Consider the following 72,089-nt stretch of genomic DNA (forward strand, 5'->3'; position numbering starts at 1 on the left):
CCACACAAGGTGGCACGGTGGCTCAGTAGTCAGCACTGCTGCCTCACAGTGCCAGGGACTGTTCAATTACAACCTCGGGTGACTGTCTGTGTGGAGTTTGCACATTCTCCCTGTGTCTGCATGGGTTTCCTCCAGGTGCTCCGGTTTCCTCCCACAGTCCAAAGATCTGCAGGTTAGGTGAATTGGCCATGCTAAATTGCCCATAGTGTTCAGGTATGTATAGGTCAGGTGCATTAGTTAGGGATAAACATAGAATAATTGGGTAGGGGATTGGGTCTGGATGGGTTACTCTTTGTCAGGTTGGTGTAGATTTGTTGGGCCAAGGGTCCTGCTTCCACACTGTAGGGATTCTATGATTCTATGCCTCAGGGCATCCTTGCCTGCAGTGATTGAGATAGACAACGTTGGCTGAGTCACATGTGTACCTGCCACGTACATGGTGGGATGTGTCCGCACATGTAATGGTGGTATCCATGTCAACACTCTGACACGTCTTGCACTGTTTGCCATGACAGGGCTGTACAGTATGGGGGATGCCAGTGTAGAGTATTGAAAGTCCACTGTGATGAGGAATGTTCCCAGTTCGACTAGATTTGTAACCAATGATCTCTTTCTGAATCCCATCATTCTCCAGCTTGAATTCCATTTGGCAGCTTTTTTGCTCAGCTGACCAGCTGATTAAAGTCTTCCCACAATGCATAGATAACTTCCCCACTACCAACAACTCACGTTTATGTCATCTGAAGATTCAATATCAGTGAAATGTGGGGAAAGCACGTTGGCTCAGTGGTTAGTACTGTTGCCTCACAGCCCCTGGGACCCAGGGTTCAATTCCAGCCTCAGGCGACTGTCTGTGTGGAGTTTGCACATTCTCTCCGTGTCTGCGTGGGTTTCCTCTGGTTGCTCCAGTTTCCTCACACAGTCCAAAGTTGTGCAGGTTAGGTGAATTGGCCATGCTAAATTGCCCGTAGTGTTAGGTGCATTAGTCAGAGGGAAATGGGTCTGGTTGGGTTACTCTTCGGAGGGTCGGTGTGGACTTGTTGGGCCGAAGGGCCTGTTTCCACGCTGTTAGGGAATCTAATCTAATCTTAGTGTACCAGCAAAAGCAGGAGACCAATGCTGAAGCCTGAGGCTAAATCAAAGAACTGTGAAACTTCATCAGACGAGGGCCCGAAAACCAGCCAAGGGAAGGAGATGGCTCCATTGTCACTCTGAGTCAGTGTGGAGGTTGGAGTCAGTCTGCAGCCGTAGGGGCTAGTCCCCCACAAAGTGGCAGACAACAAAAATGGCAAAACTCTTCCTTCAGTGAAGACAGGGAACAACCAGAGAAAGAAAGAGAAAGAGAGAGGGGGGTTTCAGATGGCTCCATCCTCTCCAGGACAATTACAGATGAGCACTGTCCCAGGGAGGTAATGTCCTGGTGCTAGATTGTTGTGAGACAGCTAACCCAGAAACTTGCTGATGTTCTGTGGAACTGGGTTCAAACCCTGTTTTAGCAGATGGTGGAATTTTACCACAATAAATGGTTTGCAATTAAATAGGCTTAATGGTAATTGTCTTTTCCCGACGATGGGGGATTTCAAGACTAGGGGACACATTTTTAAAATAAGAGGAGAGAGATTTATAAAAAAGACATAGGCATTTGTTTTTACATACGGGTTTCATGTGTGGAATGAACTTCCTGAGAAAGTGGTGGATGAGGGTACAGTTACAATGTCGAAAAGACATTTGGATAGGAAGATTCAGGATGGCGGCAGTCTGCTGTGTTGGACTCTGTGCCATACCCCAGGCAAGGTGGGATGGGATCCTACCCCCCACCCTCCCATTAGTCACCCCTTGAGGAACATTTATAGTATAAAGTAGGTAGAGTACCTAGAACCCCTTTAAATTAGGATTCAGAGGCTCTGGAGTCAAAGTGAAGGCATCTAAAGGAAAGGGAGCTAGGGGAGTGCAGCAGGCAGGGCAAATCCCTGCTGTGTCGGGCAGACCCACTCCCGTGGTGGTGCCTTTAAGTTCAGTCGAGCAACAGGATCTACTCACGGAGTTTGCAAAACTTGGTGAAATGAATCGAAGCAGCGCTGCAGCCAATTACTGCCATGTTGACAAAGCATAAGCAGAAGATCCAGGCTCTTTATCGACGCGTGGAAGCAGTGAAACAACGCATCGCCTCAGTGACCGCAATGGACAGCTCTGAGGGGCCGGTCCCAAACTTGGAAGGCCAGGTTCGGGGCATTGCCGGAACAAATAGACAACCTCAAAAACTGAGGCCGGAGAATAAACCTGGGTCTTCCAAAGTGTGAGGAGGATGAAAACCTTGTGGAATTTCTCAGGAGGTGGCTTCCAGAGTTGCGGGGAGATCGACCTGGGCCGGGTGGGTGTGGAGTGAGCCCACCAGATCACAACGTGCAGGTCCAGGCTGGCCCAGCACCTCTACCTGGTCCTAGTGCCACTCCAGCACTACAAGGAAAAGCAATTATTAATAGAAACAGCCAGAAGACTGGAAGGAGGTCCACAGGCTTTGGTTTATAAAGGTTCGAGGATAACGTTTTTCATGACTTTTCTGGGGCCATAATTAAGAAAATGAAAACTTTTGATGATGCAAAGAGAAAGAGATTTGAATATTCAATATTATGTGAGGTACCTGGCAGTGCCATGTTTTAATTTTGGGGGGAACTGTCTACAACTTTGATTCAGCAGAAAAAGTAAAAGAAGTTTTGAACTCACTAAAATAATAGACTTTGACTGAGGGACAAAGAGGTAAAGATGTGTGCAGACAACAGCATAATAGTTTTATTTATTTTTTCTTTCTCTGTTCTTTTCCCTTTTGTAGTCTCGGCCTTATAGGCTTGGTATTGCTTTGGTGTAAAAATCCCGTATGTTTTACATTATATCTGTTTGGCAGTTACCTGTTATTCTACTGTTCTGTTTTTCTGGGTGAAGGGTTGGTGTAAAGATGGGTGGGGTTGAGATGTGGAGGGGGAGGGGTGGGCATCCATTGTTAACTTGCAGGAGTGTAAGTAATATGTTTATTTTTCCCATTGCTTGGGTTTGGGGCTCGGCCTTAACTGGAAGGTGCTAGGATGGCTGTGAGATTGGGAGTGAATGCCCCCTGTGGGAAAGGGGAAAATCTCTGGAGCTTTGTGTTTTTTGTGGTTTATTTGTTTAAGTTAGGAGTAGAGGTTAGTTTTTTTAGTTTTAGTAGGGTTTGTAGGAGTAGTCTTTAGATTTGATAAAGTCTGTATTTTTTTCACTCAACGCACATTGAATGGGTTTCTTCCTCTCGGGGGACTGTGGGCTGTAGTGGGTGGTCATGGCAAGTGGCCTGTTCAGGTGGTGCACCTGGAATATAAAGGGGAGCCATTCCCCCATTAAAAGGAAAAAGCTGCGCTCAAATCTTAGGAAGGAAAGGGTTGACATTGCGCTGTTGCAAGAGACACATTTGACTGATGGGGAACACCTAAAGTTACAGCAGGTTTGATATGATAGGGTATCCTTCACCTCATTTAACTGCAAAAGCAGATAAATGACCATACTGGTACGAAAGAACGTCGCATTTCAGGTGACAGATCAAATCAAGGATGTGTATGGATGGTCCATCATTCTCAAGGCTCTGATACACAGAGATGAGTATGGCATCCTGAACGTTTACTGTCCCCCCAGCACATCCTGTCAAACGTTTAGTTGACACAGTCTCTAAATTAACGGCTCTTGGGGTGGAGGAGACTTTAATCGTCTCATGGACCCTGGGGTAGACAGGATGCCAAGAGGACCGTTGGGTACACCTCGGCAATCTAAACAGTTAGTGGTCTTGTGTGAGGAGTTGGGGCGAGTGAATGCGTGGAGGTGTCTCCACCTGAATGGAAGGGACTTTACCTTTTACTCCAACCTGCACAAGTACCACACAAAGAATTGATATGTTCTTTGTCTTGTCGGTTTGTTTGGACTTGGTGTTGGCCTGCAGGATTGGGAGCATAACTATTTTGGACCATGCGGCAGTGTATTTAGATGTTAAGACCAAAGGTAGTGGAGTAGGCACCTTGCACTGGCGTACGGATCCGTTTCTGTTGAAGGATGACAACTTTGTGCCGTATATTACAAGGGAGTTCAGGGCTTTTTGGGGCATCAATCAGGCTTGTAATCCTGCTTGTAATCCACCAGTGCTCTGGGAGACCACCAAAGCATTCTTAAGGGGAATGATTATTTCATGCTCGACAACGGGAAGGAGATGGAAAGGAGAGCAGCAGCGGATGTTTGAGGCCCGGCTGAAGGCAGCCGATTCGGTAAATTATACCAAACTATCCGTGGTCAAATTGCAATGGTTCATGGCTCTCCAGGCTGCTTTAGACTCAGTGCTCACACAAGTAATAAAGAGAGGGGTCTCCTACCTGGCTTACCTGGCTAGGAAGAAAAGTGCTCCACAGTCTACTGTGTCTATCAGGGAGAGAACTGGCAATGTCACTTATTCTGGGAGTTCTATGCTGAGTTATACCGGTCAGAGGGCTGTGGGGATGGAGTAGCGAGAATGGAATCCTTTTTTGAAAGCCTGGACCTCACTGGCAGATAAGGCCTCCCTTTTAAATGCACCTCTGACAGTACAGAAGGTTCAAGAGGTGGTAAGGCAGCTCCAAGGTGGTAAGGCACCCGGTCCAGACAGGTTCCCGAGTGAATTTTACAGGGAGTTCATACACAACTGAACCGCTGCTGGAGATGTATGGTCATTCATACAGCTAGGACTGCCTTCTGTCCTCTCTTAGGGAAGTTAATATCTCCCTTATTTTAAAGAAAGGCAAGGACCCTGAGGACTGCGTGTCGTATAGACCCATCTCATTGTTGAATGTGGATTTTAACATCCTATAAAAGGTGTTGGCTCTGAGACTGGAGAAGGTGCTGCCCGTTATTATAAACGAGGACCAGATGGGTTTTACCAAGGGCCGTAGCTCCTCCAACAGTATCAGGTGGGTATTGAATATAGTGCAAAATATGTCAACAAAGACTGATTCCAGGTTTGGTGGTCTCCCTGGATGCAGAAAAGGCTTTAGATCGGGTGGAATAGTCGTATCCCTTTGCTGTTCTAGATGGTTTTGGTCTGGGAGGGGCCTTCACCAGACAGTTGGCAGCGTTATATAAACACCCCCAGGTGGCGGTTATCACGAATGGGGTTAAATCGAGTAATTTTGGTGTGGGGAGGGGCAGCTGACAGGGATGTCCCCTGTCACCGTCGATGTTTACCTTGGTACTTGAACCACTGGCGGGAGCTCATCTCAAGGGCCCTGAAATAACTGCATCAAAGGTGGGAATTGGGGAACACCAAAACACACTCTATGTGGACCATGTCCTTCTGTTTTTGGCTAACCCCGAAAAAACCATACCCCGGCTAATACAAAAAATTAAATTATTCAGCAGCTTTTCGGGATACAGGGTAAATTTTACAAAATCGGAAGTCATGCCCGTGAGGGAATTGGTAGAAGCACCAAAGCTGGAGGACAGAATGGAGTTTCCTTTTAGATGGACCTATCTGGGAATTTTTATTATCCATCGCTTCAAGCAGCTGTACACAGCTAACTTTGTGCAGCTATTTGAGAGAATAAAGCAGGACTTGCTGTGATGGGAGGGATTACCCGTATCATGGCTTGACCGTATAGCCTTGATTAAAATGAATGTTCTTCCTCAGTTGTTATATCCAATGAGGATGCTCCCATTGTTATTACCCGATTTGGTGCTGCGGAGGTTTGCGGGATGGTTTGGATTTTATTTAGGGCCAGAGGTGCCTCCAAATTAAATTTACCAAGTTGCAATTTCTGCAGGATATGGGGCCGGTGAACCTCCCAGATCTGAAGAGATACCAAACAGGCACCCTGCTGTCAAATGGAGGCAAATGGGTGTGGAAGGACTCGAAGTCAATATGGCTTGATGTTGAAGCCTCGCAGGCGAGATGTCCCCTCATAAACTTATTGTTTATGGATAAGATGAGCTCTGTGGCTGAGCACTGTGAGAGTCCAAATATCATAAAGACGGTGAAAACACGGAGGATAATGTGGCAGGGTGAGGGCAATTTGCTTAAGATTTTGCCATTCATCCCATTAGTGGGACCCCCAGGATTTATAACAAGGTCAATGGACTCCAGCTTCAGAGCATGGGAGGGTAAAAGAATCTTCTGTCTGGGAGATTTATTTGAGGGAGAGGTCTTGATGTCTTTCAGCCAATTAGGTCAGAAACATGGAATCCCTACTAAGGATCTTTTCCAATATTTCCAGGTTAGGGATTACATACAGAAGAAGACCACGCTCTTGACCTAGCCCTACAAGTCGGATATAGAAAGTGGAGTGCTCCAATGTGGGGGCGCTCTCTCAGTTAGTACCATATATCATCTGTAGAGAGGAAATGCCTTGGGGGATATGGAGAGACTCCAGTAGATTTGGAATCAGGAGTTAGGGGAAGAAATCTCATTGGAAACATGGGAGGATATATGGGGGAATGTAAAGAAAATTTCAATATGCAATTAGGCACAAGCGATGCAATTGAAGATCCTTTACAGGGCCCATATTGTGCCAGAGAGGTTAGTGAAGATTAAGAAAGGATCTTCTCCAAAATGTCCCAACTGTAAAATCAGTATTGGCACCCTTACACATTGCTTTTGGTCCTGTCACAAGATCTGCAGATACTGGGGGACCATGGAGAAGATCCTGTGAATTGACATTAAGGAGGATCTAATATCCCTCCTTTTGGGACTACCAAATCTTCCCTCTTTGGGTGAACACGGGAAGAGGTTATTCAATGTTCTTACACACTGTGCAAGGAAGAATATCCTAATGAGTTGGATATCAGAAAAACCTCCAGGTCTTGCAAGGTGGCACAGACCTGTGATGGAGTATGTCCCTCAAGACTACCTGACAAGTACGGTGCGCCATGGAAAGGAGCAATTTTATAAGACATGGCAGCCCTTTCTAAATTACATAGACCATGGACCTATCAGTGGAACTGATTAGGGCCTTTATATAGCCATGAGGACCATATATGGTGATCTGGAGGCCCCAATGGTGAGTGAGGCCTAGTAAATACAGGTATAATAACTGTTGCTCCCATGGTCAGGAACCTTGACGGAGATGCGGCGAGTGGAGTAACATAATGTAACGTAATTCAATTTTAGTGGATTGTAATATAATTTAATGCTATTTTGTTTAATTTGAGTTTAATTTAATTTGGGTTGAATAAATATGTGACGATTGTATTTTGAAGAGTAGCAGGCAGTTTATTGTTAACGTTACTGTAATATAATAATAGCATGATAATATTTCTATTTTTCTGCACTTTTGTACTTTTATGGTTCATTTCATTTTTTATTTGTAAAATATTGAAACATTTTTCAATAAATAAATTTTTTAAAAAGACATTTGGATAGATACATGACTAGGAAAGGTTTGGAGGGATATGGGCCAAGAGTAGGAAGGTGAGATTAGTTTAGTTGGGATTAAGTTGGCATGGGCTGATTGGACAGAAGGGTCTGTTTCCGTGCTGTGTGATTATATGACTCCATAAATATTAACTCTGCTTTTTTCCCACTAAAGGTCCCAGACTGCTAAGATTCTCCAGCAATTTCTAATTAGTGTCTGAACCTTGAGGAAATGAATTATTTCAGCCTAGCAATTTCCCTATAAACAATTTGATCTCCATCACTAACACTCCCTCCATTGACCATTTTTGTTCCTGCAAAGAAAATCAGTCAGATCCATTAGATGCAACCTTCCCTTAACAAATTCCAGCTGATTCTCATGAATAGAACTTTCACTCTCTTTCTGGTCATTTCTATCGTCTCTCAGAGTTTTCTCAGTCATTTTCCCACCACTGGAAATCTGATGACAGAGGGTCTCCATTTATTACTTCTGACTCGCACTATCCAGCACAAGGGGAGCAATTATTGCCTGTTGTCTCCATCTCTGATCTGGGAACCTCTCTACTCCTCAGGTGAGAGCCTACTACTGGCCATACATTGGAACAGCAACCAAATCGCAGGAATTCTCAGAAGCTGTCAGGATTAATAAAGTGGCTCATGTATATCCCACACTCAATTTTTTTTAGATTCCCTACAGTGTGGAAACAGGTCCTTCGGCCAAACCAGTCCACACCGACCCTCCGAAGAGTAACCCAACCAGACCCACTTCCCTTTGACTAATGCACCTACTACTATGGGCAATTTAGCATGGCCAATTCAACTGGCCTGCACATCTTTTGGACTGTGGGAGGAAATCGGAGCACCCAAAGGAAACCCACGCAGACACGGGGAGAATGTGCAAACTCCACACAGACAGTCACCTGAGGCTGGAATCAAACCTGGGACCCTGGCACTGTGAGGCAGCAGTGCTGACCACTGAGCCACCGTGCCACCCCACATTTAGATAGAAAAATAAAAACAACCGAATCTACATAATAACAAATATTATTTGGATATTTGTGAACTGCCCAGTTACATTTTTCTTGAGACCGTGCAGTTTCCCTCCCACCACAAACTGAGTGTAATATTGAAAGGGGTGACATTTAATTTCAAATAAAATGAAAAACTCTGTCTTTCTGGGGGCTTCCTGACTCCTGGGTGTTGTTTATATGGACTTCCAGAAGGCTCTTGATAAAATCCCATCAAACTGAGGCCTGATTCCTGACATAGATAGGAAATTGGTTGAGTGGCAGGAAACAGGGAGTGGGAATAGTTGGTAAGTAGTCAAACTGGAAGGTTGTGGCTGGTGATCCATAGGGATCAGTGGTGGGGCTCTCAACTATTCACCATTTCATTTCCCCTTTTGATAGTGGCATCCAAGGTTGCTGAACACACAAAATTGGGCAAACTGAAGAAAGTGTAATAAAATTACAACATGATATTGATAGATTAGGTGAATGAGCAAAACTGAGGCCGTTGGATGTCAATATAAACAAGAGTCAAGTTATCCATTTGGAACGAACAAGGATAGATTGGGATTACTTTTAGAAGGCAAGTTGTTAAATACAGTGGATGTCCAAGGAGATTTTGAGGTTCAGGTGCAGAATATAATCAAGACAGCTAATGGAATGCTGGCCTTCAAATCCAAAAAGCTGGAGTAAGGGGATGCAGATGGTATGGAAAATCCTTGTTAGATCCCACTTAGAGTACTGTGAGCAGAGCTGGGCATCATACATTGGGAAGACTGTTTTAGCTCTGGTGGGAGTTCAACATAGGTTTACAAGGATGATACCTGGGCTTCAGGGGTCAAGATATGCAATCAATTTAATCAAATTAGGCTTTTATTCACTAGAATTTAATGCTTATGGACTGAGACAATTGAGCTCTTCAGCAAATTAACAGGGAAAGACAGAGTTGATAAAGATAACTCTTTCCACTGGTTAAAGATTCTAGAAACAGGGGCATTGTGTGAGAATTAGGGCCTGGAGGAACGGTGGAAAGCACTTAGACGCACATGACTAGTGGAGGATTGGAATTCTCTTCCTCAAATGGGTGGTTGTTCCTCATTCAATTGTTAAATTGAAATCTGAGATAAACATTCTTAAAAGCAAGAGTTTCAAGGAATATAGGCCCAAGGCATATGGGGTTAGGCCATGGATCTGGCTTTTGAATGGTGGAATATGCTCCAGGGGCAAAACAGCCCGTCCTTGTTCCTCTATATCGAAACCAACTTTCCAATCATGCAAATATGAGTCCATCATTACCTTTCACTTTGGTGTCATTATCAATCTAACCTGTTACTTTACCTTGCTACCACACTGTTACATGGGGTCATGGAACTAGAGACAGTTTATAGCAAAGAAAGAAGCATTGTCATTGTGTCAGTAAAAACCAAATCAACTCTTGTCCAACACCAGGTCAGATCTTCAGGCTAACGTTCTCACAACTGAGCTATTTCAGCCAAGAACATATACCACTATTCCTGTGATCTGTTTGACCTACATCACAAATGCTATCTCAATTAATAATCTTGTTCCTTCAAAGATAATCAGTTAAGTTCATCAGTCACGATCTTCTCTTAATGAGTCCATGCTGACTCTCCTGGATTAAAATTTCACACTCTATTTGATCATTTCTATTGTAGGTCAGAGATTTTCCAATCATTTTCTCACCACAGGAAATATAATAGCAACTGGTCTCCACTCATTATTTCTAACTTGAACCGTCCGATACAAGGGGAACAAACCAGGGTGGGCTGTCCTAGAGGAGGCCGGAAGGTGTGTCAGGGTGGACTGAGAGCTGGAAGGGGCATAGGGGCAGGCTGCCTTAGAATGGCTGGAAGGTGGGAGGTGGTGGGTTGCTTGTGGTCTATATTGTATGCATTTTTAAAAATGTAATTGGACTGTCTTATATGTACAAATATCATTGTTAGTGCTTTGTAATGATTGAAAGTGGGATTTGAGGTTTGTCCTCATTTCCCTGAAAACTGATTGAACTGGTAGGGTTGGGGCCTGGCTTTGCCACTCCTTTCCCTCGTAAAATTGGTGTTCCTCTGAGTACAGCTTTTCATGTTAATTGTTTTGCAAACTGCGTATTGTTTAATAAAAAAAATACAAGGGGAACAATCATTGTCTGATGTCTCCATCTCTCTCTGATCTGGGAACTTCATTGTTTCACAGGTTAGCGCCTACCACCGGTCACAAGGGGCAACTGCAAGCCAAACGCGGAAATTCTAAGGTTAAAGTTGCAGCTAATGTTAGGAAACAGATTTGTAACTTCCACGCTCAAGACTGTGCGCATTTAGACTGAAAAATAAAACAACCTATTCAATGTCATGAGGAATATTGTTTGGACATTTATGAATTTGGAGGAAGTGGGGATTGCAGATCAGAGTGGGGAGTGTGGTGCTGGAAAAGCACAGTATCCCAGGAGCAGGAGGATCCACGTTTCGGGAATAAGGCCTTCATCGTTCCTGATGAGGATCTGCTGTGCTTTTCCAGCGCCACACTCTCCCCCTAAGTTTATGAACTTGCTCACTGACATTTTACTTAAGATCGTGCAGAAAAAAAAATCTGAGTTGAACAATGAATGAGCCAATTCCAAATAAAGATAAAAAAATAAAAATAAAAGTTCTGGTGTTTTGAGACACCGTTTTATTTTAACCACTTGCTGATCTGAGACTTTAGCCCTCCCTTGAATACAGAAGTTGCCGATCCTGTTTAGTATTTTCAACAGCTTGTGTTAATCATTTGAGATTCCCACTGTGTACATTATCTCACAGTTTCAGTAATAAAACAATCTCTGTGCAGGAATGGATGTTTAAATAAGAACTGCGAAACAGCTGACGAACAAGAGTAAGAAAATCAGATTCTACACTGCGATTCACCAAAAAAAACAGTCATCAAGAGAAATAAGGAGCAATTCACCAATAAATACCATCGGGAGAAGTAAGTAGCTGTTTGCCGAATTGTTTTGGAGCAGGCACTAACCCTGGATTGCAAAGTATAAACTTGCGATGGCCGGGAATCGAACCCGGGTCAACTGCTTGGAAGGCAGCTATGCTCACCACTATACCACCATCGCACTGTGATAGAGGGTGGTGCATTATCCCCAAATATAGTTTACAAGACTCTTATCATAACAGATTCAATGGGATTGAAATAAAAATAGAAGTTGCTGATGAAACTCAGCAGATATGGGACACCAGCTTCAGAATTCTTCAGTTTTAACGAAGAGTCACTCTGTGAAATGGAAGGGTCATGCCTAAGGCAAGTTTAAACATTGCAGGGAGTTAATCTAATCCTGCTCATGTCTGATTCTTGTAACAGGACAAGCCTTTATAATATATTATAAAAGGAAGGAGCGGCGGCTCCAAAAGCTTGTGGTTTCAAATAAACCTGTTGCACTATAACCCGGTGTCGTGTGAGGTTTGATAAAGTGCTCCAAGCGTGGAGTAGGACTGGGGAGAGACTGAAAATCTTGCGAGTTTAGCTAAGTGTGGGGGGCATTTAGACAAGTGAGGTAGAGAGGCTGTATCTTATTCCCAGTTGTGGGATATAGGTAAATTAATGTTACTTCTGCAATTCTGCAATTCCATCTTACAAAGTAAAATGAACTCACACCAGTAATTGTTTTAGCCAAGAGCTGAGTCAACAAGAATGGAAACGATGTGGAGGAAATATATAATTGTTTTTGTATTAGCTAAAACTGTATGTCAGAAGGTAGACATTATGGGCAAGTAGATAAGATGTTGTGAGGGGATGAAGTTAAGCTAGATACGCCTGTACAAACAGTAGATATAAACATGTGCTTCCCACTTTTACAAAAACACAGGAACAAACCCCAATCAAAAGGGTCATAGGGATCAGAATGGCCTCGGGAAAGGCACAGATGAAGGGGGTAGATAATGATGAAGAAAGAATATGCCTAACAATGACCTACAGCAGGATGAGGTCAAACAGCCTTGTGAGACCAGAAATAAGCATTTTGTCACAGACAAGGCCGGATAAGGCAAGAGATAAACAGGGGTAATAGGGGCCGGTCTTAGGGAAGTGGACGATGTAAACAGGGGAGGGAGCAGTGTAAAACAATAGACATCAAATCATATAAATGTTGTGTATGAATTGAATTTGGTGTGTATGTCCCTTGCCTTGTAGACAGTGGACATCACACCCACTTGCAAGTGTAAAATAAATGGCACTACTGATTCAGATCTTGTCTCAGACTGAAATTATTGAAGTGAGTGGGCTTTGTTTCTCACACAGTCATTCCTGCAAAGTGGTGTTTTGTGGTCGAAGTGGTGCTGGTTAGATCTAAGATCGGGCCGAAGAGCAGCAACAAGGACCTCTTTTTATCTCAGTAGCCCGATAGCTGTTAAAAGAGAGCAGACATGGCAATGGAGTGGTATGCTCCTCAGATGTGGGAGGTCAGGGAGCAGTCAACTGTCCCTGGTGACTACACCTGCAGGAAACATGTCTGGCTGCAACATCTCTCAGATCTTATGGATTGATTGGAGCAGTGTTGAGGACCATACAGAAGGCAGTCATAGAGTCACAGAGATATACAGCACGGAAACAGCCTCTTCAGTCCAGCTCATCCATGCCGACCAGATATCCTAAATTAATCTAACCCCATTTGTCAGCATTTAGCCCATATCCCTCTAAACCCTTCCTATTCATATACCCATCCAGATTCCTTTTAAATGTTGCAATTGTACTAACCTCCACCACTTCCTCTGGCAGCACATTCCATACACACACTAACCCTTTGTTGCCCTTTTAAATCCTTCCCCTCACACCTTAAACCTCTGCCCTCTAGTTCTGGAATCCTCCTCCCCAGGGGAAAAGACCTTGCTTATTTACCCTATCCATGCCCCACATGATTTCATAAATCTCTGTAAGGTCCACCCTCAGCCTCCGACTCTGCAGGGGAAATAGCCCAAGCCTATTCCGCCTCTCCCTATAGCTCAAACTCTGGTATCGTAGAACATATAACAGTACAGCACAGTACAGGCCATTCGGCCCTCAGTGTTGTGCCAACCTTTTATCCTACTTTAAGATTAAACAAACCTACATGCCCTTCATTTTACTGTCATCCATGTGCCTATCCAATAGTCGCCTAAATATCCCTAATGTATCTGTCTCTAGTACCACTGCTGGCAGTGCATTCCATGCACATAGCACTCTCTGTGTCAAGACCCTACCTCTGACATCTCCCCTAAACCTTTCTCCAATCACCTTAAAATTATGTCCCCTCCTGATAGCCATTTATGCCCTGGGAAAAAAGTCTCTTGCTATCCACACTATCTAAACTTCTCATCATCTTGTACACCTTGATCAAATCACCTCTCATCCTTCTTCACTCCAATGAGAACAGCCCTCAACCTTTCTTCATGAGACATGCCCTCCAGCCCAGGCAGCATCCTAGCAAATCTCCTCTGCACCCTCTCTAAAGCTTCCACATCCTTCCTATAATGAGGTGACCAGAACTGAACACAATATTCCAAGTATGGTCTAACCAAGGCTTTATACAATTGCAGCATAACCTCACGGCTCTTAAACTCAATCCCCCTGCTCATGAAAGCCAACACCCCATACACCTTCTTAACAACCCTATTAACTTGGGTGGCAACTTTGAGGAATCTGTGGATGTGAACCCCAAATCGTTCCGTTCCTCCACACTGCCAAGAATCCTGCCTTTAACCCTGTAATCTGCATTCAAATTCGACCTTCCAAAGTGAATCACTTCACACTTTTCCAGGTTGAACTCCATCTGCCGTTTCCAGCCCAGTTCTGTATCCTGTCAATGTCCCATTGCAACCTACAACAGCCCTCTGCACTATCCACCACTCCACCAACCTCATGTCATCAGCAAACTTACTAACTCACCCTTCCACTTCCTCATTCAAGTCATCTATTAAAATCACAAACAGCAGAAGTCCCAAAACCGATCCCTGTGAAACACTACTGGTCACTGAGCTCCAGGCTGAATACTTTCCATCTACCACCACTCTGTGTTTTCTATGGGCCAGCCAGTTCTGTATCCAGACAGCCAGATTTCCCTGAATCCCTCACCTCTTTACTTTCTGAATGAGCCTCCCATGGGGAACCTTATCAAATGCCTTGTTAAAATCCATACACAGCACATCCACTGCTCTACCGTCATCAATGTGTTTTGTCACATCCTCAAGGAATTTAGTAAGACTTGTGAGGCCGTGATAGGCCACACAAAGCCGTGTTAATGATCTCTAATCAAACTATGGTTTTCCAAATGACCCAAAATCCTGTCTCGCAGAATCCTCTCCAGTAATTTGCCCATCACTGACGTAAGACTGACTGTGATTCCCAGGGTTATTCCTATTCCCTTTATTGACCAAGGGAAGAACATTTGCCACCCTCCACTCATCTGATACTACTCCACTGGACAGTGAGGATGCAAAGATCATCACCAAAGGCACAGCAATCTCTTTCCTTGCTTCCTGTAGCAACCTTGGATATATCTTGTCTGGCCCAAGGGACTTGTCTAGCCTTGTGTTTTTCAAAATTTCTAGCACATCCTCCTTCTTAACATCAACCTGTTCCTGCATGTCAGCCTGTTTCACACTGTCCTCACATATGACAGGTCCCTCTCAGTAGTGAATACTGAAGCAAAGTATTGACTAAGGACCTCCCCTACCTCCTCCGACTCCAGGCACAAGTCCCCTTCACTATCCCCGATCGTAACATCCTCATCAATTTTTTTTTCTGAACCCTTTCAAGTTTGACAACATTCTTCCTATAGCAGGGAGACCAGGATTGCACATAGTATTCTTAAAGTGACCTAACCAGTGACCTTCACAGCTGCAACATGACCTCCCAACTCAATGCACTGACCAATAAAGGCAAGCATACCTGATGCCTTCTTCACTATCCTATCTACCTGTGGCTCCACTTTCAAGGAACTATGAACCTGCACTCCAAAGTCTGTTTGTTCAGCAACACTTTCCCCAGCCAACTTTGCTGCATATAGCAGGTTAGGTGAATTGGCCTTGCTAAATTGCCTGTAGTGTTAGGTGAAGGGGTAAATGTAGGGGAATGGGTCTGGGTGGGTTGCGCTTCGGTGGGTCGGTGTGGACTTGTTGGGCCGAAGGGCCTGTTTCCACACTGTAAGTAATCTAATCTAATATCGCATGATATCCTAATATTAAATCTGACTGATTTCAACCTTGCTTATTGTAGCCAATCAGGTGGAGCCAGTGTATAGACTCTCCCCTCCCAGACATGCTCAAACGTTTAAGCAGATACAGCTCTCTCCTCAAATTGCAAAGACTTCCTCTCCTTCCTTTAAATCATGACGTGGAGGAGCCAGTGTTGGACTGGGATGTACAAGGTTAAAAATCACACAACACCAGGTTATAGTACAACAGGTTTAATTGGAAGCTCTAGATTTCGGAGCGCTGCTCCTTCATCAGGTGGTTGTCCTTTAATCAATAAGACATTGACTTAAATAAAAGCAAATTACTGCGGATGCTGGAATCCGAAACCAAAAGAGAAAGTGCTGGAAAATCTCAGCAGGTCTGGCAGCATCTGTAAGGAGAGAAAAGAGCTGACTATCCCTTTGTCAAAGGTTCAGTTAGACTCGAAACGTCAGCTCTTTTCTCTCCTTACAGATGCTGCCAGACCTGCTGAGATTTTCCAAGACATTGAATAAGATGGTCTATCTATACAAACGGCAATCCCTGCAATGTCATTACTTCAGCTGCTTCAAAGCAGACCGTCTAATGAAAACTGTTTAATTACCAAAGTGGACACAGTCAGTGAGAGTGTGACAGATACTAGTTTTGGGGTGGTGATCGCACTGCAGTTTCAGTCAGAAAGATGGGTGACTACTATGAGAGATAGTGCAGGTGTTTCCTGTGGCTATCCCTCTCAAAGAAGGACTCATGTCCGAAACGTCGATTCTCCTGCTCCTTGGATGCTGCCTGACCTGCTGCACTTTTCCAGCAACACATTTTCAGCTCTGATCTCCAGCATCTGCAGTCCTCACTTTATCCTTCTCAAAGACAATTATACAGTTTTGGATTCTGTTGGGGAATAGCCTCTCAAGAGAAAATAGCAGCATCAGCCAGGTCTTTGGCACCACAATTGGCTTTACTTTAACGCAGGATATGGCAAAGTCCAAGCAAGCAATTGTGATAGGGGCTGTCTAGTCAGGGGCACAGACAGGCATTTCCGCAGCGTGATTCCAGGATGCTTTGTTGCCTCCCTGGTCCAGGGTCAAGGATGTCTGAGAATGACTGCAGCACATTCTTAAAGGGGAATGTTGGCTGCCAGAGGTCGTTTTACACATCAGTACCAAACACAGAGGTAGAAGAAAAGGGATGAAGCCCTGCAAAGTGAATAGAGGGAGTTAGGCAGGAGGTTACAAATCAGGACCTCCAGTGTAATAATTTCTGGATTACTCCCAACGCCACATGCTAGTAAGAGTAGGAATAGATGACAGATGAATATATGGCTGAGGAGGTGCTGTAGGCAGCAGCGAATCAGATTTTTGGATCATTGGGTCTGATCTGGAGTCGAAGTGACCTGCACAAGATGGATGGGTTGTGGTAGGGAGACTTGCTCGGGAGGGGTTCAACTCATCTGGCAGGGAGGGGCCATCCTACGCAGTAGTGAGATGAGATAGAAGGTTGAGGCTGGTATAGAAGTTAAAGAGAACAAGTTAAATAGACAAGGCAGGCAAGAGCACAGCAGAAAACAAGCTAAGACTGATAAATTAAACTGCATTTATTTCAATGCAAGAGGCTAGACAGGTAAGGCAGATGAACTCAGGGCATGGAAGAGAGCATGGGACTGGGATATCATCGCTATTACAGAAATATGGCTGAGGGAAGGACAAGACTAGCAGCTCAATGTTCCGAGGTACATTCCAAGAATAGAAAGAGAGGCAAAAGAGGAGGTGGCCTGGTGTTTTGATTAGGGAAATCATCATGGTAGTCCTTAGAGAGGAACATTCCTGGGACACTATATGGCCAGTGAAGCTATATGGCGGGGTAGGCAGGGGGGAACTGAGAAATATGAAAGGGGTGATCACTGATGGAATTGTACAACAGATTCTGAGGGTCTAGTCAAGAGAAAGAAGGAGAAATATGTCAGGTACAGACAAATGGGATCAACTGATTGCTTGAGGAGTTCAGGGTGTGTAGAGGGAAATCAGGAGGGCAAAAAGGGGACAGGAGATAGCGTGGGCAGATAAGGTTAATGAGAATCCAAAGAGGTTCAACAAATATATTAGGGCAAAAGAGTAACTGGGGAAGGAACAGGTTCCCTTAAAAATCAAAGAAGCCATTTATCCATGGAGCCACTAAAGGATGGGTGGGATCCTAAACCACTATTTTGTGTCAATATTTACTGTAGTGAAGATCACAGAGGCTAGAGACAACTCAGGGAAATAAATAGCGATGTCTTGAAAAACATCTACATGTCTTGAAGAAGAGGTGCTGGAGATCTTAAAATGCATGAAGCTACATAAATCCCTGGGACCTGGTCAACTGGATCCCAGACATTGTGGGAAGCTAGGGAAGAAATTGTAGGGATCTTAGCAGAGATATCGGAATCATCGACAGCCATGGTCGAGGTGCCAGAAGACTGAAGGGTGGCTAATTTATACTACAATTAAGAAAGGCTGCAAGGAAAAGCCAGGGAACTACAAACTGGTGAGCCAGACATCAATAATGGAGAAGCTGTTGGAGTGGATTCTAACAGACAGGATCTACATGCATTTGGAAAGGTAAGGACTGATTAGGATAGTCAGCACGGCTTTGTGTGTGGGAATTGTGTCTCATAAACTTGATTGAGTTTTGTGAAGAGGTGACCAAGACGATAGATGAAGGCAGAGTGGTAGACATTGTCTACATTGAATTTAGCAAGGATTTTCACAAGGTTCTTACACAGTTAATGGTTAGGCCTTTGGAGGTATTATGCTACGGCCGTACAAGACATTGATAAGGCCACATCTGGAGTACTGTGTTCAATCCTAGTCGCCTTGTCTGAAGGATGTTATTAAACCCGAAAGGGTGCAAAAAGGATTCACAAGGATAGTACCAAGACGAGAGGGTTTGAGTTATAAGGAGAGGTTTGATAGGCTAGAACCTCTGTCCCTGGAGATTAGGAAGCTGAGGGTTTACCATATAGAGGTTATAAAGTCATAGATAAGGTGAACAGACAAGGTTTTTTTCCCATGGCACGGGAGTCCAGAACTAGAGGACACGGGATTAAGGAGAGGGGGAAAGATTTAAAAAGGACTTGACAACAAATGAGATGGTCAGTATGTGGAATGAGATGCCAGAGGAAGTGGTAGAGAAAAGTACAATTACAACATTTAAAATACATTTGGACAGTTACATGGTTAGGAAAGGTTTAGAGGGATATAGGCCAAACATGGGCAAGTGGGACTAGCTCAGTTTCGGAAATCTGGGTGGCATGGATAAGTTAGGACAAAGAATCTATTTCCATGCTGCATGACTCTATGTTGCCAGACCTGCAAATCTTCGAGCTCTGCAGTTCTTTAGTTTAAGTAGAGCTGATGTTGCTCCACCAAAGGAGATATCAGTTGATTAAAAAAATCATTCATAGAGGCAAATATATAGGTAGCCTTTCAGAATGGAGGCCTGTGACCAGTGGTGTGCCACAAGGATCAGTGCTGGGTCCACTGCAGTTCACTATTTATACAAATGATTTTGAAGTAAGTTTGCAGATGACACCACAGTTGGAGGTGTAGTGGGCAGTGAAGAAAGTTACCTCAGATTACAACGGGATCTTGATCAGATGGAGCCAATGGGCTGAGGAGTGGCAGATGGATAATTTAGATAGATGTGAGGTGCTGCATTTTGGGAAAGCAAATCTTAGCAAGAATTATGCACTTAATTGTAAGGTTATAGAGAATGTTGTTGAACAAAGAGACCTTGGAGAACAGGTTCATAGCTCCTTGAAAGTAGAGTTGCAGATGGCTAGGATAGTGAAGAAGGCATTTGGTATGCTTTCCTTTACTGGTCAGAGTATTGAGTACAGGTGTTGGGAGGTCATATTGCAGCTGTACAGGTCATTGGTTAGGTCACTTTTGGAATATTGCATGCAATTTCGGTCTCCTTCCTTGGAATGAACGGCACTGTTCACCTCCATCGACAAAACACTAGCCAAAGAAACAATAGCCAACTTGCTGGACAGACATAACAGACAACAGGACATTGACTGGATTAGTGGTGCTGGAAGAGCACAGCAGTTCAGGCAGCATCCAACGAGCAGCGAAATCAACGTTTCGGGCAAAAGCCCTTCATCAGGACATTGAACCTATCAACAAAGGCGGCATACTTAAACTACTGGACTTGTGCCTCACAACACACTTCACATTCAATAACCAAATATATGAACAAATCAACGGAACACCCATGGGCTCACCGATCTCTGGACTCATAGCAGAAGCAGTAATGCAAAGGTTAGAACAAAGAGTCTTACCACAACTTCAACCCAAACTCTGGGTCAGATACGTGGATGACACCTTTGTAATAATTAAAAACACAGAAATAGAGAACACACACCAGATCATCAACGCCACACTCACAGGAATCCGATTCACTAGAGAGGAAGAAAAGGACAACCAACTCCCATTCCTAGACGTGATGGTACAGAAAACACCGAACGGAGAATTCACCACAAAGGTTTACAGGAAAGCCACACACACAGACCAAGTCCTAAACTATGAAAGCAACCACCCCAACACACACAAACGAAGTTGCATCAGGACACTATTCAAAAGGGCCACAACACATTGCAGCACACCAGAACTATAAAAAGAGGAAGAGGAACACCTATACAAAGTATTCGCCAAAAACGGATACCCTCGCAATTTCATCAACAGATGCCTAAGGGAGAGACAACGGAACGAGGACATGCCGCAACCCAAAGGACTAGCCACACTACCATACATCAGGAGCATTTCTGAACTGGCAGCCAGACTACTGCGACCACTAGGACTCATAACAGCACACAAACCAACAGCCACGCTCAGACAACTCACCAGAACAAAGGACCCGATACCCAACATGAGCAAAACTAATGTAGTGTACAAAATCCCATGCAAAGGCTGCACAAAACACTACATCGGACAAACAGGAAGACAGTTAACGATCCGTTATACACGAACACCAACTAGCCACGAAACGACACGACCAGATATCCTTAGTAGCCACACACACAGACGACAAGCAACATGAATTCGACTGGGACAACACTACCATTATAGGGCAAGCCAAACAGAGAACAGCCAGGGAATTCCTAGAGGCATGGCACTCATCCACAGACTCTATCAACAAACACATCGACATGGACCCAATATACCGGCCACGACAGTGGACAGCTCGAACTGACAACCGGAAGCGGCAGAGACAGGCCACTATAAATGCCGGAGGAAACAGCACAGAAGCACTTCACAGGAGGCTCCCAAGCACTGAGGATGTCACCTAGACAGGAGACGAAACGTTTGCGAGACAAATTCCCAGCTCGGCGAACAGAACCACAACAACTTGTGAAGTTCTCAGAAAGGGTCACCCGACGAAATGTTAACTCTGATTTGGGCTTTTGCCTGAAACATCCATTCTCCTGCTCCTCGGATGCTGCCTGACCTGCTGTGCTTTTCCAGCACTACTCTCATCTTGACTCTCATCTCCCACAGGGTAACAACAATGACTGCAGATGCTGGAAACCAGAGTCTAGATGAGAGTGGTGCTGGAAAAGCACAGCAGTTCAGGCAGCATCCAAGGTGGTCTGATGAAGGGCTTTTGCCCGAAACGTCGATTTTCCCGCTCTTCGGATGCTGCCTGAACTGCTGTGCTTTTCCAGCACTACTCTCATCTAGACTCTCATCTCCAGCATCTGCACTTTCGCCTTTCTGTTCATACAGCTTTCCCACCAACTTTGGTTTTTGTTTCTGATTTACAGCATCCGCAGTTCTTAAAATTTGTGAAGAGTTTTCTTCAAACAAAACAGCAAAAAGGAGGAACTGTTAGACTGAGGAGATGCTGTTAGACTGAGGAGATGCTGCAGTAATTATGGAGAAGAGGAAACTCCAGGTAACAGTTCAGGAAGCGAGTATCAAAAATCCATTTTCTGATTTTTCTAATTCTTTCTTGCCAATGGAATTACTTATGTTTTTCATTATGAAAACCTATTTCACTCTGAATTCCTTTATCAATTAGGGGATCATAATTCTGCTTTCTGATGTTTCCATTTTGTTTACCAGTGGAAACACATTGTTCTTTATTATGAAAATTGATTTCACTTTCAGCTCCTTTGTCCAATCACCATTTCATTGTTTGGGTAAACGTGTCAATTTCTGTAGACTCTTCATATCAGTGAAGTATTTTTCATTGTTCTTGGCTTGTGGAGCATAACATATAGGAGCAGCTCACTGAGTCTGCTCTGCCATTCAATCATGGCTGGTATGCTTCTTAACCCCATTCTCCCGCCTTCTCTCCATAATCCTTTAATCCCCTTACCAGTAAAGATCTTACCTATCTGAGTATTATATACCCTTAATGACTTGGCCTCCACAGCTCTCTGCGGCAATGAGTTCCTCAGATTTACCACCCTCTGGTTGAAGAAATTCCTAATTATTTCATTTCTAAAGAGTCGTTCCCTTCACTCTGAGGCTGTGCCTCCCAGATCCTAGTCACTAGTGAAAAAGTCTGCTTCACATCAACTCTACCCAGGCCTCTCAGTATTCTGTACATTTCAATGAAATCTCCTCTCATCCTTCTAACCTCCAACATGTACAGATCCAAAGTTCTCAATCATTTCTTGTCCGACAAGCCCATTATCCTCAGAATCATTTTTGTGAATGTTCTCTGGACTCCCTCCAAGGCCAGCACATGCTTCCTTAGACATGGGATCCTAAACTACTCACAATATTCCAAATGTGGTCAGACCAGAGCCTTATCCAGCCTCAGCCGTACATCCCCTGCTCTTGTACTGAAGTTATCTCAAAATGAATGTCAGCTGAGGACTGCACACTGAGGAAGTCAATCCGGGCGTTCCCCAGCAGGAAACTCTGGATGAATCAGGACACACAGAACCTGCTAAAAACCAGGCAAGGCCTTCAGATCAGGAGACCCATTCAAATATAAAGAATCTAAGTATGACCTTCGCAGAGCCATTAAGACAGCCAAGAACCAATACCGATCCAAATTAAAGACCCAGAACCAACACCCAGCAACTATGGCAAGGACTGAAGAACATCACAGGTTCTAAAAAGAGACAGTGCAAGATAGCAGGTGGTGACATATCCCTCCCAGATCATCTCAACGGCTTCTATACTCGCATTGAGCAGAATTTCGGCAGAGAGGTAACACCTATTCTGACAAGTCCTGACAAACCTATCCCGACAGTCATTGCATCAGAGGTCAGATCAATTTTCCTTCGTGTGAATCCAAGGAAAGTGATGGGACCAGATGGAGTACCAGGCCGTGCACTCAGAGCATGTGCAGATCAACTGGCAGAGGTCTTCTCGGACATCTCCAACCTCTCCCTGCAGCAGGCCACTGTCCCTGCCTGTTTCAAGAGGGTCAACATCATCCCTGTGCCTAAGAAGGTTCATGCAGCATGTCTCAATGACTACCACCCAGTGGCGCTAACTTCGGTGGTCATGAAGTGCTTTGAAAGGCTGGTCATGGCATTAATCAACTCCAGCCTCCCCACTACTCTTGACCCACTCCAATTTGCCTATCAGACCAACAGATCCACGTCAGATGCCCTATTAGTTGCCCTTCACTCCTCCCTAAGCTGTTCTTGGTGTCAAGATGTCCATGTCAGAATCCTTCTCATTGACTAAGTTCAGCCTTCAACACTATTATCCCCTTGAGACTGATTACTAAACTTAGTGACCTCAGACTAAGCCCCACTCTCTGCAACTGGATCCTCAGTTTCCTGACCCACAGGCCATAATGGGACAATATTTCATCCTCACTAACACGCAACACTGGAGCCCCCCAGGGGTGCGTACTCAGTGCCCTATGGTACTCACTGTATACCCATAACTGCATGGCCAAATACCAGATAATGCCATTTACAAGTTCGCTGATGATACTGCCATAGTCAGTCGAATCTTAGAACAGATTACAGATGGGAGGTGGAAGACCTGGAAAAATGGTGCACTGAGAACAACTTAGCTCTCAATGTCGGCAAAACCAAGGAGCTCATTATTGACTTTCAGCGGGATGTTACTCATGTCCCCTACACATTAACAGCACAGAGATGGAACAAGTGGAGAGTGTCAAGCTCCTGGAGTGGTCATCCACAACAAGCTTTCTTGGACTCTCCATGTGGACACACTGGTTACAAAGGCCCAACAACGTCTCTTCTACCTCAGGCAGCTGAAGAAATTTGGCATAACGGCAAATACCCTTGCCAACCTATATAGGTGTGCCATCGAGAGCATTCTGTCTGAATGTATCACTACCTGATATGGCAACTATACCATTCATGATTGGAGACGGTTACAGGGAGCGGTGAACTCGGCCTGAACAATCACAAAGGCCAACCTCCCATCTATAGAATCCATCTACCAGGCCTGCTGTCAAGGAAAAGGCAGCCAGTATTCTCAAAGATCCATCCATCCTGGCAATGTTTTTCTACAACCTTTGCCATTGGGGAGAAGGTACAGAAGGCTGAACACACACACACACACACACACACACCAGCCGGTTTCGTAACAGTTTCTACCCAACTGCTGTTAGAATACTAAAAGGACTCACAAACTCTTTACATTTGCCTGTACCTGTGTTTTTGTTTTTGCCACTCTATACCTATTATTTCTTATCTATTGTTAGAAACGAAAATCGCTTCTTAATAATCGCTCTAGACAAATTCAGGAAAACAAAGTTTTATTAGCAAGTCTGCAGAGTTGGGCACCCTTCTGAGAAAAAGGCGCACCGAGTTTCTCATTATATACAGCACAAGTCCCTCCCCTCTTTGGCTCTAAAGAGTCACGAGGTTCACATTCTAAACCGTCAGTATTTTCCCATTTTGCACCCTTGTCACAAAGTCTGCAGCAGATGTCTCCCGAGTTGTTTTTCTACCCTGTAGTCTTATCAGTCAAGGAATTATTCTTCTCTGTCTGTGTTAGTGGTCCTATCAATCAAGGACTTGTTTTACTACTCGTGGTCTTATCAATCTATAGCAGATGTCTCTCGAGTTGTTTTTCTACCCTGTAGTCTTATCGGTCAAGGACTTATTCTCTGTCTGTGTTAGTGGTCTCATCAATCAAGGACTTGTTTTTTTTACTCTGCTCACAAAATGTCAGCATTTGCACAATTTAGATTATCCCACTTTTGAGTGTACAAAATGTTCTTACAAAAGAAGCATGTCTTGTCCTTTATTATAGAGAAGCATGTTTTACCCCACCCCTATAGCTCTATTCCCCTTAGTCTTTTAGGGTCATGCATATCTTAATTGTTTAAACCGAAATCGCCTCTCACATCTATGCTACTTAACTCTTGTCATCTGCCTGTATTGCTCGCAAGACAAAGCTTTTCACTGTGCCTTGGTACACATGACAATAAATAAATTCAGTTCAATTCACGAAGTTTGCAAGTTATATGAAAATTAGTGTAGTAAGTAACAGGGACAAAAGCCTTAGACTACAGAGCTGTGACAACTGGAATTTCATTCTGAAACATGAGATTCACTGCCTGAAAAGAGTGAGGGGGTGGTGGGGGAGGTGGAGAGAGGCGTGAACTATCTGAACCATTTGAGAAATTTAGAGATTAACCATAGAAAGCTACAGGTCAAGTGCTGGAAAATGGGATTCAAGAATAGACAGATATTAGATAACTGGCACAAATGTGATTGGGCAATGGTCACTTTTCTGTGCTGTAAAAAGAAATTCCATGACTCCATCTCCCACTTTCTAAAAACGCAGTCAATCTCTTTGTCCTTCTCTCCCTCTCTCTAGGTCCCGCCCCGATTCTCTGGACTCCACTGAATTCTCAACGAAAGGAACTGTGGACCTTGGAAATCAGAAGAAAAGTAAGAAATTGCAGGAAAGTATCATCGTGCCCATGCAGTGACCCTTCCACTGAACCTTTTCCATGAACGCACCCCACTTCCCTTATTCCAACCTCAAACTAATCCCCGCCCCATTCCTACAAAGCTGACCAATCGGATCATAAGAACTCCAGCAGCCGTTGCCTTTCTAGCCTCCCATTGGCTAGAGCGGAAGAATTGACAGCCTCGCGATCGAATCGGACAGACCGGGATCGAAGCCCCGCCCCATAATAATGTAGCCATGTCGCCCACCCGGAAGCTGGTGTTTCTTGCAGTCGGAGGGAAGTTGCTGGATGTTTTGTGAAGACGGTGAGAAATGGGATTGATGTTCTTTCTGCTGGTGGAAGATTATAGTGAGGGTATGTAGTCATACTGTAATGTTACTACAAGTACAGATTGTTTCGGGAAGTCCAACTGGGGATGCAGTTGGAGCCAGTGAGATCAGACACGATGTGACCCTGGGGGGAGGGGGGTGTTGGAGCCAGTGAGATCAGACACTGTGTGATCCTGGGGGGAGGGGGGTGTTAGAGCCAGTGAGATCAGACACTGTGTGACCTTGGGGGAGGGGGGGGTATTGGAGCCAGTGAGATCAGACACTGTGTGACCTTGGGGGAGGGGGGTATTGGAGCCAGTGAGATCAGACACTGTGTGACCTTGGGGGAGGGGGGTATTGGAATCAGTGAGATCAGACACTGTGTGACCTTGGGGGAGGGGGGTATTGGAATCAGTGAGATCAGACACTGTGTGACCCTGGGATGGGGATGCAGTTGGAGCCAGTGAGATCAGACACTGTGTGACCCTGGGGGGAGGGGGGTATTGGAATCAGTGAGATCAGACACTGTGTGACCCTGGGATGGGGACGCAATTGGAGCCAGTGAGATCAGACACAGTGTGACCCTAGGGGGGAGGGGGGGTGTTGGAGCCAGTGAGATCAGACACTGTGTGACCCTGGGGGAAGGTGGGGGGGACTGTTGGAGCCAGTGAGATCAGACACTGTGTGACCCTGGGGGGGAGCGGGCTATTGGAGCCAGTGAGATCAGACACTGTGTGACCCTGGGGGGAGGGGGGTATTGGAGCCAGTGAGATCAGACACTGTGTGATCCTGGGGGGAGGGGGGTGTTAGAGCCAGTGAGATCAGACACTGTGTGACCTTGGGGGAGGGGGGGGTATTGGAGCCAGTGAGATCAGACACTGTGTGACCTTGGGGGAGGGGGGTATTGGAGCCAGTGAGATCAGACACTGTGTGACCTTGGGGGAGGGGGGTATTGGAATCAGTGAGATCAGACACTGTGTGACCTTGGGGGAGGGGGGTATTGGAATCAGTGAGATCAGACACTGTGTGACCCTGGGATGGGGATGCAGTTGGAGCCAGTGAGATCAGACACTGTGTGACCCTGGGGGGAGGGGGGTATTGGAGCCAGTGAGATCAGACACTGTGTGACCTTGGGGGAGGGGGGTATTGGAATCAGTGAGATCAGACACTGTGTGACCCTGGGATGGGGACGCAATTGGAGCCAGTGAGATCAGACACAGTGTGACCCTAGGGGGGAGGGGGGGTGTTGGAGCCAGTGAGATCAGACACTGTGTGACCCTGGGGGAAGGTGGGGGGGACTGTTGGAGCCAGTGAGATCAGACACTGTGTGACCCTGGGGGGGAGCGGGCTATTGGAGCCAGTGAGATCAGACACTGTGTGACCCTGTGGGGAGTGGGGAGGGGGGTGTTGGAGCCAGTGAGATCAGACACTGTGTGACCCTGGGGGGAGGGAGGTGCAGATGGAGCCAGTGAGATCAGACAGTGTGTGACCCTGAGGGGAGGGGGGTATTGGAGCCAGTGAGATCAGACACTGTGTGACCCTGGGGGGAGGGAGGTGCAGATGGAGCCAGTGAGATCAGACACTGTGTGACACTGAGGGGGGAAGGAGGGTGTTGGAGCCAGTGAGATCAGACACTGTGTGACCCTGTGGGGAGGGGGGTGTTGGAGCCAGTGAGATCAGACACTGTGTGACCCTGGGGGGAGGGAGGTGCAGATGGAGCCAGTGAGATTAGACACTGTGTGACCCTGAGGGGAGGGGGGGGGGGTGCAGTGGGAGCCAATGAGATCAGACACTGTGTGACCCTGGGGGGAGGGAGGTGCAGATGGAGCCAGTGAGATTAGACACTGTGTGACCCTGGAGGGAGGGGGGGGGGGTGCAGTGGGAGCCAATGAGATCAGACACTGTGTGACCTGGGAAGCCAGTCTCCATCAGATGCCTCATGTGTAGTTTAATGTCTGTCATTTTGTTACAGCTGCTAAAGTTGTGCAACTTTTTCACACTGGATGGTGTGTACTGTATATGGAATGAGCTGCCAGAGGATGCAGGAGAGGTGGGTACAAATTACAACACTTAAAAGACATTTGGACAAGCACATGGATGGGAAAGGTTTACAAGGATATAGACCAAATGCTGGCAAGTGGGAAATGTTCAATTCCAGAGCTAACAGCAGTTGCATTGACATGGAGGAAGGTTTAATGGGCAATGTAATGTTTTCAAATTTTTTTTGTTTCAGAGCATTATTATTTGGGAAGGTGTAACATCACCATGGCTGAAGATTTGAACAGGAGAGAAAATTTGATATCTTCAAGAGTGGAAATGGACACAGGTATTTTCATAGAATCCTTTTGAAATAGCATTTCTGTCCTGTAAAAAGCTTCTGATCTCAAGCAACAACTTTACGTAGGAAGCGGGAACAGGCTAGGGGCTGAGCAGGATGAGGAGAATGTCCATTTGGTGACCCAGTGGCCAGAATGAGGCTTACCAAGGTGTTTTAGTCATGATTTATCAACCTGTTTGAAAATCCTCCAACACACCTCTGCGGCCATCACAGTCTGGGGTGACATTCAAACATGGGCCTTGTGACCCAGAAGCAGAGACACTGCCCCCTGTGCCACTAGAGCCCAGGACTAAATTATTTTTTACTCATCAGTCTGTTCCCACGGTGTCCTAAACAGCCTGTGACAGTCATTCCAAATACAGGTGGAAGGTTCTGGTCAGAGCAGTTTCTCACCAGTGAGCCTAGCAGCAGCAGCAAGTATGGGACAGGAACGGCCTTAGATTGGAAAAACACCAAGCCTCCATAAACCTCCCTAACATCATTCAGCCTGAGGCCTAAATACTAGGAGCAGCAGCAGTTGAAGCTGCAGGGCATGAGAGGTGAGAGAGGGACGATTGCAAGGATGCCAGCTAGGTGGGTGAAGGAAAGAAGCTGGCATTTGGTGGGCAGGGGCAGGTGGAGGCTGCAAGGTAGTGAGTTATTGAGAGCCACTCTCCATGTACAGACATTAGCCCTCTGATGGACAGCAGTGAATATGGTGGAGTAGGCCTCCTGAGTCACCAGACACCTCGATTGTTGTATTGTTGTAGAGACTTGAGCATTGGAATAGGAGTGAGAATGGTGGGAGGCAGGAAAGTTCAGGAGTCACAGAGTAATTGAGAATTTCCAAGTTATTATAAGTTAGCTTTGAATGTTCATGACAAAGTTTCTGTCTAGTTAAGATGTGTACAGCGGAAAAATGTATGATCTGTGCCAGTTGAATGTGGTTTACCATCTCAGACCTGACAGCTAGATGGTGCAGTGTGTATTGATCTGTGTAGTTTGTGGCAATGGTCTGTTCAAATGTTCGGTAGCTCTTCCTCTTGGTGTTTCTCCATCTTCTTAATCTTTTTGCACAATGGCTCAGTGGTAGGCATTGCTGCCTCACAGGGCCAGGGACTCAAGTTCAATTCCAGCCTCGGGTGACTCTCTGTCTGTGTGGAGTTTGCACGTTCTCCCTGTTTCTGCGTGGGTTTCCTCCGGGTGCCCTGGTTTCCTCCCACAGTCCAAAGACGTGCGGGTTAGGTGAATTGGCCGTGCTAAATTGACCATCCAGTTCAGAGGCTTGGTGCATTAGTCAGGGGTAAATGTGGAGGAGTAGAAGTAGGCGAATGCTACTCTTTGGAGGGTCGGTGTGGACTTGTTGGGCCAAATGGCCTGTTTCTACACTGTTGTGGAAGCTATGATTCGATGATTTTTGACCTCTAAAGAAAGCAACTGCTTGATGAGGATTGCTCCTGGTTGCCAAACACTAATTTGACCGAGCACCAGTGAAGGCACAACAACCTAGTTCCGAGTCTTCATGGCGTGTGACTTGGAGAGGATCTTGCAGGTGGTTCCTTGTCTCTGATGTCTTTGTCCCTCACGATGATAGAGGTTGCAGGTCTAGAAGGTGTGGTCTAAGGAGCTTTGATGAATTACTGCAATGATTCTTGTTGTTGGCGCACCAGTGGCTAGTGGTGAAGGGAGTAAATGTTGAAGATTGATGGGATGCAAAATGGGAACCTGATTTGACCTGTCAGGTGTCAAATCTTTTCAGTGTTACTCCTCCAGGCTATTTGGAGATAATTGTGCCTTGGAGGTGGTGGATAGGCTTTGAGCATGGTTTGATCCTTGGGCTTGGTTGTATTGGTCAGGTGGAGGATATGTCAAGGAAAGATATGCAGCAGTCCCGATTCCTCGTCAGCATATGAAGCATAACAGAGAATGACTAAAAGGTTAATCAGAACAAATAAGTTAGAGCATTACAGGAAGCTGGGTGAAAATGTCATACAGGTAGCAAGAGTTTCTGTAAGTATCTATGAATGAAAAGATTAAATAAAGAGTTAGGTCTCTTGCATTGAAATAAATGCAGTTTCATTTATCAGTCCTCCCTGGTTTCCTGCTTTGTCCCTGCCTGTCCTGACTGTTTGACTTGCTCCTTTTCCCAACTGTACCAGTCTCAGACTAATCTTTTTCCTCACTATCTCCCTGGGTTCCACCCCCTCACTTATTCGTTTAAATCCTCCAAAACAGCTCTAACAAATCTGCCTGCCAATATATTCGTCCCCTTCCAATTCCAGTGCAATCCGTCCTTGTTATACAGGTCACTCCGAGCCCAGAAGAGATTCCAATGATTGAAAAATGTGAACCTTTCTCCCCATGTACCAGCTCCTCAGCCATGCATTCATCTGCCCTATCCTCCTATTTCTACGTTCACTAGCTCGTAGCACCGGGAGTAATCCAGATATTACTACCCTCGAGGACCTCCTTTTTAAATCCCTGCCTAACTTTCTTCATTTTCTCTTCAGAATCTCATTCCTTTCCCTCCCTATGTCATTAGTTCCAATGTGTACAATGACCTCCTGCTGGTCCCACTCCCCTTTGAGAACATTCTGTACCCTCTCCAAGATATCCTTCATCCTGGCACCCAGGAAGGCAACAACATTCTGATTCTCGCTGCTGGCCGCAGAAACATCTATCTGTGCCTCTGACTAGAGTCCCCTATCACAATCGATCGCTTGGAACTCTCATTACGTTAGAGTTAGTCTCGATACCAATAATTTGGCTGTTTGTGCTACATTCCATTGAGAGTCCATCACCCTCTATATTTTCCAAAAGAGCACACTTGTTTGAGATGGGGATAGCCCCAGGAGACTCCTGCACCACCTGCCTGCCCCTTTTCCCTTTCTTGGAGTTAATTGTATCTTTAGCTTTTCCCCCTTCCTGTAACTGCCATCCATCACATCCCCAGTTCCTGTAAACTGCGTATTGCCTCTAACTGCCGTTCCAACCGATCCATATGATCCGAAAGGATTCATAACCAGGCACACTTCCTGCTGACATAATCATCAGTAACATGGAAACTCTCCCTAATCTCCCACATCCAACAGGAAGAGCACATCACTCAACTGAAGGCCATCTTTGCTTCACAATCTACAGATCCAGAAAATAGCCCAGTCTTATAGCTCTCAAAACACTGCTCCAGTCTAACCTAATACTTAGTAATTTATGGTTTATATTTTTAAAATTTAACAGAGACAGATCTCAATAATAGATATAATCAAGAAAGAACACTTGTACTCAGTCTTGTAGATTTATAGGAGAAAGTGTCCTCAGATGCTGGAGATCAGAGCTGAAAATGTGTTGCTGGAAAAGCGCAGCAGGTCAGGCAGCATCCAAGGAGCAGGAGAATCGACGTTTCGGGCATAAGCCCTTCTTCAGGAATGAGGAAAGTGTGCCAAGCAGGCTAAGATAAAAGGTAGGGAGGAGGGACTTGGGGGAGGGGCGTTGGAAATGCAATAGGTGGAAGGAGGTTAAGGTGAGGGTGATAGGCCGGAGTGGGGGAGGGGGCGGAGAGGTCAGGAAGAAGATTGCAGGTTAGGAAGGTGGTGCTGAGTCCGAGGGTTGGGACTGAGACAAGGTCGGGGGAGGGGAAATGAGGAAACTCAAGAAATCTGAGTTCATCCCTTGTGGGTGGAGGGTTCCTAGGCGGAAGATGAGGCGCTCTTCCTCCAGCCATCGTGTTGCTATAGTCTGGCAATGGAGGAGTCCAAGGACCTGCATGTCCTTGGTGGAGTGGGAGGCGGAGTTGAAGTGTCGAGCCACGGGGTGGTTGGGTTGGTTGGTCCAGGTGTCCCAGAGGTGTTCTCTGAAATGTTCCGCAAGTAGGTGGCCTGTCTCCCCAATATAGAGGAGGCCACATCGGGTGCAGTGGATGCAGTAAATGATGTGTGTGGAGGTGCAGGTGAATTTGTGGCGGATATGGAAGGATCCCTTGGGGCCTTGGAGGGAAGTAAGGAGGGAGGTGTGGGCGCAAGTTTTGCATTTCTTGTGGTTGCAGGGGAAGGTGTCGGGAGTGGGGGTTGGGTTGGTGGGGGGTGTGGACCTGACAAGGGAGTCATGGAGGGAGTGGTCTTTTTGGAAAGCTAATAGGGGAGGGGAGGGAAATATATCCTTGGTGGTGGGGTCCGTTTGGAGGTGGTAGATTTATAGCAAGGTTACACTTAAAAGACTATGCACTTATCTGTTCCTGTGCTGTGGGGTCTCCCAAACAGGTTCCTCTAAGGCCAGCTGTGAATTCTGCTGTTTGGTATTTTTTCCTAGATGCACTCCGATGTCCAGCGATACTTGAACTTAAACAGCAAAGGCAATAACTATGCAGATTCACTGCTGTGTCAGACAGCACTGTAGGTTTCTTTTTCCGACCATGTGGTTGCTGCCTTTGTCTGTCTACCTCCTTCTAAAGTACCGTTGTTTTGATCTTTTTTCCCCTAAAGTTCCAAAACAGTGCAACAGCTTCTAAAACAGTAATTGCTGCTCCTGGAATTTGAGGAAGTCAGCTCCAACATCTAAAGTATCTCAAAAAAGGAGTAGCTGTTACAGCCACTATTTCTTTTCCTGTCCTCCATTTTGGCTTACCCAGAATCCTCCTTGAGGTGCTACAGCCAGGCGCAACACACTTTTTATTCTGGTTATCCCTTCTAATCTCCAGAGAAAAGAGAAGTCACATGTCACCACATTATAGTCCAACAAGTTTATTTGAAATCGCAGTCTTTCCTGGCAAAGGAGCAGTGCTCTGGAAGGTTGTGATTTTGAATCAACCTGTTGGACTATAACCTGGTGTCATCAGATTCAGTTGTTGCATGCAAGTTGACAGAAGTTGTAAACAATATTTGCAACAATTTATTCAATAGTAAATACTAAATCATGAAATGATGTTGAGAAATTGTTATAGTGACAGTACATCTAACATTGAGAACAGCTTTCTCTCTCTGTTCCAGTTCAGGGTGTTCAGCAGAAACACAAGGAGTTGCTCTGGGTACAAACTGAGAAACTGAAAGTGAATACAATTCTAATAAAGGAGAAGGTGAAGATTTTCCAGCTTGTTGATCAGTACACTGAGTTAACGCTCATCTCTAATGGACGAGGTCGGACAGTTGTAGAACATGAACTGCTGGCGCGAGGCCGACACTATGAGGAGTGCAGAGAGAAACATCTCCAAAGAAAAGTGGAAAAACTACAAACTGAGCAGTTGTTCCAGAGCAGTTTCTCCCAAAGAAATTCCACATCTGGGATTATGGTGGTAATGATTGGAGCCTCAGGGGTTGGGAAAACAACAATGGTGCAAAAGATTGTTTATGACTGGGCCATGGAGAAAATATACCCTCAATTTCAATTTGTTTTCAGTTTTAACTTCCGGGATTTGAACACTATTAACGAGAGAATAAACCTGAGGAAGCTGATACAGAGTCAGTATCCTTACTTTGGGGATGTTCTGGGAGAAGTCTGGAAAAACCCTGAGGGATTGCTGTTTATATTTGATGGTTTGGATGAATTCAAGGGCAAAATTGATTTTTCTGACAGTCGGGGAAATACAGAATCTCCATTCATGTGCACAGATCCTGAATGTTGGTGTGATGTGTCTGACATTGTGTACAGTTTAATCCAGCACAAGTTGCTCCCAGGATGTTCAGTGTTAGTAACCACTCGTCCCACTGAGTTACATTTATTGGAAAAGGCTGAGATCAGTGTCTGGACTGAAATCCTTGGATTTAGTGGTGAGGAACGGAAGGAATATTTCAACAAGTTTTTTGATGATCAGAAAGTGGCAGCAGCTGTTTTTAAGCACGTAGAAGAGAATGAGATCCTGTACACCATGTGTTACAACCCTTCGTTCTGCTGGATCCTCGGTCTGTCACTGGGTCCCTTTTTCACAGAAAAGGGCAGGAAACAGCAACAAGTTCCCAAGACCATCACCCAACTGTATTCCTACTATATTTATAACATTCTCGAACACCATGGCCGAGAGATTGAAGATCCCCGTGATGTGTTACTGAAGCTTGGTGAGATGGCCTTCACTGGAGTGTCTGAGAAGAAGATTGTGTTTCGAAATGGTGATTTAATCCAGTACAATCTACAACCGTCCCAGTTCCTGTCTGGGTTCCTGATGGAACATTTGGAGAGAGATGTTTCAGTCCAGAGTGTGGTTTACACCTTCCCACATCTCACCATCCAAGAGTTTGTAGCTGCACTTGCTCATTTCCTGTCTGCAGATCCTGAGGATATCCAGAGTCTTAGTGAGGAGGATGGTCGATTTGATATATTTCTCCGTTTTCTTGCTGGTCTCTCCTCTCCACGGGCAGCTAAACCCCTGCAGCGTTTTCTGGGTCAGTTTCCCCATCCAACAACCTGTCGAGCGATTGAGTGGGTGCAGCAGAAGGTTAAAAGTCAGATTGAAGACACAGCAAGTCCAAATGACAAAAAGAATATGTTGCACTACTTGTTTGAGACTCAGAATAAAGCACTGACTCAGATCGTACTCGGTTCTGCAGAAATCCTTACGTTCCGTGGGCTGGTCCTGAAACCAGTTGATTGTGCAGTCCTGTCTCACCTCATTGGATTATGTGATTTAATACAAGAACTTGATTTGCAATTCTGCAGCATTGAGTGTGCAGGCCTTCAGCAACTGATACCTACTCTTCACAAGTGTCAGGTGGTGAGGTAATTCTTCCTTATCTCAAACCGCTAAACAGATTGGCAAACGGTCACAGATTGTGCCATTTCTCCAGATGGAAAGGAAACAAATGATTCACTTAGTTCACAGAAATAGATCCAAAATCAATATAACTGATAATAAGATGACCAGTTTTTAGTTCAAGAACTGAAAATTTAAACTTGGATCTTCTGAACAAAGGATTTCACTGTTTGTGTGGGATTAGTCAACATATGTCATTTAAAGGATCTGATAATTTTACTGAAATTAATCATGGGCCAAATAGTAGTGTCTAGGTCATCAAAGATGTGTGATGCTGTTCTACCAAGGTCCTAGTGTACGGACCTTCATGGAAATTGCCTGGAAAGTCTTAAAATAGCAATTCCCCAGCTGGACTCTCTACAGATATCTCTGATTCTCTTCTAGGATCAGAGGTTTTGGACAGTTCTTTGCTGGGTAGATGCCCTGGAGATGTTAAGACCAGGTTAACCAGTAGCCCCTAATTATCGCTGACCATCCCCTCTCTTCAAACAGTCTGACTGAGGCCTAGCCCTTCACACCTGATCCAACCTTCAAACCAGCCTCCTGATCTGACTTTCCACTCAGCTACCTGGTCCACCTCACCCATGTTCTCCTACCTCCCTATTCACTCACCTATTCACTAGCAGTCAAAGACTGGGCCTTTAAATTTACCAGGAGAAAGTGAGGACTGCAGATACTGGAGATCAGAGCTGAAAATGTGTTGCTGGAAATGCGCAGCAGGTCAGGTAGCATCCAAGGAACAGGAGAATCGACGTTTCGGGCATGAGCCCTTCTTCCTGAAGAAGGGCTCATGCCCGAAGGGCTCATGCCCGAAACGTCGATTCTCCTGCTCCTTGGATGCTGCCTGACCTGCTGCGCTTTAAATTTACCAACTTAGCATCTGCCAAGTAGAGGAAAGGTGTCTATCTCCTCCTACCTCTGCCCCACCATTGTTCCCTGACGGAGACTGCACTGCACATTTCTTCGGAATCTGGGATTGGAAACTCCCAGAATAAATGGGTGGTGGTGTCGGCTTTTGAGAATTTCAAGCACTGCAGTAAATCACTTACACTGCTTGATTAGGGACAGCCAGCACGGATTTGTGAAGGGTAGGTCTTGCCTTACAAGTCTTATTGAATTCTTCGAGGACGTGACGAAGCATGTGGATGAGGGTAGAGCAGTGGATGTAGTGTACATGGATTTTAGTAAGGCATTTGATAAGGTTCCCCATGGTAGGCTTATGCGGAAAGTCAGGAGGCATGGGATAGAGGGAAATTTGGCCAATTGGATAGAAAACTGGCTAACCGGTCGAAGTCAGAGAGTGGTGGTAGATGGTAAATATTCAGCCTGGAGCCCAGTTACAAGTGGAGTTCCACAGGGATCAGTTCTGGGTCCTCTGCTGTTTGTAATTTTTATTAATGACTTGGATGAGGGAGTCAAAGGGTGGGTCAGTAAATTTGCAGATGATACGAAGATAGGTGGAGTTGTGGACAGTGAGGAGGGCATTTGTCGTTTGCAAAGGGACTTAGATATGATGCAGAGCTGGGCTGAGGAGTGGCAGATGGAGTTCAACCCTGCCAAGTGTGAGGTTGTCCATTTCGGAAGAACAAATAAGAATGCGGAATACAGGGTTAATGGTAGGGTTCTTAGTCAGGTGGAGGAACAGAGGGATCTTGGGGTCTATGTACATAGATCTTTGAAGGTTGCCACTCAGGTGGATAGAGTTTGTAAGAAGGCCTATGGTGTATTATTGTTCATTAGCAGAGGGATTGAATTCAAGAGTCGTGAAGTGATGTTGCAGCTGTACAGGACTTTGGTTAGGCCAGATTTGGAGTACTGTGTGCAGTTCTGGTCGCCTCACTTTAGGAAAGATGTGGAAGCTTTGGAGAGGGTGCAGAGAAGATTTACCAGGATGTTGCCTGGAATGGAGAATAGGTCGTACGAGGATAGGTTGAGAGTTCTCGGCCTTTTCTTGTTGGAACGGCGAAGGATGAGGGGTGACTTGATAGAGGTTTATAAGATGATCAGAGGAATAGATAGAGTAGACAGTCAGAAACTTTTTCCCCGGGTACAACAGAGTGTTACAAGGGGACATAAATTTAAGGTGAAGGGTGGAAGGTATAGGGGAGATGTCAGGGGTGGGTTCTTTACCCAGAGAGTGGTGGGGGCATGGAATGCGCTGCCCGTGGGAGTGGTATAGTCAGAATCATTGGCTATCTTTAAGCGGCATTTGGATAGGTACATGGATGGGTGCTTAATCTAGGATAGAAGTTCGGCACAACATTGTGGGCCGAAGGGCCTGTTCTGTGCTGTATTGTTCTATGTTCTATGTTCTACCTTTTGGAGCCGTTTGAAAGATTCAGGACCACATTTCTTGCTGTTGATCTCTGTCTGAAATTCCTCCAACTGTCAAATATGGATTGGAGTATGAACACTAAATATTCAGTGACAGGAAGCAAAGAGCAACTGCAGGATAGTGATCTACAACTGAGGGAACTTAGCCTGTCCCTCAGAGTGGTATTAGCTTAGCACACTGCATCAATGACAGCAAATACAGGTGACTAAAAGACATTTTGCTTGGGATTCCTGCTGCTTTGTCAAAAAATGTTGGAAGTGGGTGCCTTGCTCGTGATGTCAGTCAATTCTTTAATTAACTTGGAAACCAATATTATCTGAGAGAAAAGGTGTTGGTATAATAGTTTATTAGGTATTCTTGCTGTCGTGCAGAAATACACCAGTTAGGGCTCCTGAGTAAACCCAGAGCAATGAATCGAGGAATTCCGAATAATCCACGGGTCTGTGTGTGTCTTTGCTTTAGGGGGAGTTCCAAAAATTCCTCCAACTGTCAGGCCAGCCAAAATAAATATAGGGCTGAAAATGTGTTGCTGGAAAAGCGCAGCAGGTCAGGCAGCATCCAAGAAGCAGGAGAATCGACGTTTCGGGCATAAGCCCTTCTTCAGGAATGAGGAAAGTGTGTCCAGCAGGCTAAGATAAAAGGTAGGGAGGAGGGACTTGGGGGTGGGGCGTTGGGAATGCGATAAATGGAAGGAGATTAAGGTGAGGTTGATAGGCCGGAGTGGGGGTGGGGGCAGAGAGGTCAGGTAGAAGATTGCAGGTTAGGAAGGCGGTGTTGAGTTCGAGGAATTTGACTGAGACAAGGTGGGGGGAGGGGAAATGAGGAAACTGGAGAAATCTGAGTTCATCCCTTGTGGTTGGAAGGTTCTCCAGTTTCCTCATTTCCCCTCCCCCCCCCCACCTTGTCTCAGTCCCAACCCTCGAACTTAGCACCACCTTCCTAACCTGCAATCTTCTTCCTGACCTCTCCGCCCCCACCCCCTCTCCGGCCTATCACCCTCACCTTAACCTCCTTCCACCTATCACATTTCCAACGCCCCTCCCCCAAGTCCCTCCTCCCTACCTTTTATCTTAGCCTGCTGGACACACTTTCCTCATTCCTGAAGAAGGGCTCATGCCTGAAACGTCGATTCCCCTGTTCCTTGGATGCTGCCTGACCTGCGGCGCTTTTCCAGCAACACATTTTCAGCTCTGATCTCCAGCATCTGCAGTCCTCACTTTCTCCTCGAAAATAAATATAGGCCCAATTTAATAGAGAATCAACTCAAAAGACTCTATTTCCTTATAAATAATGCTGTAACATTTAAGAATTTTTAACATTCAGAATATCGATCCGAAAGTTTCTGAGGGATGGAGTTTGCAGCAGCTGCAGAAAAACACAAGCTCTGTTATTTAACTGGTGGGAAATCAGTCTTTGTCTAGAATTCCTGATATGAAGAGCCTGCAGTAGTGATACATGTTCCACAAACATGACCAGGTGTATCAGTGTGTGCCCACAGACTGATTCTGATGTTCAGAATGAAACCTGGTGGAGAAACACCGAAAGGATTGACACAGATGGTGATTTATTGACCAAGCACAAACGCTGACTGATCCAAGTGTATGTAGAGTGGGACAAGGTGCAATGCATTGTCAATTGGAGAAACTTTGAATATTCCATTTGCTGCGGTTTTTTCAGCAGTTCTGGGACATCTAAGAATAAAAATCAGATCCTGATTTGATTCAGCTTGTTTCTCGCCCTCTGTATGTTTCTGTTTAGACTGCGGGGCAATAAACTTGGAGATTCAGGAGTAAAACAGCTGGCTCTGGCTCTCGGGAAACCGGACTGTAAAATACAGAAAATTGAGTAAGTACTAAAATCTGAATTTGTGTACGTAAAGATGTGAATGTTGAACGGTGCGCATTGTTATCAGTATTGATTAAAATGAAATTAATCCGGACTCTTGTTATTTCGCTTTCCCGCTCTCTGACCCACAGTCTTTGGGATGTTGGTCTCACAGATTCTTGCGCTAAGGATCTCCTCTCTGCCATCAGTGTAAACCAGTCACTTATGTATCTGAACCTGGGATCAAACTCCTTCACATGCCAATCTGTCCCCACTCTCTGCCAACTCATACGGAAGTGCAGGAATCTGAAGCAAATCTGGTGAGTGTCTGTCTGAATGGTTCATACACAAAGCAGCATTTTAATGTCTTTGTCAGATTTGTTGGTGAAAGTTATTTAATTGTTTTTTGAAATAATAACTTCACTCCCTATTAGTTACATTGCTCAATCTGTTTATTTCATCTTCAATCATTTTAGGCTGGTGGAGAACTCCTTTGCATCACCCGGACAACTGAAGTCATTGCAGGATATGAGACCTGGGCTGAAAATTACAGTGTAAACATTTCCATTAATAAACATCACTCCTTTCATCCATTCTCGTCCCTCCCTTTAAATGGCTGTACTTGGGGTTGAAATCTTATTCTCTGTTTCCCAGCTTCCAGTTTGAGCTCAGTCAGGGTGTGAGTGAGTACTATGTTCAGTACCTTGGAACTATCCTACTGTTTCCCTCAGTGTGTCAGAAAGTTACATCAACGATTCAAGTAGACAGACCAAGAACAACTTTTTGGGAATTTCAGCTGATATTAAACTGTTAAGTTGAGCATGTTATTAAACTGGAAAGAGAGCAGAAAAAATTTACGAGAATGTTGCCTGGACTGAACAGACTGAGTTACGGGGAGAGGTTGAACAAGCGAGGACCTTTTTTTGTACAGTGTAGGAGACTGAGGACGGTACCTTTTTATAGAGGTACATACGACCATGAGAGGCATGGATATGATGAATGCACTCAGTCTTTTTCCCAGGGTTGGGGAATTGAGGACTAGACAGCATTGGTTTAAGGTTAGAGGGGAAAGACTAAAAGGGAACCTGAGCGGCAATCTTTTTTCACAGAGGGTGGTACGCATATGGAATGAGCTGCCAGCAGAAGTGCTTCAGGTGGATACACTGACAACATTTAAAAGGCATTTGGACAAATAGGTGGATAGGAAAGAATTGGAAGGATGTGGGCCAAGTGCAGGGAGATGGGGTTAGTGTGGACGGACATTGTGGTCAGCATGGACCAGTTTAGGCTAAAAGGCATGCCTCTGTGCTGTAGGACTCTGACTCTATGACAGTTACAATGGTCTTACCAATAACATCCACAGCTGGGAAATGGACAGTAAAGAAGCTTGTCACTTAGGTGTAAAGGTGTTATTTTTACCCAAGACACAGTGGGGAAAGACCACTGTCTGAGGTGTTTCTGCTGAAGTAAAATGGGGGTCCGTTCACTTTTCAGACTCAAATGCATGTAAATAGTCTTGTATGTGTAAGAGGTCTTTGGTTTGTTTGAATAGAATCAAACTCCAATGTTTTTTTTTCCTTGAAATGCTATTGTATAAAGCTGAACTGCATTTGTGACTATATGTACAAAGGTTTTTTTATGGATAAAGTAATTCTTGAAATATAAAGAATTTGAATGATTTATAGAACACAGAACATGACAGCACAGTACAGGCCCTTCGGCCCTCAATGTTTTGCTAACCTGTAAACCCAATCTGAAGCCCATCTAACCTACACTTTTCTATTCTTGTCCATATGTTTATCCAAGGACCATTTAAGTGCCCTTAAAGTTGGCGAGTCTACCACTGTTCCAGGCAGGGTATTCCATGCCCCACTAATTTCTGAGTAAATGTCAGTACCCCTGACATCTGTCCTCTAACTGTCACCTCTCAATTTAAAAATATATCCCCTCGTGCTAGCCATCACTATCCAAGCAAAACGGCTCTCACTGTCCACCTTATCTAACCCTCTGATTATCTTGTATGTCTCAATTAAGTCACCTCTCAACCTTTTTCTCTCTAACGAAAACAGCCTCAAGTCCCTCAGCCTTTCCTCATAAGACCTTCCCTCCATACCAGGCAACATCCGAGTAAATCTCCTCTGAACCCTTTCCAAAGCCTCCACATCCTTCTTATAATGCACCTATAATGCAGTGACCAGAACTGTATGCAATACTCTTACGTGCGGCCGCACCAGAGTTTTGTACAGCTGCAGCATGACCTCGTGGCTCTGAAACTCAATCCCTCTACCAACAAAAGCTAACATACTGTAGGCCTTCTTAACAACTCAACCTGGGTGGCAACTTTCAAGGATCCATGTACATGGATACCTAGATCTCTCTGCTCATCTAGACTACCAAGAATCTTACTATTAGCCCAGTACTCTGCATTCCTGTCACTACTTCCAAAGTGAATCACCTCCCACTTTTCCACATTAACCTCCATTTGCCACCTTTCAGCCCAGCTCTGCAGCTTATCTATGTCTCTCTATAACCTGCAACATCACCATCTACAACTGAACTGACCTTAGTGTCATCCGCAAATTTACTAACCCATCCTTCTATGCTGTCATTCAGGTTATTTATAAAAATGACAAACAACAGTGGATCCTTGCAATACCCCACTAGTAACTGAACTCCAGGATAAACATTTCCCATCAACCACCACCCTCTGTCATCTTTCAGCTAGCCAACTTCTGATCAAAACCGCTAAATCACGCTCAATCCCACGCTGCTGTATTTTGTGCAATAGCCTACCTTGGGTAACCTTATCAAATGCCTTCCTGAAATCCATATACACCACATCAACCACTTTACCCTCATCCACCTGTTTGGGCACTGTCTCAAAGAATTCAATAAAGTTTGTGAGGCACAACCTACCTTTCACAAAACCGTGTTGACTATCCATAATCAAATTATTCCTTTTCCAGATGATTATAAATCCTATCTCTTATAACCTTATCCAACACATTACCCACAACTGAAGTAAGGCTCACTGGTCTATAATTTCCAGGGTTGTCTCTACTCCCCTCCTTGAACAAGGGAACAACATTTGCTATCCTCCAGTCTCCTGGCACTATTCCCATAGATAATGGCGATATAAAGATTAAAGCCAAAGGTTCTGCAATCTCCTCCCTGGCTTCCCAGAGAATCCTGGGATAAATCCCATCCAGCCCAGGGGACTTATCTATTTTTACACTTTCCAGAATTGCTAACACCTCGTCCTCAATCCCATCTAGTCTAGTAGCCTGTATCGCAGTATTCTCCACAACAACATTGTTTTTTTGCCAGTGTGAATACTGATGAAAAGTATTCATTTAGCACTTCCCCTATCACCTCTGACTCCACACACAACTTCCCACTACCATCCTTGATTGGCCCTAATCTTACTCTAGTCAATCTTTTGTTCCTGATATACCTATAGAAAGCCTTAGGGCTTTCCTTGATCTTATCCACCAGTGACTTCTCTTGTCTCCTGCTGGCTGTTCTTAGTTCTCTCTTTAGGTCTTTTCTGGCAAACTTGTAACTCTCAAGCACCCTTCACGTCTCATCCCAACATAACCCGCCTTCTTCCTCTTGACAGAGATTCTACTTCCTTAGAAAATCACAGTACACGCACTTGACCACTTCCTCCCTGCCTGACAGCTACATACTTATCAAGAACACGCAGTAACTGTTCCTTGAATAAGTTCCACATTTCAATTTGCCCATCCCCTGCAGTTTCCTTCCCCATCCCATGCATCCTAAATCTTGCCTAATCCCATTGTAATTGCCTTTTCCCCCAGCTATAATCTTGCCCTGCAGTATATACCTATCCCTTTCCATCACAAAAGTAAACCTGACCGAATTGTGGTCACTATCACCTACCTCCAAATCTAACACCTGGCCTGGTTCATTACCCAGTACCGAATCTAATGTGACCTTGCCCCTTGGTGGCCTGTCGACATTCTGTGTCAGGAAACCCTCTTGCACACATTGGGCAAAAACTGACCCACCTAAACTACTTGAACTATAGTATTCCCAATCAATATTTGGGAAGTTAAAGTCCCTGTTTCACTCCTATCGAGAATCATCTTTGCTATCCTTTCCTCTACATTTCTGGAACTATTCGGAGGCCTGTAGAAAACTCCCAATAGGGTGACCTTTCCTGTTTCTAACCTCAGCCCATACTGCCTCAGTAGACAAGTCCTCAAATGCCCTTTCTGCCACTGTAATACTGCCCTTGACTAACAATACCACACCTTCCCTTTTTTTACCATCTTCTCTGTTCTTCCTGAAACATCTAAATCCCAGAACCTGCAACAACCATTCCTGTCCCTGTTCTACCCATGTATTTGAAATGGCCACAACATCGAAATCCCAGATACTAATCCATGCTGCACGTTCACCCACCTAATTCCGGATGCTCCTGGCGTTGAAGTAGATACACTTCAAACCACCTTCTTGCATGCTGGTACCCTCTTGCAATCTTGAAATCTCAGTTCTGACTTCACTACTCTCTACTTCCCGGATAGTCGAACAACAATTTAGGTTCCCATCCTCTTGCTGAATTAGTTTAAACCCACCCCAATAGCCTTAGCAAATTTCACCCCCAGGATATTTGTACCCCTCTGGTTCAGGTGAAGACTATCCTGTTTGTAGAGGTCTCACCTACTGCAGAAGGAACCCCAAGTATTCAGGTATCCAAAACCCTCCATACTGCACTATCCCTGTAGCCACGTGTTGAACTCCTCTCTCTCCCTATTCCTCGCCTCACTAGCATGTGGCACGGGTAACAAATCAGAGATAACAACTCTGTTTGCTCTCGCTCTAAATTTCCATCCTAGCTCCCTGAATATCTGCCTTAAATCCCCATCTCTATTCCTACCTATGTCATTGATGTCTATGTGGACCACGACTTGGGACTGCTCCCCCTCCCCCTCAACGATCCCAAAAACATGATCCGAGACATCATGAACCTGGTACCTGGGAGGCAACACACTCTCATTCCCACGGAACCTCCTATCTGTCCCCCAAACTATGGAGTCCCCAATGACTAACGCTCTGCTCCTCTCCCTCCTTCCCTTCTGAGCAACGTGGACAGACTCTGTGCCAGAGACCTGTAACCTATGGCTTACCCCTGGCAAGTCTCTCCCTCCCAACAGTATCCAAAACGGTATACTTGTTGTTGAGGGGAACGGCCACAGGGGATCCCTGCACTGCCTGCCAGTTCCCTTTCCATCCCCTGACTGTAACCCATCTGCATTTTTCTTGTACCTGAAGTGTGACTACCTCCCTGTAACTCCTCTCAATAACCCTCTCCGCCTCCTGAATGATCCGAAGTTCATCCAGCTCCAGCTCCAGTTCCCTAACGGGGTTTTCGAGGAACTGGAGTTGGGTGCACTTCCCACAGATGTGGTCAGCAGGGACACAAGTGGTGACCCTTACCTCCCACATTCTGCAGGAGGAACATTCAACTGCCCCAATCTCCATCCCCACTGTTCTAAACTCCCAACGAGATGAATGAAAAACTTTAAAAAATAAAGAAACTGGTCACCTTACCAATCTAGCGCACAGGACCTTTTTTTTGAGTTAAAAGAAGAGGATGGGTGGGAGACACTACCCGAAGAGTGTTTCGGGTAAAGCAGCCACCCCAATATAAAACCTCACTTACCCAGCAATCCCACTCCTCCCATTCCAACTGCTGCTGACAAAATGAAGGTTTCTGTGAAGCTGCCAATTTTCGAGTGTTGGTTGCTCAACAGAGTCGCACGTCGAGGGGAACGTGTACATTCAGAGACCACATACCATCTCTTGTTTGAGCAGGCACCATCTGTTGTATTCACTTGAATAGAGAGAGACTGTGCCATTAATTAACTGCTCATCGGTGAAAGTGAATCAATGGCCCTGAGTCCAAAAAGCACAGTCCATTGTTTGATCGATTGAACAGTGGAGCTGGCTGGGACACCATTTATTCTCCATCCATTGTTGCCTTCGAGAAGGTGGTAAGCTCCCTTCTTAATCCCCCCCCCCTCAACATTTCCACTTCATACTGTGTTATTCCCCACATAAGAGCAGTGTTCCCTTCTGCCCCTGACTGTCCCTCAATTATCACTCACCCAGGACAAAAAAGCCCTTCTTCATCTCCATCTATGTACTATAGCCCCTCCCCCTCTCGCTAGGTTCTACATCCAGGGCCAGACCTCAATGAATCTCTGTGATCTGGCTGGCACAGCAAGATCCCATAGGCACAGTGGGACCACCGAGGGCTTCTCTTTACGCTGTGCAAGAACTAGCCAATCAACACCACCTCCACACCCACCCCCCGACCCCACCTCCACACCCACACCCGAACCCACCTCCACAACCATCCCCTGACCCACCTCCACACCCACCCCCCGACCTCACCTCCACACCCACCCCACTACCCCACCTCCACACCCACCCCCCCGATCCCACCTCCACACCCACAACCCGACCCCACTCCACAACCACCCCTGACCACAACTCCACACCCACCCCCCGACCCCACCTCCACACCCAGCCCCCGACCTCACCTCCACACCCACACCCGACCTCACCTCCACAACCATCCCCTGACCCCACCTCCACACCCACCCCCGACCCCACCTCCACACCCACCCCCGACCCCACCTCCACACCCACCCCCTGACCCACCTCCACAACCATCCCCTGACCCACCTCCACAACCACCCCCCGACCTCACCTCCACACCCACCCCACTACCCCACCTCCACACCCACCCCCCGACCTCACCTCCACACCCACCCCACTACCCCACCTCCACACCCACCCCCCGACCCCACCTCCACACCCAGCCCCCGACCTCACCTCCACACCCAGCCCCCGACCCCACCTCCACAACCACCCCCCGACCTCACCTCCACACCCACCCCACTACCCCACCTCCACACCCACCCCCCGACCCCACCTCCACACCCAGCCCCCGACCTCACCTCCACACCCAGCCCCCGACCTCACCTCCACACCCACACCCGACCTCACCTTCACAACCATCCCCTGACCCCACCTCCACACCCACCCCCGACCCCACCTCCACACCCACCCCCTGACCCCAGATGCACACCCTCCCCCTGACCCCACCACCACAACCACCCCCCGACCCCACCTCCACAACCACCCCCTGACCCCACCTCCACAACCACTCCCTGACCCCACCTCCACAACCACCCCCTGACCCCACCTCCACATTCTCCCCCTGACCCCACCTCCACAACCTCCCCCGACCCCACCTCCACAACCACCCCCCGACCCCACCTCCACACCTACCTCCTGACCCCATCTACACAACCACCCCTGACCCCACCTCTACAGTCTCCCCTTGACTCCAATTCCACACTCCCCCGACCCCACCTCCAGAACCATCATCGACCCCACCTCCACAACCACCCCCTGACCACAGCTCTACACCCACCCCCCGACCCCACCTCCACATCCACCCCCGACCCCACATGCACAACCTCCCCCTGACCCCACCTCCACGCCCTCCCCCTGACCAGACCACCACAACCACATCCTGACCCCACCTCCAAACCCACCCCCTGATTCCACCTCCACAACCACCCCCTGACCCCACCTACACAACCTCCCCATGACACCACCTCCACAACCTCCCCATGACCCCACCTCCACAACCACCCCCTGACCCCACCTCCACAACCTCCCCATGACACCACCTCTACAACTATCCCCTGACCCCACCTCCACAACCACCCCCTGACCCCACCTCCACAACCTCCCCCGGACCCCACCTCCACAACCACCCCTGACCCCACCTCTACAACTAACCCCTGACCGCACACCCACACCCACACCCTGACCCCACCTCGACAACCAACCCCTGCCCACCCCCACACCCACCCCCTGACCCCACCTCCACAGTCTCCCCTTGACTCCAATTCCACACACCCCGACCCCACCTCCAGAACCATCATCGACCCCACCTCCACAACCACCCCCTGACCACAGCTCTACACCCACCCCCCGACCCCACCTCCACATCCACACCCTGACCCCACCTCCACAGCCTCCCCATGATACCACCTCTACACCCACCCCCCGACCCCACCTCCACATCCACACCCTGACCCCACCTCCACAGCCTCCCCATGACACCACCTCTACAACTACCCCCGATCCCAACTCCACAACCACTCCTGACCCAACTCTACAACTACCCCCTGACCCCACCCTCATACCCATCCCCCGGACCCCACCTCCACATCCACCCTCTGACCCCAGCTCCACAACCACCCCTGACCCCACCTCTACAACTAACCCCTGACCGCACACCCACACCCACCCCCTGACCCCACCTCCACAACCACCCCTGACCCCACCCCCACAACCACCCCCTGACCCCACCTCCACAATTTCCCCCCAACCCCACCTCCACACCCACCCCCCGACCCCACCTCCACAACCACCCCCTGACCCCACCCCCTGAACCCACCTACATACCCACACCCGACCCCACCGTCAAACCCACCCCCGACCCCACCGCCAAACCCACCCCCAACCCCACCTTCAAACCCACCCCCGACCCCACCTTCAAACCCACCTCCTGACCCCACCTACATACCCATCCCCGACCCCACCTCCACAGTCTCCCCTTGACTCCAATTCCACACCCACTCCCCGATCCCACCTCCACACCCACCCCCCGATCACAACTTCAGAACCATCCCCTGACCCCACCTCCACAACCTCCCCATGACACCACCTCTTCAACTATCCCCTGACCCCACCTCTACAACCACTCCCTGACCCCACCTTCATACCCACCTCCTGACCCCACCTCCACAACCACCCCTGACCCCACCTCTACAACTACCCCCGACTGCACACCCACACCCACACCCTGACCCCACCTCCACTACCAACCCCTGCCCACCCCCACACCCACCCCCTGACCCCACTTCCACAACCACCCCTGACTCCACCCCCCCACACACCCCCGACACCACCTCTACAACCACCCCCTAACCACCTCCACACCCTCACCCTGACCCCATCTCTACAAACACCCCCTGACCCCACCTCCACAACCTCCCCCTGACCCCACCTCCACACCCACCACCCGACCCCACATGCACAATCTCCCACTGACCCCACCTCCACACCCACCCCCTGATCCAACTCCACAACCACGCCCTAACACCACCTCCACAACCTCCCCATGACACCACCTCTTCAACTACCCACTGACCCCACCTCCACACCCACCCCCTGACCCCCACCTCCACAACCACCCCGATCCCTGTTCTACAACTACCCCCTGACCGCACACCCACACCCACCACCCGACCCCACCACCACACCCACCCCCCGACACTACCTCGAGCACCAACCCCGACCCCACCTCCACACCCACCCACTGACCACACCTCTACACCCATCCCCTGACCCCACCTCCACACCCACCACCCGACCCCACATGCACAACCTCCCCCTGACCCCACCTCCAGACCCTACCCCTGACCCCACCTCCACAATCTCCCCCTGACCCCACCTCCAAACCCACCCCCTGATCCCTACTCGACAACTACACCCTGACCCCACCTCCACAACCTCCCCATGACACCACCTCTACAACTATCCCCGACCCCACCTCCACAACCACCCCTGACCCAACCACCCTGACCCCACCTCTACAACTACCCCCCTGACCCCACCCTCACACCCAATCCCTGACCCCACCTCCACAACCACACCCTGACCCCACCTCTACAACCACTCCCTGACCCCACCTACACAGTCTCCCCTTGACTCCAATTCCACACCCACTCACCAACCCCACGTCCACAGCCATCCCCGATCCCACCTCCAGGACCGTCCCCTGACCACACCTCCACAACCATCCCCTGACCACACCTCTCCAACCACCCCCCAACCCCACCTCCACACCTACCACCCGACCCCACATGCTCAACCTCCCCCTGACCCGACACCACAACCACCCCCTGACCTCACCTCCACAACCTCCCCATGACAACACCTCTACAACTACCCCCTGACCCCACCTCCACAACTACCCCAACACCAACTCTCAACCACAACCTGACCCCACCTCTACAACCACTCCCTGACCCCACCTTCTTACCCACCCCCTGATCCCACCTCGACAACCACAACCTGACCCCACCTCCACAACCTCCCCTTGACACCACCTCTACAATTACCCCCTGACCCCACCTCCACAACCACCCTTGACACAACTCTACAACTACCCCCTGACCCCACCCTCACACCCAACCCCTGACCCCACCTCCACAACTACCCCCTGACACCACCTCTCAACCACAACCTGACCCCACCTCTACAACCACTCCCTGACCCCACCTTCATACCCACCTCCTGACCCCACCTCTACAACTAACCCCCGACCGCACACCCACACCCACACCCTGACCCCACCTCCACTACCAACCCCTGCCCACCCCCACACCCACCCCCTGACCCCACTTCCACAACCACCCCTGACCCCACCCCCCCACACACCCCCTGACACCACCTCTACAACTACCCCCTGACCACATTCCCACCTCCACAACCACCCCCTAACCACCTCCACACCCCCCCCGACCCCACCTCCACAATCTCCCCCGACCCCACCTCCACACCCCCCCCCGACCCCACCTCCACAACCACCCCCGACCCCACCTCCACACCCTCCCCCTGATCCCACCTCCACAACCACCCCCCGACCCCACCTCCACACCCCCCCTGACCCCACCTCCACACCCTCCCCCCGCCCCCACCTCCACAACCACCCCCTGACCGCACCTACATACTCAGCCCCTGATCCCACCTTCAAACCTACCTCCAAACCCACCTCCTGACCCCACCTACACACGCACCCCCTCACCCCACCTTCACACCGACCCCCTGTCGCCACCTCCACAGTCTCCCCTTGACTCCAGTTCCACACCCACCCCTGACCCCACCTCCACAACCACCTCCTGACCCCACCTCCACAACCAGCCCCTGAGCCCACCCCCACAAACATCCATGACCCCACCTCCACACGTAACCCCTGACCCCGCATCTACAACCACCCCCTGACCCCACACCCACACCCATCCCCTGACCCCACCTCCCCACCTCCACACCCACCCCCTGACCCCACCTCCACATCCCCTGACCCCACATCTACAACCACCCCCTGACCCCACACCCACACCCATCCCCTGACCCCACCTCCACACCTCCACAACCACCACCGGACCCCACCTCCATAACCACCCCCTGACCCCACATCCACACCCACCCCCTGACCCCACATACACACCCACCCTGACACCCCACCTCCACAAGTACCCCCGCCCCCGCCCCCCACAAGCTGTCCCTGACCCCGCCTCCAGAAGAACCCCCTGAACCCACATACACAACCACCCGTGACCACACCCCAACACCCACCCCCCAAACCCACTTCCACACTCACCCCCTGACCCCACCTCCACAACCACCCCCTGACTCCACCCCCACACCCACCCCCTGAACCCACCTCCACAACCACCCACTGGCTCCACCTCCACATCCACCCCCTGACCCCACCTCCACAATCACCCCCTGACCCAACCTCCACATCCAACCCCTGACCCCACCTCCACATCCACCCACTGACCACACCCCAACACCCACCGCCTCAACCCACCTCCACACCCACCACCTGACCCCACCCCAACAAACACCTCCTGACTCCACCCACACACCCACCCTCTGAACCCACATCCACACCCACCCTGTGACCCCACCTCCACACCCGCCCCTGGACCCCACCTCCACATCCACCCCCTGACCCCACATCCACAACTAGCCCCTGACCCCACCTCCACAACTACCCTCTGACCCAACCTCCACATCCACCCCCTGACCCCACCTCCACATCCACCCACTGACCACACCTTCACATCCACCCCCTGACCCTACTCCCCACAATCTGCCCCTGACCCCGCCGGTACAACCTCCCCCTGACCCCACCTCCACAACCTCCCCCTCACCCCACCATCACACTGACCCCCTGACCCTACCTCCACAACCTCCGCCTGACACCACCACCACACCCGCCCCCTGACCCCATCTCCACACCCGGCCCCTGACCCCATCTCCACAACCACCACCTGACCCCACCCCAAACCACCCCTGACCCTACATACACACCTGCCCCGTGACCTGACCTCCTCAACCACCCCCTGACCCCGCCCCACACCCACCTATACCCGACCTCCACAACCACCCCTGACCCTGCCCCCACAACCTCACCCTGACCCCACCTCCACAAACATCCCCTGACCATACCTACACACCCACCCTTGACCCCCACACCGACACCCACCACCTGACCCCACCTCCACATCTCCACACCCGTCCCCTGACCCCATCTCCACAACCACCCCTGACCCCACATACACACACACCCCGTGAGCCCACCTCCACAGCCACCCCCTGATCCCACCTCCACACCCACCCCATGACCTTACCTCCACAGCCGAACCCACCTCCACAGCCACCACTTAATTCCACCCCCACATCCACCCCCTGACCCCGCCTCCACGCTCACCTCCTGACCCCACACCCACACCCAAAGCCTGACACCACCTCTACAAACACCCCCTGACCCCAGCTCCACAAACTCCCGCTGACCCCACCTCTTCAACTACCCCCTGACCCCACCTCCACACCCACCCCCTGACCCCACCACCACACCTTCCCCCTGAACCCACACCCACCTCCTTACCCCACCTCCACAACCTCCCCCTGACCATACCGCCACAACCACCTCCTAACCCCACCTCCACAATCTCCCCCTGATCCTACCTCCACACCTTCACACTGACCCCACCACCACACCCACCTCCTTACCCCACCTCTACAACACCCCCCAATCCCAGCTCCACAACCTCCCCCGTGTCCCCACCTCTACAACCATCCCATAAACCCACTACCTCAACCACCCCCGTGTCCCCACCTCTACAACCACCCCGACCCCACCTCGACAACCACCCCCGACTCCACCTCCACACCAACCTCCTTACCCCACCTCCACAACCTCCCCCTGACCACACCTCCACAACCACCCCTGATCCCACCTCCACATCCACCTCCTGACTCCACCCCCACACCCACCTCCTGACTCCACCCCCACCCACTGACCCCACCTCCACACCCTCCCCCTCACTCCACCTCCACAACCACCCCTGACCCCATTTCCACAACCACCCCCTGATTCCACTCCCACACCCACCCCGACCCCACCTCCACAGCCACACCCTGACCCCACCCCCAGACCCACCCCTAGACCCCACCTTCATACCCACCCCCTGAACCCACCTCCACACCCACCCCCTGACCCCACCTCCACATTCACTCCCTGTCCCCGCCTCCACACTAACACCCTGTCCCCACCTCTACTACCACCCCCGGCCCCACCTCCACATCCACCCCCTGACCCCACCTCTACAGCCACCCCATCTCCATCACCACCCCCTGACCCCACATCCACACCCACACCCTGGCCTTACCTCCACAGCCGAACCCACCTCCACAGCCACCACTTAATCACACCCCCAAACCCACCCCCTGATACCACCTTCACACCCACCCCCTGACCCCACCGCCACACTCACCTCCTGACCCCACACCCACACCCAAAGCCTGACACTACCTCTACAAACACCCCTTGACCCCACCTCCACAATCACCCGCTGACCCCACCTCTTCAACTACCCCCTGACTCCACACCCACACCCACACCTGACCCCACCTCCACACCCACCCCCTGACCCCACCTCAACACTGACCCCCTGACCCCACCTCAACGAACACCCCTGACCCTACCTCCACAACCACCCCCTGACCCCGCATCCACAACCACCCCCTGACCCCATCTCCACAAACACTCCCGACCCCGCCTCTACAACCACCCCCTGACCACACATACACACTGACCCCCTAACCCACCTCAACAAACACCCCCTGACCCCACCTCCACACCCACACCATGACCCCACCTCCACACCTACACCATGACCCCACCTCCAAACCCTCCCCCTGACCACACCTCCACAATCTCCCCCGAACCCACCTCCAAACCCACCCCCTGAGCCCACTTCCACACCCACCCCCTGACCCCACCTCCACAATCACATCCTGACCCCACCTACACACCCACCCCCGACCTCAACCCCACAATCACCTCCTTACCCCAATGCCACAACCTCCCCTGATCCCACCTCCACACCCACCCTCAACCCCACCTCCACAACCACCCCTTAACCCAACTCCACACACACCCCCTGACCCCACCTCCACACCAACCCCCTGACCCCGCTTCCACACCCTTTCCCTGAACCCACCTTTACAACCATCCCCTGACCCCACCTCCACACCTTCCCCTGACCCTACCTACACACCCACCGCCTGTCCCCACCTCCACACACACCCCCTGACCCCACCTCCACAACCACCACCTGACCCCATCCCCACAACCACCCCTGACACCACTTACACACCTGCCCCCTGACCCCACCCCTACAACCACCCCTGAACCCACATACACACCCACCCCGTGATCCCACCTCCACAACCACCCCTGACCCTGCCCCCACACCCACCCTGTCACCCCACCTCCACAACCACCCCCTTGACCCCGCCCACACATCCTCCCCTGACCCTGCCTCCACAACCACCCCCTGACCATACCTACACAACCACCCCTGACCCCACCCCCACACCCACCCCCTGACCCCACTCCCACGCCCACCCCCTGACCCCACCTCCACACCCACCCCCTGACGCCACCTCCACACCCACCCCCTGACCCCACCTCCACACCCACCCCCTGACCCCACTCCCACACCCACCCCCTGACCCCACCTCCACACCCACCCCCTGACCCCACCTCCACACCCACCCCCTGACCCCACTCCCACACCCACACCCTGACCCCACCTCCTCACCTGCCACCTGACCGCACCTCCATTACTACCCCCTCACTCCACCCCCACAGCCACCCCGTGACCCCACCTCCACAACCACCCCCTGACCATACCTACACAACCACCCTTGACCCCACCCCCACACCCACCCCTGACCCCACCTCCACACCCACCCCCTGACCCCACCTCCACACCCACCCCCTGACCCCACCTCCACAACCACCCCCTGACCCCACCTCCACACCCACCCCTGACCCCACCTCCGCAACCTCCCCCGACCCCACCTCCACACTCACCCCCCGACCCCACCTCCACAACCACCTCCTGTCCCCACCTCTACAACCACCCCCTGACCCCAACACCACACCCACCCCCTGACCCAACCTCCGCCTCCGACAAGGCGAGATGCTGACATTGGAATGAAGGAAGATCTGCAAAGCAGGATCCCACCATCAGTCCCTGCCCAGGAGACTTCACCATCCCTCCTCTGATTTTGACCACTGATGCTATAAAGACTCGAAGCTGTTCGTGCATAGCAGGATCCCACAGGCTGCAATATGAAAACAGGCATCCCTTGAATGACCAGAAAATGCTAACCTCCATATTTCATTTTGGACTGACTGAATACTGGAGTACACCTCTCCCCAGATGCTGTATCCACTCTCCGCCAACTCCCTTTCCCTCTTTTAACTGTCTTTCCTTTCCCCCAACACCACATTTCTGATTGCCACCCAGCTCTCTCTTTCTTGTCGCTGTAATGTAAGGACACACACAGACAGAAATGGCTGTGGCAGAGTCAGCCTTCTAATTCATTCCCCAGCCTAAAACACACGCAATCATCAGGAATTCAAACAGACCTTTTCCAGGATTTCACTGACTGGATGGGGAGGCAGAGAGACACAAAGGCATTTACGCACACTCTCTCTCACACACAGACACACACTCTCTCTCACACACAGACACACACTCTCTCTCACACACAGACACACACTCACTCTCACACACAGACACACACTCTCTCTCTCACACACAGACACACACTCTCTCTCACACACAGACACACACTCACTCTCACACACAGACACACACTCTCTCTCACACACAGACACACACTCACTCTCACACACAGACACACACTCTCTCTCACACACAGACACACACTCTCTCTCACACACAGACACACACTCACTCTCACACACAAAACACTCCCCCCACCTCCTAATTAAAACGGGAGGTCACAGTAGAGTACCTTACAAATATTTAGAGATAAAATACAGAAATCATGGCTGGATGGAGAGAGAGGGAACTCCAGCCCTCCTCTCCCCTTCCCTACTGCTCTCACCTCTTCAAAAAACTACATTCCAATGGCACCTGTACCTTCCATTAAATCCTCACCACCTTGTTGCCCACTCTGAAACTCTCTAATAATTCTCACAGCTTCATAAATGCTCAGGACTCCTGATCTCCCAATTCCCTACCCCACTCCTCCCATGACACCAGAAGGAGCTAAAGTTGGAATTAAGGAACAACTGCATAGCAAGATCCCACATGAAGTCTCACTGTGTTCCAATCACATAGTTATAACGCAGAGGCTGCACAAGATTGAGACACTGTCACCACCTCTCTCCTTATTTGTGTATCTCTCTGACTCATCTCTGTCTCTTTCTCTTTATGCAGACTGTCATTTTTGCTCATGCTGTGAAATATTTTAAATAAGATTAGATTAGATTACGTACAGTGTGGAAACAGGCCCTTCGGCCCAACAAGTCCACACCGCCCCGCCGGAGCGCAACCCACCCATACCCCTACATCTACTCCTTACCTAACACTACGGGCAATTTAGCATGGCCAATTCACCTGACCTGCACATCTTTGGACTGTGGGAGGAAACCGGAGCACCCGAAGGAAACCCACGCAGACACGGGGAGAATGTGCAAACTCCACACAGTCAGTCGCCCGAGGCGGGAATTGAACCCGGGTTTCTGGCGCTGTGAGGCAGCAGTGCTAACCACTGCCTCACAGTGGTTAGCACCACATTTCTCATGCCCTTTCAATGTTCAATGATTGAACACTGGAGACCATTGCCCCCAGCCCTTGTATGTATTCACTGCCCCTATACCACCACTCTCCCCCAACCCAGCGCACCCATCTCTCTCCCACTCTTGCTTGTTCATGCTCTCCTTCTCTCCCCATTTCTCTTTTCACACACTCCCTCCAATTTAAACCTTTGTCTCTGAAATGTTGTCAGTTGTGTCATTTTGTGAACCTGACCCATCATATTCCAGCATTGACATTTTAAAATGATGGACGGCCTGGAGAAATTGAGTGGGGAGGGAGACCCAGGTGGAGGAATGATAATGGAGAGAGAGAGAGAGAGAGAGAAGACAGAAAGAAAGACCCAGCCAGTGGACAGAGTGAGAGAGGAGGAAGACCCAGACTAAGGAAGGTACAGAGAGAAGGAGATGGACAGAGTAAGAGACAGACAATGACGATGTACAATCAGAGCCTCTGCAAAAAAACGCTTTGACACTGAACTACCTGTTGCAATGTAGGGCACAGCAGGTGATTTGGGACACAGTAAGATCCCATGAGCAGCCGTGCAGGCAGATTATGTGCCCACTGACGCTGATTAATAGTTCAATTCTGGCTTCAGGGTGACAAACAGGGACTAATTCTGTTGTTTACCCCTTTCTTCTCTGTGTACACTCTCCCCCTTCCCCCCCCCCCCCCCAACCCCATTTCTCTCCATCTCTTATCTTTAACTCTTTCTTTCTCTCTCAGATTTGATCTTGCTCATTGAAATCTTTATCTTGCCTTTTCTCTTTATCTCAACTGTAGCATATACATTTGGCAATATTCTGTTTTATAAACGGGACACTGTTTCTGAGCGGTTCCTATGCCAGCAAAGCATTGGCAATTTATGCATAGTGGGATCTCATCCATTCATGCTCCAAAATATGCTCAAATCTCACTTGACACTCAACAATAGTTGGGCGGCACGGTGGCACAGTTGGGCGGCACGGTGGCACAGTTGGGCGGCACGGTGGCACAGTTGGGCGGCACAGTTGGGCGGCACGGTGGCACAGTGGTTAGTACTGCTGCCTCACAGTGCCAGATACCCAGGTTCAATTCCTGCCTCAGGTGACTGACTGTGTGGAGTTTGCACATTCTCCCCGTGTCTGTGTGGGTTTCCTCCGGGTGCTCCGGTTTCCTCCCACAGTCCAAAGATGTGCAGGTCAGGTGAATTGGCCATGCTAAATTGCCCATAGTGTTAGGTAAGGGGTAAATGTAGGGGTATGGGTGGGTTGCACTTCGGCGGGGCGGTGTGGACTTGTTGGGCCGAAGGGCCTGTTTCCACACTATAAGTAATCTAATCTAATAGGTGGTTGATTTCTTTGGGACGCTTTTTAAAAGAATCATTTCTTCCCCCATTGTCCCAGGATTTAATTTTTCGAGAAGGAAGTAATTGAAGCTCACAGTGATGAGATATTGGAGACCTCTTCAAATTGTTTCTGTTTCCCAACCAAGCTAAAAGACATATCTTGTCCCTCTAGAACTTCCTCCCTTCCACATACTCTCTCTTTGTGCACATCTGTGTCTTTCACCCATTTGTCTCAAAGAATCACCTTGTGCTGTGAACTATTTCTATCTCTCCACTTAAACTAACAACGAGTCACATTGACGTGCGTAGGATGGTTTTATTTAGATTAGATTACTTACAGTGTGGAAACAGGCCCTTCGGCCCAACAAGTCCACACCGACCCGCCGAAGCGTAACCCACCCATTCCTGTACATTTACCCCTTTTACCTAACACTACGGGCAATTTAGCACGGCCAATTCACCTGACGTTATTTGTTTGAAGAAGCAATAAAAGAAAGGTAGAAGGGCTTTACGGAGAGTGGACAGAGAGAGAAAGACAGAGAGATCCCCTCCCAGATACTCAGGGAAACAAGTGTGAGGCGAGATACAGCAATCAGAAATAATAAAGTGAAGGGATAGGTCAAGCTGGAAATGACAGAGGACAAGGAATGCCTGTTGGATTAAATTCTATCAGTTTTAGTGCAAGGGGGCTGACTGGTAAGGCTGATGAATTCAGGGCAAGGATAGGTATGTGGCACTGGGATATTGTAGCCATTCCCAAAACATCTCTGAGGGAGGGACAGGACGGGCAGCTTAACATGCCAGGGTACAGGTGCTTTAGGCAGGACAGAAATGGTGGATGGAGGCGAGTGGGAGTTGCATTTTTGATTAAAGCAAATGTCACAACAGTAATCAGAGATGAAATAACTGAAGACTTATCCAGTGAGGCTTTGTGGGTGGTGCTAAGAAATCAGAAAAGGCTGGTGAGGTTATTGGGGTTGTACTGTAGGCCCCCAAATAGACATTGAGTCAGAGAGTCCTACAGCGTAGAGACAGGCCTTTTGGCCCAAACTGGTCAATGTCGATCAAAATGTCCATCAATGCTAACACCATTTCCCTGCACTTGGCCCATATCTTTCTAATCCTTTCCTATTCATGTATTTGTCCAAATGCCTTTTAAATGTTGTTAATGTACCCGCCTCAACCACTTCCACTGGCAGCTCTCTGTGTAAAAGATTTCTCCCTCAGGTTCCCTTTTATTCTTTCCCCTCTAACCTTAAACTGATGCCCTCTAGTCTTCGATTCCCCAACCCTGGGAAAAAGACTGGGTGCCTTTGCCCTAACCATACCTCTCATGATCTTATACACCTCTATAAGGTCCCCTCTCAGTCTCCTACACTCTGAATAAAAATGTCCTAGCTTGTCGAACCTGTCCCTATAACTCAAACAATTGAGTCCTGGCAACAGCTTTGCAAATTTCTTCTGCACTCTTTCCAGTTTAATAAGATCCTTCCTCGAGCAAGGTGGTCAAAACTGAACACAATACTCTAAGTCCAGCCCTCACTAATGTACAAACTTCTACACTCAATGCCCTGACTGATGAATGCCAGTGTGCCAAAAGCCTTCTTCACTGCCCTGTCTACCTGTGACTCCACTTTCAGAGAACCGTGCACCTGAATTCCAAGTTTCCTCTGTTCCACTACACTTCTTAAGGCCCTACCATTCACCATGAAACTCCAACCTTGATTTGACTTTCCAAAATGCAAGACCTCACACCTATCTATATTAAACTCCATTTGCCATTTCTTGGCCCACTTCCCCAGCTGATCAAGGTCCTGCTGCAATTTCTGAGAACCTTCCTCTCAGTCCACGATACTGCTATTTTAGTCATCAGTAAGTTTACCAAACATGCCTTGTACATTCTCATCCAAATCATTGATATAAATTACAGACAGCAATGGGCCCACCATCGAGCACTGAGGTACACTATTACACTATTACCCTCTGCTTGCTACCATCAAGCTGGTTGTGTATCCAGTTTGCCACCTCCCTCTGGATTCCATGCAATCTAACCTTCCAGAGCAGCCTACCATGTGGAACCTTATCAAAGGCCTTACTGAAATCCATACAGACCATGTCTACTGCCCTGGCCTTGTCAACCTTACTGGTCATTTCATCAAAGAACTCTAACAAATGTGTGAGGCATGATCTCCCATGCACATAGCCATGCCAACTACTCCTAATCAAACCCTGTCTTTCTAAATGCATATATATCCTATCTCAGAATCTTCTCAAGTAACTTACCCATGGATGGAGTTAATCTTACTGGTCTGTAGTTCCCAGATTTCTCTTTGCAGCCCTTCTTGAATAAGGGCACAACATTCACTACCCTCCAATCTTCCAGGACCTCACCCTTAGTAATGATAATGCAAAAATATCAGCCAGGACCCTCGCAATTTCTACTCTAGCTTCTGGCAATATTCTTGGATATATCTGGTCAGGACCAGGAGATTTATCCACCTTCACACATTCTAATACAGTAAGGCTTTTGATAAGGTTCAACATGGTAGTCTGCTCTGGAAGGTTAGATCACTTGGAATCCAGGGAGAGCTGGCAAATTGAGTACTCAATTGGCTTGATGGTAGGAAGCAGAGGGTAATAATGGAAGGATACCTATTGGACTGGAGACCTGTGAATAGTGGAGTGTGTCAGGGGTCAGTGTTGGGTCCATTGATGTTTGTTATCTAAATCAGTGATGTGGATGAGAATGTACAAGGCATGATTAGTAAGTTTGCAAATAACACTATAATAGTCAGTATTGTGGACAGTGAGGAAGGTTCTCAGAAGTTGCAGCAGGACTGTGATCAGCTGGGCCAAGAAATGGCAAATGGAGTTTAATATAGACAAGTGTGAGGTCTTGCATTTTGGAAACTCAAATCAAGGAAGGAGTTTCATGGTGAATGGTAGGGTCTTAAGGAATGCAGTGGAACAGAGTTTTACATGGAGTTCAGGTACATGGTTCTGTGAAAGTGGAGTCACAGGAAGACAGGGCAGTGAAGAAGGCTTTTGGTACACTGGCCTTCATCAGCCATTGAGTATGGAAGTTGGGAAATTATGTTGCGTTGGACAGGACATTGGTGAGGCCACACTTAGAGTATTGTGTTCAGATTTGGAACCTTTTTATGGAAAGGATGTTATTAAACTGGAAAGAATGCAGAAGGAATTGACAGGACTCAATGATCTGAGTTATAGGGAGTTCTTCAGAGTGTAGGAGACTGAGGGGGGATCTTATGGAAGTGTATAAGATTATTTGAGGCATGGATAGTGTGAAAGTGCTCTGTCGTTTTCCCAGGGTTGGGGAATCAAGGACAAGAGGGCATCAGTTTAAGGTTAGAGGGGAAAGAATAAAAGGGAACCTGAGGGGCAACTTTGTTACACAGAGGTTGGCACGCATATGGAATGAGCTACCAGCCGAAATGGTTGAAGAAGGTACATTCTTCAATGGGCGGCACGGTGGCACAGTGGTTAGTACTGCTGCCTCACAGTGCCAGAGACCCAGGTTCAATTCCTGCCTCAGGTGACTGACTGTGTGGAGTTTGCATATTCTCCCCATGTCAGCGTGGGTTTCCTCCGGGTGCTCCGGTTTCCTCCCACAGTCCAAAGATGTGCAGGCCAGGTGAACTGGCCATGCTAAATTGCCCGTAGTGTTAGGTGAAGGGGTAAATGTATGGGTGGGTTGTGCTTCGGCGGGTCAGTGTGGACTTGTTGGGCTGAAGGGCCTGTTTCCACACTGTAAGTAATCTAATCCAATCATTAACAACATTTAATAGGCATTTGGACAAATACATGGAAAGGAAAGGTTTAGAGGGATATGGGCCTAGTGCAGGGAAATAGGGTTGGTGTGGATGGGCATTTTGGTTGGCATGGATGGGTTTGAGGCAAAGGGCCTGTCTCGGTGCTGTAGGACTCTCTGAATTGAATTGAGACTGCCAACCTGCGTCTCATTTTATGTCACTCTCAAATTTTATCATACTGGCCTATACACATCACACTTTACTCTGATGTTAGAGTAAATCATTTAAGGGAGTTTCTCATTTTGGGTTTTAATTCCCTCTTTGGGGAGTCCTGTCTGTCAGATATTCACTGCGGTTCGACATGTTTGTGTCAAATCACAAGGTCCAGTTACTTTAATCCTAGTCTTCAAACATGTTTTAAAATGAAAGGGCAGCAATCCGACAGGACCCAGTTAACCGGAGACCCCTAAAAAGGAAATTAAACTTGGGGTAATAAACAAACATTATTCACGTGGGCCCCTCAAGGTGTAGCCTGTCAAACAGGCCTCAGGATTATGTCATTTAAGAGAGTGCCGTTATTCAAAGGACTCAGCATCTGGGTGGGTACATGAATAGAAAGGGTTTAGAGGGATATGGGCCAAGTGCTGGCAAATGGGATAGATCAGGTTAGGATATCGGACCAGCATGGACAAATTGAACTGCTTCCGTGTTGTACATCTCTATGGCTCTATAACTCCTGATGTCAAACTTGTTCCCAATGGAACACCATGAATTCCACATTTTACTATTGTTTCTGGTAAGACTCTGTCTGGATTGCACATCCCCACCTCTCTCTCAATCAAAGATTGACTTGCTCTTATATCTCTTAAAATGAGTAAACTTTACCCTCACAAGTAAATTCTTCAGAGATCTGGCACTTTCTTCTCAACTCACCCCTGGCCAGATTGTACAAACTGTTGCAGCTTTTGAGATTCCACTGTGCTTTCCTTGACCAATTCAACAAAAAAAATCGCTGGTTTATCTAAAAACCTAAAAAACTGTGGTTGCTGTAAATCAGAAAGCAAACCAGAAATTGCTGGAAAAGCCGAGCAGGTTTGGCAGCATCTGTGGAGAGAAATCAGAGCTAATTTTGACATTTTGTGACAGAGCAGCGAGGAGAGAAGGTGGAGTGAAGCGAGGGCTGCTGGGAAGGGTAGGTTTTCCTACTTAAAAAGGGACCTACCTCGGGAGTCGGACCTCCATTTTGACAGAGCAGCGAGGAGGGAAGGTGGAATGAAGCGAGGGCTGCTGGGAAGGTCAGGGCTTTATTTATATTTGGGCAGTGGCTAAACCGGAGATACTGCACGTGTAGTATCTCCCTCCCACCCCTCTCCTCTAACCGGAATAAGAAGACTTAGTAAGGTAAGGCTTTTATTTTTTCTTTATCTTTCTTTTTCATATATTTAAGTGCATTGTTTGGGTTTAGTTAGTTCATATAAAGCTAAGCTTACAATGGCAGGGGACCTCAGACCCGTGGCATGTGCCTCTTGCTTGATGTGGGAGCTTAGGAATGTGTCTGACGTTCCTGACTCTTACACTTGTAAGAAGTGTGTCCAGCTGCAGCTGTTGTTTGACCACATGACGACTCTGGAGCTGCAGATGGACTCACTGTGGAGCATCCGCGATGCTGAGGAGATCGTGGATAGCACGTTTAGTGAACTGGTCACACCGCAGGTTAGAATTACTGAGGGAGACAGTGAATGGGTGACCAAAAGACAGAAAAAGAGTAGGAAGGCAGTGCAGGTGTCCCCTGTGGTCATCTCCCTCCAAAGCAGGTATACCATTTTGGATATTGTTGGGGGAGATAGCTCACCAGCGGAGGGCAGCAGTGGTCAAGATCATGGCACCATTGCAGGCACTGTTGTTCAGAAGGGCGGGAAAAAGACCCGTGGGGCCATAGTCATAGGGGATTCTATTGTAAGGGAAGTAGATAGGCGGTTCTGTGGCCGAAAACGGGACTCCCAGGTGCTCAGGTCAGGGTTGTCACCGATCGGCTGCAGACCATTCTAAAAGGGGAGCGTGAACAGCCAGTTGCCTTGGTGCATATAGGCACCAATGATATAAGTAGAAAACAAGATGAGGTCCTGAAAAAGGAATTCAGAGAACTAGGAGAAGGACCTCAAAGGTAGTGATCTCGGGATTACGACCAGTGCCACATGCTAGCCAGTGATGAAATAAAAAAGTAGGCAGGATGAACATGTGGCTTGAGAGATGGTGTAGGAGGGAGGGGTTCAGATTTGTTGGACATTGGGACCAGTTCTGGAGAAGGTGGGACTGTTACAAAATAGACGGTCAATATCTGAACCAGACCGGAACCAATGTCCTTGGGGGAGTTTTTGCTACTGCTGTTGGAGAGTTTTTAAGCTAATGTGGCAGGGGACTGGGACCAGAAGAGAAAACAAGTAGACAGCGAGGTGGAGACTGGAGACTGTAAGAATTGTGAAGAAAGCATTAATAAAGGGAAGAGTAGGCAGAGAGCAGATGAACGCAAAAGAACTGGTGACCTGAAATGCATCTGCTTTAATGCAAGGAGTATAGTGTGTAAAGTAGATGAACTTAGGGCTTGGATTGGTGCCTGGGAGTATGATGTTATTGCAATCACAGAGACTTGGTTGAGGAAGGGCATGATGATTGGCAATTAAATGTTCCAGGATATAGATGCTTCAGACAGGACAGAGAGGGAAGTAAAAGGGGGAGTGGAGTTACATTGCTGGTCAAGGACAATATCACAGCTGTGCTAAAGGAGCACACTATGGAAGTTTTGCGGGTGAGGCATTGTGGGTGGAGATGAGAAATAAGAAGGGTGCAGTAACATTGTTGAGGCTGTATTACAGACCTCCCAACAGTGAGCGTGAGGTAGAAGAACAAGTAGGTAAACAGATTATGGAAAGATGGAGAGGCAATAGGGTAGTGGTGATGGGAGATTTTAATTTTCCCAACATTGACTGTGATACACTTAACGTCAAAGGTCTGGATGAGGTAGAATTTGTACGAAGCGCCCAGGAGAGTTTTCTAGAGCAGTATGTCAAATAGTCCGATCAGGGAAAGGGTCATATTAGACCTGGTACTGGGGAACGAGCCAGGACAGGTGGTAGAAGTTGCGGTGGGGGATTTCTTTGGGAACAGTGACCACAATTCTGTAAGTTTTAGAATACACATAGATAAAGAAGAGAGTGGTTCTAAGGGAAGAGTACTAAACTGGGCCAAGGCCAATTATATCAAAATTAGGCAGGAGCTGGGAAATGTGGATTGGACACAGCTATTTGAAGGGAAGTCCACATTTGAGATGTGGGAGGCTTTCAAAGATAGGTTAACGTTAGTGCAGGATAGGCATGTCCCGTTGAAGGCAAAGAATAGGAAGGGCGAGGTTCATGAACCGTGGATGATGGGCGAAATTGTACGACTAGCCAAGAGGAAAAGGGAAGCGTACATAAGGTCTAGGCAGTTAAGAACAGAACGGGCCCTGGAAGAATATCGGAAGAGTAGGACAAGTTTTAAACAAGGAATCAAGTGGGCTAAAAGGGGTCATGAAATAGCTTTAACAAGCAGAATTAAGGAGAATCCTGAAGCATTTTATTCTTATATAAGAGGTAAGTGGGTAACTAGAAAAAGGATTGGTCCACTAAAGGATGACGAAGGAAGACTGTGTGCCGAACCTGAGAGAATGGGTGAGATTCTCAATGATTACTTTGCATCAGTGTTCACTGAGGACAGGGACATGATGAATGTTGAGATTAGAGATAAACATTTGATTAGTCTGGATTACGTTGACATAAGTAGGTAAGTCGTGTTGGGTAGGCTAGAGGTTATTAAGGTGGACAAATCCCCAGAACCGGATGGGATCTATCCCAGGTTGCTGAGGGAGGCAAGAAAGGAAATAGCTGGGGCCCTGACAGATATCTTCGTGGCATCCTTAAATACAGGTGAGGTACCGGAGGACTGGAAGGTTGCTTATGTTGTCCCCCTGTACAAGAAGGGCAGTAGGGATATTCCGGGTAACTACAGACCAGTGAGCCTGACGTCAGTGGTGGGAAAATTGCTGGAGAAGGTACTGAGGGATAGGATCTATTTATATTTAGAAAAGAATGGGCTTATCAGTGATAGGCAACATGGTTTTGTGTGGGGGAGATCGTGCCTTACCAATTTAATAGAGTTCTCTGAGGAAGTGACCAAATTGATCGATGAAGGAAGGGCTGTTGATGTCATATACATGGACTTTAGTAAGGTGTTTGATAAGGTTCCCCATGGTAGACTAATGGAGAAAGTGAAGTCACATGGTGTGCAGGGTGTTCTAGCTAGGTGGATAAAGAACTGGTTGAGCAACAGGAGACAGAGAGTAGTAGTTGAAGGGAGTTTCTCGAAATGGAGAAAAGTGACCAGTGGTGTTCCACAGGGGTCAGTGCTGGGGCCACTGTTGTTTGTGATATACATAAGTGATCTAGAAGAGGGCACTGTTGGTATGATCAGCAAGTTTGCAGATGACACGGAGATTGGTGGAGTTGCAGAAAGCATAAGAGACTGTCAAAGAATACAGGAGAATATAGATAGACTGGAGAGTTGGGCGGAAAAGTGGCAGATGGATTTCAATCCAGACAAATGTGAGGTGATGCATTTAGGCAAGACTAATTCTAGAGCAAATTATACAATGAACGGAAGAGCCTTGGGAAAAGTTGATGGGCAGAGAGATCTGGTAGTGCAGGTCGATTGTACCCTGAAGATTGCTGCACAGGTGGATAGAGTGGTCAAGAAGGCATATAGTATGCTTGCCTTCATTGGACAGGGTATTGAGTATAAGAGCTGGCAAGTCATGTTAACATTGTATAAGACATTGGCTCAGCCGCATTTAGAATATTGTGTACAGTTCTGGTCACCACATTACCAAAAGGATGTGGACGCTTTGGAGAGGGTGCAGAGAAAGTTTATGAGGATGTTGCCTGGTATGGAAGGTGCTAGCTATGAAGAGAGGTTGAGTGGGTTAGGTTTATTTTCACTAGAAAAAAGGAGATTGTGGGGGGACCTGATTGAGTTTACAAAATCATGAAAGGTATAGACAGGGTGGATAGAGATAAGCTTTTTCCCAGGGTGAAGGATTCAATAACGAGAGGCCATGCTTTCAAGGTGAGAGGTGGAAAGTTTAAGGGGGATACACGTGGTAAGTACTTCGCACAGAGAGTGGTGGGCATTTGGAACGCGTTGCCAGCAGAGGTGGTAGAGGTAGGCATGGTAGATTCATTTAAGATGTGTCTGGACAGATGCGTGAGTAGGTGGGGAGCAGAGGGATACAGATGCCTAGGAATTGGGCGACAGGTTTAGACAGTACATTTGGATCGGCTCAGGCTTGGAGGGCTGAAGGGCCTGTTCCTGTGCTGTAAATTTTCTTTGTTCTTTGTTCTTTGTTAATGTTTCAGGTCGAGAACTCTGAAGTGTTGTGTGGAACGATCACTTGCCTCAAAACGTTAACCCTGATTTCTCTTCACAGATGCTGCAAGAGCTTTTCCATCAACTTCTGTTTTTGTCACTGGCTTATCTGTTTTCCCATATCTGTCTTCCCAGTGCTTTTTCTAAACTACCAACACTGCAATTCTGAGGCCTACTTTAGTACAGAGAAAATACCTGGGCTTTTTTACTTCACTTTCCTCCTCATAGGTTTCCTTTTTACCCTGAGTTAAGCTACCTTTACTATCTTCAATGACATCTTTTCCTTTACTACCTGAGGAAGCTCTTTTCCCCAATTTCTGTCCCTCACAGATTGAAATTGATATTGAAAACATCAATTAGATTAATAAGAGCTATTACATAAGGCAAACACAATTGATTTGATTTTATTGTTCGGCGTACTCACATACAGGTGTACCGTGAAAAGTGTATGATGTTGCCACCGTAATCAGGTACAGAAACTTAAGAATAAGCGAGAAAGAAAGAACAAAGTTAAAAGTTAAATATTGCACTAAAGAGTAAAACATGTGAAATAAGGTTATTTCAGACACATTGCAGACTTTCTTACTTTTAAGTAGAAAATAAAGAATGAAAGCTGAAAGTGCTTAGCTAGGGTGCAACTCCACTTCAAGGAATCACCTTGAGACCAACTGAGGCTATGTCAGGGCGAGAGACAGCCATGAACTGGCAAAAGACCACCATGCTGGACCTCTGATAGATTAGCATGACAGGCCAAGAGACAACCACACTGGGGCTAAGAGTCCACCCTGCTGGGCTGAAAGACCGCCACGGTGGGCCAATAAGAGATCATCATGCCAGGCTAAGGGACCACCAAGCTGACCATCATGCCAAGCTGCAAATCCACCTCACTGGGCTAGGACACCAGCAGGGCAGACCAGGAAAGCACTATGCCAGGCTGGAAAAGCACTCAGCTATGCCAGACCGAGAGGTTACCCATCAGGCTGGGAGAGCGCCACACCAGACCAAGAAGCCATCCCACCAGGCTGGGAGAGCACTATGCCAGGCTGAAAGGTCGCCTGACTGGGTTTGCACTGACTCTGAGGCCGGGATTAGGAGGCTGGGAGTCGAAGGTCGGAATCCCTCGGCTGGGAGAAGAAAGAAGAGAGACAGAAAAAGAAACAGAAAAGAGAAGAAAAAAGAGAGAAAAAAAGAAAAGGAAATGGACAGAGTGTATGGGCCGCCATCTTGGTTTTACTTAAACCGACTGAAGGCAAGATGCAAAAATAGAACACAAACACTCACCAGTTTGAGTCCAATCATCCAACACCCAACTTGGAATTACAGGTTTAGTTTCAGACAAGAGCTTTCAATTTGTTATGGATCAGACCAAACCAAACCCCCTCAAAACATGTCAAGGAGATAGTTCAGATTCTAACATTTTCTTATTTTAAAGGCATTATGTTCCAGATGTAATACATTTGGCCAAATTATCGATCTTGAAGCAAAACACACTTTATTCATAAGCTACAATTAAAATTGGTTTAATTGTAACTCAATCAAAATGCTTATCAAAGTATTTTATATATATATAAACTACTACTAATTAACTACTCCAATGTGGTAACATCCCATACATACAGCATTGGAAAAAGCAAATTCAGTAAAATAGATTGCCTCACATGAAATTCTCTCAGGAAAAAGAGAACCTAACTGTACCAGAAAGAGGAAAAACAGCTTCAACATACAGCTTCAAGCCCCCAGCAGCAACTGCTATGGAAAAACTGAAACTAAGATGAAAATTCCTGGTTCTGTGAGAGCTTGACCTGACCCATTCTGGCAGCTTCTGGCAGTTTCAATTTCAAAACAAAAGGCCTCTCAAGCTGTTTATTGGCCCTGAGCAGACTGCTTCCCACCTATCCCTTAACCACTCATCATTAAAAAAGTACACAATTATTATAAAATTGAAGGTGTGTAGTGTACCTTTAAGAGAGAGTGAATGCTGTTCTGAATTGAGAGTTGAAATACACACCTGTGATGACTAGCTAGCAGTCTCAGGATGTGCTGGAAAATTGAAAATATGTAACATTTGGCTGTGAAATAGACACCTGAGTAAGTTGCTGTTTTGTCAACAATTCAAATTTAACCAATCAGTTTAAATTATGCCCCAGGATTCTAAACTCCAATCGAGTTTGAATTTATTGTTTCTGCCAGCATCAAACCAATGGTCCAATGTTGGGGGGATTAAAAACAGGCATTTTGAAAGTCAGACAGAGTAACTGCCATTGAGAGAGTAACTGCCATCAAGAGAGACTGCCATTCAAAAACACTCACTATCAGAGGTACCTCTTTCATCTGAAACGCATTCCCAGTAAAAAGAAAGAAGACAATCCAGGGAGATCTTCAGCCAGAAGAAGACAGACACTGGAGACCACAGCCGCTGTATGGTTTTGAAATGAAGTTTAATAAGTGTTTTTTGTATGAGAACAGTATATTGTTATAGAGTTGGAGGCAGATAATAAGCAGTTACGTGAAAGGGGGGGCTTAGAGTTGTGAATAATTGTGGTTTAATGTTCATTTTTAGAATTAAGGAATTAATTGATATTATTTTCTTCAAGTACTGCAGTTTGGGAGTTCTCTGTCACTCACACTTTAACAGATTACGAGTGGAGGTGAGCTTTACTGGGTGTTTGGTTTAATTAACAGAAGGATTCACCACTGTGCTGTAACAGTTTGGGCTCGGGTCTGTGATTTGGACAGGTTTACACAGATCTAGCCTGAGATTTGGACAGATTTGAACAGATATGAAAGATACCAGCAGATTTAAATGCTAACCAATTAAAGTCCAAGATCTTTAAATAAAACACAGGCGAGACAATTTGTTTAATTTGGGTTATTGTGGTTGGTTAAATTATAAGTGAGAGAAATGGCTCTTAACATTGCTAAAAAGGTCCAGGGGTTTGAAGATGCTACCTAAATTTGCCAGGGAAGTTTAGTAAAACAGAAGAAGGACATACTTTTAGAATTTTCGTGTACAAGATGATTAGGGGTTTAGATAGGGTTGACAGTGAGAACCTTTTTCCGCGTATGGAGTCAGCTGTTACTAGGGGACACAGCTTTAAATTAAGGGGTGGTAGGTATAGGACAGATGTTAGGGGTAGATTCTTTACTCAGCGAGTCATGAGTTCATGGAATGCCCTGCCAGTATCAGTGGTGGACTCTCCCTCTTTATGGTCATTCAAGCGGGCATTGGATAGGCATATGGAGGATAGTGGGCTAGTGTAGTTTAGGTAGGCTTCAGTCGGCCCAACATCGAGGGCCGAAGGGCCTGTACTGTGCTGTATTTTTCTATGTTCTATGTTCTAATTAGCAAATAGGTTAGAATTGGATTTAACCAGGGACAAAAGGAAAACTGAAATTGTAAGGGAGTTGGTCGAACTCTACTGCACTTGTTTGTTTCACTGATACACGTAGGTGTAGTAGAGTTATAAAAACTTAAATTACAATTGAGGAAGATGGAGTTAGAAGGTAAAGAAAGGGAAAGAAGGATGTTGCCAGGGTTGGAGGATTTGAGCTATAGGGAGCAGTTGAATAGTCTGGGGCTGTTTTCCCTGGAGCGTCGGAGGCTGAGGGGTGACTTTATTAGATTAGATTAGATTAGATTACTTACAGTGTGGAAACAGGCCCTTCAGCCCAACAAGTTCACACCGCCCCGCCGAAGCGCAACCCACCCATTCCCCTACATTTACCCCTTACCTAACACAACGGGCAATTTAGCATGGCCAGTTCACCTGACTTGCACATCTTTGGACTGTGGGAGGAAACCGGAGCACACCCACGCAGACACGGGGAGAACATGCAAACTCCACACAGTCAGTCGCCTGAGAATCTCTGGCGCTGTGAGGCAGCAGTGCTAACCACTGTGCCACCGTGCCGCCCATGGTTTATAAAATGATGACGGGCATGGATAGGATAAATAGACAAAGTCTTTTCCCTGGGGTGGGGGAGTCCAGAACTAGAGGGCATAGGTTTAGGGTGAGAGGGGAAAGATATAAAAGAGACCTAAGGGGCAACGTTTTCACGCAGAGGGTGGTACATGTATGGAATGAACTGCCAGAGGAAGTGGTGGAGGCTATTACAATTGCAACATTTAAAAGGCACCTAGATGGGTATATGAATAGGAAGGGTTTGGAGGGATATGGGCCGGGTGCTGGCAGGTGGGACTAGATTGGGTTGGGATATCTGGTCGGCATGGACGAGTTGGACCGTAGGGTCTGTTTCCGTGCTGTGTGTCTCTATGAATCTATGAGCCGTGACAAAAGAGAGAGAGAGAGAGAAGGAGAGAGAACGAGAGAGAGGAGAGGAGAGAGAGAGAGCGAGGTAGAGAGAATTTGAATTTCAGAAAGGTGTGAATTAATCAGGAAAGTTAATCAGAAATTAACAGGATGGAGGCATCATGGTAGCCCACAAACCCACCAACACACTAAAACAGCAGCTAATGAACTTGAAAGACCCGATACAGACAACAAGCAAAACTAATGTCATTTACAAAATACCTTGCAAGGACTGTAACAAACACTACATTGGACAAACAGGCAGAAAACTAGCCACCAGAATGCATGAACATAAACTAGCCACAAAAAGACATGACTCACCCTCACTGGTATCTTTACAGGCAGCTGAGGAAGGACACCACTTTTTTGGGATTTTTGGGACTAAGCAGATTCTACTGGAAGTTTGTTCCAACTTCAGCAGCACAGCTGACTGATTTACTGAAGAAGAACACAAACTTTGGGTGGACAGAACAATGCCAGGAGATATTTGACAATTTAAAGCAGCATTAACCACTACACCAGTTTTAGTTACCCCACATTTTTTGAAAACGTTCAAAGTTGCAGTTGGTGCTAACGATATAGAAGTTGGAGCTGTCCTGCTACAGGAAGATGAAAATGGAATCGAAAGGCCAATTGGTTACTTTTCAAAAAAAATCAACACCCACCAGAGAAAATACTCCACCATTGAAAAGGAATTGTTGACTTTGGTACTGGCCTTACAACATTTTAATGCTTATGTGATGAACAATGTGTCGATGACATTTATCTATACGGACTACAATTCTCTTATATTCTTGAAACGATTCAAAGACAAGAATATGAGACTATTTTGTGGGAGTCTTATGTCACAAACTTTTCATTTTCAAATTATGTGTGTTGTGAATCGTAAAAATGTGATAGTAGATGTGTTATTGTGGATTTAATGGATAAAATGTACATAAGATTGGACAGGTACCCATATTATATATATGTGTGCAGAAATTTAATATGAACTTAAATCAATGTCCCATGTACTTTACTGTAATGGGATTTAAGAATTAGAAAAAAGATGAAGCAGTCTTTTCATTATAATGGTTCGTCTTTTCCTTAAGTTGGGGGGGGGGGGTGTTCTGAAGTTGAAGGCATGTACTGTACCTTTAAGAG

At 47.5% G+C, this 72,089-nt stretch overlaps 1 protein-coding gene and 1 non-coding gene across 6 annotated transcripts; one reads left to right on the forward strand and one right to left on the reverse strand.

The window, feature by feature from the left end:
• Positions 1-11,440: 11,440 nt before the first annotated feature.
• trnag-ucc (transfer RNA glycine (anticodon UCC)) lies at positions 11,441-11,512 on the reverse strand. The gene has a single exon. It is a non-coding gene; the product is annotated as a tRNA-Gly (tRNA).
• A 13,770-nt stretch (positions 11,513-25,282) lies between these two features.
• Positions 25,283-39,617, forward strand: LOC140486129 (NACHT, LRR and PYD domains-containing protein 3-like). 5 transcript variants are annotated; one of them, XM_072584778.1, is made up of 7 exons: positions 25,283-25,862; positions 27,789-27,949; positions 28,050-28,142; positions 33,116-34,835; positions 38,963-39,049; positions 39,181-39,348; positions 39,505-39,617. In XM_072584778.1, the coding sequence occupies exons 2-7, from the start codon at positions 27,820-27,822 to the stop codon at positions 39,584-39,586; spliced, it is 2,280 nt and encodes a 759-aa protein (XP_072440879.1). In that variant the 5' UTR covers positions 25,283-25,862; positions 27,789-27,819; the 3' UTR covers positions 39,587-39,617. The 5 variants fall into 5 exon arrangements, with proteins under 5 accessions (XP_072440879.1, XP_072440880.1, XP_072440881.1 ...); XM_072584779.1 differs by having other exon boundaries at positions 25,283-25,812; XM_072584781.1 differs by having other exon boundaries at positions 25,285-25,862; positions 27,789-27,866.
• Positions 39,618-72,089: the final 32,472 nt, after the last annotated feature.

This window comes from Chiloscyllium punctatum, chromosome 15, assembly GCF_047496795.1.
Source record: "Chiloscyllium punctatum isolate Juve2018m chromosome 15, sChiPun1.3, whole genome shotgun sequence".
Lineage (NCBI taxonomy): Eukaryota > Metazoa > Chordata > Chondrichthyes > Orectolobiformes > Hemiscylliidae > Chiloscyllium > Chiloscyllium punctatum.

Excerpts from the sequence above, each read along its gene's own strand:
- LOC140486129 (XM_072584778.1), top strand. The coding sequence starts at position 27,820 with ATGGTGTGTACTGTATATGGAATGAGCTGCCAGAGGATGCAGGAGAGG. Across the intron at positions 27,950-28,049 it reads AGGATATAGACCAAATGCTG|AGCATTATTATTTGGGAAGG; the intron begins GCAAGTGGGAAA and ends TTTTTGTTTCAG. Across the intron at positions 39,349-39,504 it reads AGGAATCTGAAGCAAATCTG|GCTGGTGGAGAACTCCTTTG; the intron begins GTGAGTGTCTGT and ends CAATCATTTTAG.